Source organism: Spinacia oleracea, chromosome 3, assembly GCF_020520425.1.
Source record: "Spinacia oleracea cultivar Varoflay chromosome 3, BTI_SOV_V1, whole genome shotgun sequence".
Lineage (NCBI taxonomy): Eukaryota > Viridiplantae > Streptophyta > Magnoliopsida > Caryophyllales > Amaranthaceae > Spinacia > Spinacia oleracea.
In genome coordinates this window covers 19,540,241-19,611,044 of record NC_079489.1, presented here as the reverse complement: position 1 = coordinate 19,611,044, position 70,804 = coordinate 19,540,241, and the positions used below count along the sequence as shown (strand labels likewise).

Genomic DNA, 70,804 nt, shown 5'->3' with positions numbered 1-70,804 from the left:
TATATTTCGTATTATTGCAGGTTAAATAAGGTTTCTAGTTGCTTTCTGCAGGTTATGGACATAGTTGACCGGTTGTTTGTGGCCATTTTTGACCATTTAAATGAGAACTGCCAAGGAGAACTGGAAGCTATTTCAAGGCAGTATCCATTTCAACCTTTGAAGGTAGATTTTCTTTATTTGTTTTCTTTTGATATATTTTTGAAAAATGATTAAGCTTCTTGGTTGTTTATTCATCTCCATAGTATTATGTTACCATGTGCTTGCACATTCGCTTATATGTTCATTGAGTTATAGAGGGTTGATAGATGTCAGTGCTGTAGCATTTTCTGGATGGACTCTTGATCACTATGGATTTATGTACTCGCAGTATTTGCGGAAGACATTGCAGCTGACGTTTCCAGAAGGAATTCAAATGCTGAAGGTAAGGATTTCACTTTACTCCTTCAATAAAAGCATCATTTGTTAGTGCATGGGTAATTATGAAAGGAACTTCTGCAGCAAAATCTATACGTTTCTTTTGATCTATATGTTGTAGCTGGCAGCCTGGTATCAGTGATTCTATTGATACAATGCATTTTTAAATGCTGAAATGAGTATTTTGATACTTCACTCTCTTGAACCCTTGTTGCATTAAGGGATCCTTAAAAACATTTTTACATATGGTTGCTTCTACACATTTGAATTTCATTTGCAATTGACTTGTTTTTGCAGGAGGCGGGTATTGAAGTTGACCCTCTTGGGGATCTTAATACCGAAACCGAGAGAAAGCTCGGAGAATTAGTTCGTGACAAGTTAGTTTACCTTTTATATTTTATCTTCTGCTATACTAGGTTTTTAAGCATTGTTTTCTCACTTTAATAATCATTGCACAAAGATGCAAATTGGTACCCTATAGTCTATCCCATAAGAATGTCAGACTTGATGATTAGTAATCTCATTTTGTTTTCTACATCTGCCATTTCAACCTGGTTTTGTCTAATTATCCTTGTTTTTATTCTTTTCACACACTCACACATGCATTCTAAATATTTTGAATGCCTTGCTGGAAGCCTGGAACATTGAAATCTATTTTCTATCCGAGGATATGTTATTCTATTCTTATCTTTAAGTTAAATCACTTTAGCTGTATGCACTTATTGGTCTTTCTTAATTTGCAGATATGATACTGAGTTTTACATTCTCCACCGGTATCCATCAGCTATTAGGCCATTCTACACCATGCCCTGCTATGATAACGCGTCATATAGCAATTCGTTTGATGTCTTTATACGAGGTGAGCTAGATTGTTTGATACAAAGCATCTTATATTCTGACTGTCCCTTCTGCTTATCTCTAGAATCTCTAGAATCTTGATTAATCTTTTTCCTAACAATTGAAGTGAGTTTCTTCCTCTTATGATTAGAGAATTTCCTGCTAGTGAAAACAATGCCCAATTTTTGTTAGATAATTGTTTTGGTTCTGTTTTTTGTGTGATATATGATGTTTTGTGTACTTCTTCCTTTTATAGATAAAGGTTTTCTTGGTTATCTTTTGTTTTGGAACGGAATTGATTTTTACTCTCAATGTTTTGAACTTCACTAAAGTTCGTAGCAAGAGTCAGTGACCTGAGAGAAGAGCTTCTCAGAAATATCCCCTTAGGTTAGTACTATCTTTGTAGGATGGCAAGGGTTTGGTCACAATTGAATACTGATTGCTATATATTTAGGTGCATATGAGTAAAGTGAAACAGGTAAATATCCGCAATGCAGTTCATCCAGCAATAAACAAAACCGAATCCGAGTTATAGAGCTACGACACAATCAAACCCGAACGAACAAAATGTTGAATTGAATCGTACCAGTCTTTATTGGGGGTTAAGAGTCAAATGTTAGGGTAATTCCTCGCGGGGGGATAGATCAAGAGAATTTTGAATTAGAACTAAAATATGTCTATGGTTAACTAATTGGCGTTGAAAAAGGATATTTTCCAAACACATTTCAAGTAATTGTAGTAAACCTGACCTGTTGACCCTTTGTCTTTTTTCTGGCGACACGATCGTAGTTAAGTACTCTATAATTGTAGTAAAACCTGACGTGATGACCCTTTGGCTTTTCTGGCGATACGAACGTATTTAAGTAAATGTCATTCTGGCCTGCCGGGATGAAGCTTTTGGCTACTGCTCCATAGGCTCCATTTCCATTGCATGTGTGAAACTATTGCCATTTTTAATTGGGACTTATTTCAAACTCTCTCCGGAATATTGGTGGTTAGGACTTAGGAGTAAATTATTCTTTGATTGGCGTATCTTGCTGGATGTAGAGAGCATTGGGATTTGGGAACCTCAATTATCTTTCTAGCCTTGATACGAAAGAAAACAAAGTCAAAGTAGAAAGGTAATAGGCCATTCCTGAAAATGGAGTTCAATATTAGTGCTTGTGAATTAATTTTTGGTCATTAGCTCATTACAGTTTCATATTGGTTCTCAATTGCAAAATCTTAACATGATCTATTCGGAAAAAGTGTGACATTTTCTCGTTGTTACAAGCTTACACCTAGAGACGAATACATCTTTGACCAGTCAAATGTTAGAGGCGCATACATCATGGACATTTGACTAAATTCACCACTTTTTTGGTCATTGACCTGGTTAATCGAGCTATGCCTAACGGAGGAGTGTCTTAATAGTTCACCTCAAAGGGGAAAGTGAGGGCTTGATTTTATAGAACTTTTTGGCATAGCAAAACCCATGCAACACTCTCTTTCCCCCCCTATTATAGCTTTCTCAACAAAGTGTGAGTACAATTCTGATTATGTATCTAGAGTTTTAAGTGCGAGCTTGAAAATCCAAACCTGCTTCAGGTATGGCTTTATGGGTTTAGGAATTTCAGGAATTTAGGGTAGTTAGTGTGAAGAGGATCAGGCACCTGCCTTGCTCTGCCCTGCTCTGCACCTCATCTCTCCATTACCATATGTTTTTGATGATTGGATCTGATGTTGATATAAGCTGTTTTGAGAGTTTGTTGATAGCTGACAGCTGCAATATATGGGCAAGAGGTGCTTGCATGTCACAAATGAATATAGAAGATAACTTTCTAGACGAGAGTAACTCCTTACATACACAAATTTGTTATGTGCTGGTCTTCTGTTGATGGAAGTCTTTTTATATTGTGACATCAGAACCATATAAAATTGACCTTTTTAGTTAGGAGGCTTCATTAAAAAAAAACCCTTATAAGTTATTTATACCTCAACCTCTTATGCTAATGAGTGTGACTTAGTCTGTTACTGTTAGACCTGTCAAAAATCGACCCGACCCGAAAACCGACCCGAACCCGACCCGAAAATACTGGGTCCTGGACAAGATTTTGTGACCCGTAACCCGATTTTATCCGAACCCGAGCAACCCGAAAAGTAATGGGTCAAAACCCGACCGAACCCGTTTTGGACCCGACCGATTGAAAATCATTGTATTTATACTAAAAAATGAGATTATGAGAAAATTTAAGCATAATAAGCACGTTGTTTTTACTATTGTTGTGTGTAATATGATTTTATTTATACTTATACGTCATTTTATAGTTGAATTTGGCTAAATATAAACTTGTGTAGGAAAATTTGTTAATTTCTGCTAATACTTTGTATATTTATCACCTAAATTAATGAAAATATAATGCGCGTTTTAAAATCTCTCAACCCGTTGGGTCGACCCGAACCCGAAAGTTCTGGGTCTTGAACAAGCATTTGTAAACCCGAACCCGAAAATGACCGACCCGGTTCAACCCGAACCCGAAAATAATTTTTTACAACCTGACCCGACCGACCCGTTTGACGGGTCTAGTTACTGTCCTTATCTGACAAAGTAGGCAATTAACCATGGGCTTCTACAGTGGAGTGTATCTCTGAACTCGAAAACTGATGTAATGGATTTTAACGTGTTCCTCCTATTTCTTATTTTCTGTCTCCCCTTTAGGTGAGGAGATAATATCCGGAGCTCAGCGTATACATGACCATGAATTTTTGACAAAGCGTGCTGAAGCATGTGGGATTGATGTCAAGACAATAGCTACCTATCTTGATTCCTTCAAGTAAGTTCTGGCTTTCTTGTTGAATATGAGTTTTGCGTTTTATTTCAAACTAGCTTTTGAGCCCGTTCAAAGAACGGGCGGTTGTATAGTGGTTGTTCAGTTGTATTTTAAAGTTTTAATTAGTGAGGTCTTGTGACTTTTTAATATATGAATTGAATAGAGGTGTAATTTGAAGGTTGAAAACATATAAAAATTATATGTTGAATTTATATTGAATGCTAAAGGGGTGAAGTGGAAGAGGCTAATGTGTATATTGAACTATTGGTAATTTGATGTTGAATAAGGAAGATGAAGTGTAAGAATAGTTAAAAGTTTTAAAACATAGAAACAATAAAAGAAAAATTAAAAAAGAAAAATGAATTGATGAATGAAATGAGAGGTGACACATGGCTTCTAATAACCTATGGTTACATGGCTTCTAATAACCTATGGTTATTCTTTTTAAATACTAGGTATAGATGTTTGATTATGGATGATTATGACTCTATTGCTATGATTGCTTGTATTTTGATAGAAATATCTCATTTCCAGAGATACTTTATTTTCTGCATGTCAGATCATCTTAATACCTTTACTAGTTTGTTTGGGAATCTCAGTATCCAATTATATATGTTGATTTACCCTTCAGATTAGTAGACGGTAGCCAAGCCCTTTGGTCAGTTTTTAATATTATATGGATCTAATGTTTACATATTGTCTAATCAAAGATGGAAGAACACTTGCTGTATGAATTGTGTTTTTCAACTTAGTTCTCAGTTGGTTATTCATCAATATTTGTTTTTTTTTTTAAAAAAAAATTTGGTACATTTTGATCTGAATGTTTTCATCTTAGCTGTTAGTTACATTTCATCAATTGGATTAGTTGAGGATTGATAGATCTTAAATTCATCTTATTGAATGCCCTTTGTTTAGCATGGAAGTGATTTTAGGTTTTGATCAGGAAACTGAAATCTTCGAACACTAAGTCCTAATACCAGTAACTGGTGATAATATAATCCTAGGTTCAGTTCCAGTTATAGAAATATAGCCCGTTCTCGTGAAATCCTATTGTTGAAATCGGGTAGTTATTGAGTTGCAGAATATGTGTTTTGCTACTTTTGGTGGATAGACTAAAGAGTTAAGACTGTGAGCCTTTGGGTTTGGATTTGTCAGGGGACCCGTTGATGAGATCTTTCATGACTTTGAATACTGACATAAGCATTTATAGGGATTGTACTGTATTAGTTTTGACCCAACTGATTCAAGTATTTGCTATTCAGGTATGGTACTCCTCCTCATGGAGGATTTGGAGTGGGGTTGGAGCGCGTCGTGATGCTCTTCTGCAACCTGAACAACATCAGGAAGACGTCCCAGTTCCCGCGTGATCCTCAAAGGCTTGCACCATGATTCTACTTTTTTACTTTTCTTTAGGGAACTTGGTGAGAAAGAACCTTTTAAAACATAAATTTTGTGAGATAGCACATTTTATTAAACTTTTGTGTGAAAGAAACACCTCATAAGAACATTTTTACGAAGTATTAAATAAGCACTGTTCGATCGGAATCTGGCCAATTAGTTAACTTTTCGACAGTTAACCTCCATCCTTTCCCTCTTTTGTTGTGAGTATTTGTTTTTTTTTCTTTTCTTTTTCTCCATGTTAATATCTCCTCTTCTTCCTAATACTTGTATGGCTCGATTATTTATTAACGTCCACAATCATCATCTATCTTTACTTCTTCCTTTTTTCATTTTTCTTAACTTCGTCAAAAATGGCTAAATGCGAACATGTTTTTTTTTTTTTTTTTGTTTCTCTGATTTTTAGCAAAAAATAACATCATTACAAAATAAAATGTACCAAGGAAGCCTTTATGGAATTACTAGATTAGATCCTGTCTCGCACGGATTATGAACAATTTTTTACAAAATATTTACCTGAATATCCCCAAACTACTGCATAATTATAAAATTTTGAATATACTCATTTAAATGTATTCATCTAATATGCATATTATATGTGTAATATGCTAATGTGACCAACATATCAAGTGAATATGTTTTCCACATTAACATTACCGATTTGACTTAAATATTACCAAAAAGTATTTAGCAAAATTATTATTACGTAGTATCTATCATTGCCATAATTTATGAACTAATATTTTTTCCATACATAAATTGTTTATAAAAAAGGATAGAGAATAAAAATAAAATAAAACATATATACTTTTTTATTAGGAAAATTGTTTTTGGCGAGAAAATTTTGCACCAGGAAGTGACACGTGTCATTTGTGGTGCCTATTTTAGTATAAAGTAATAGATATGTAATAGATGTGTAATAAAATCTTTAGCCCCATGTTGGCAGGAGGTGATTTTAAATTTTAATGCTTTGTTGTGTGTCGCTGATAGATTTCATGGTAATCCTGTTATAAATAACTAGTTTTTGAGCTCGTTCAATGAACGGACAATTATATAGCGGTTGTTAAGTCGTCTATTAAAGCGATAATTTTATCGAGTGTTTGTTTTTAGTGGGAATACATGATTTATATAGATGTGAAATTTGAAAATTGAAAAAATATATAAATTAGATGGTGAATTAATATTGAATGTTAAAGAGAGAGATGCAGTGAAAGAGGTTGAATGAACTTATGAATTAAATGATGAATTGATGTTGAATGAGAAGATGAAGTGGAAGAAGTGTTGAAGCTGTAAAATATTTCTTGTAACAAAAGAAAAAATTGAACAAAATAACACATTTTTGTGGATAAAAGATGAGGGTGACACATGTCATATAATCATATATGGTTTTCCTTTTTGTAGACTAGGTATAGATGACATTGCTGATTTTGAAACTGTCTGGTTTTCATGAAGTTAGGAGTTTTGGTAATTATTACACTTGGTAATAACCAAGAAGGGGCTGCTTAAAATCTGAGCATTACCTTTCGTTGATTTAATCACCTTCATATTGTTCACTTTTTCTCATCATTATCATCTCCAATTCATGAGAATGATTCAGTAACTCCATTACTACCTGTCCATAAGCAACAATCATCTTCTCCTAGAATCTCTTTAAACAACAAATATTTGCAGTTGTTACACACCATAAGCAATAATTATCTTCCCCCAAAATCTTTTTAAACAATAAATATTCACAATTGTTAGTTTCTCCCACTGATCGGAATCGTCGACTGAACCACCTTTCACAATTTTGCCTAAATAATTATCCCGCTTCAATTAGATCCGATTATTAACAACGGTGGAAGCAGAGGTGGTCGAGGTTGCAGCGCAGGGAAGGGGATCACCATTGTTAGTTTCTCCCACTGATCGGAATCGTCGACTGAACCACCTTTCACAATTTTGCCTAAATAATTATCCCGCTTCAATTAGATCCGATTATTAACAACGGTGGAAGCAGAGGTGGTCGAGGTTGCAGCGCAGGGAAGGGGATCACCATTGTAGGGGAGGGTTGCAGACAAAGAGATGGACGATGTCAATTTATCGGAGTGGAGCGCGCATGAGGCATTGGAGAAAAATTGAAAGGAGATGCCTCCATAGAAGAATAAAATCAAGGAGGAAGACCCTAAACCAAATAAAGTGGTTTTATAAAACAATTTAATCGAACATGTTTGATTTTATTTGGATTAAAAACCGATAACCGCAACAACGGTTGAAGGTAGTTATAGCTATTTTGTTGATAAAAGTGTTCATAGAATCACTCCTTTTCGCCTCCTCGATGTTTTAGTGGAACATCATGCCTTTAAGAGTATTGTTGAGACTTGAGAGTCACAAAATGGTTTGGTCAACCTCTGGTACAATGTGAAAATGCCTAAAATAGAAATCTAGCATATTGCTGGTGCTAGCATTGTGGTAGCAGTTCTAAATTTCTTTATTTCTAGTTATTTGCAAAAGTTATAATTGAACTATACTTATCTCTAATTCCTAAGGTGCCTAATGCTTCTAGTGTTAAGGATTTAAGACCAATTGCATGTTGTTCTGTGATTTATAAGATCATCTCTAAATGCATCAATAGACTTCAACAAGTTCCGTCTTATATGGTTAGTGCATGATAGCCAATCAGCCTTTGTAAAAGGAAGAGTCATTTTTTATAACATTATTTTGAGTCACAAGTTGATTAAAGGTTATGAAAGGAAAATATTTCTCCTAGGTGTATGTTGAAGGTTGATTAGCAAAAGGCTTATGATTCTGTAGAGTCGCATGTCACTGAAATATCTTATGGTAGTAATGAGTTTTCCTGCTCATTAGTTTGTTTAGTGGATTATGAATTGTCTCGCCGTTGTTTCTTACTCCTTCAATGTAAATGGTAAGATGACTACTCCTTTTGATGCAAAGAAAGGTCTCAGACAAGGTGATCATGTTTCTTCTTCTATGTTGTTCTATGTATAGAGTATCTTCATCAGTGTTTGGACTTTCGGAATGACAATGCTTTTTTCAAATACCACATGAGATGTGGATGGGAGAGGGCGTAGGAGAGAGGAGTGTGGGTGGGGGAAATAGTGCTGCAGGCGTGAGTTAGAGAATATACGAACTTGGGTATGTTGCTCACAGCGGAGTATGGGCACAGACGAGAGGGAGAGAGATACAGAATAGAATATATACCAGGAGCAATGCTAGGGATAGATAAAGGAGGTGGGCAGTCACAAATACATGGTGGGAAATTAGAAGAATAAGAAGGATAATGTCCAAATTTGGAACCCTTCCAATACAAAGCTGGACCAATTATTAATACTGTTAATGCAATCTCAAATCCCACTAAACTATTCCTAACACAGTTTCCTTAAATTCTGGATAATGATATATCTTTAATTTCTTTTTCTTCGATCAATTTATGTCTTCTCTCTCAATTCTCTTTTTTACGAAGTAAATTTTTTATGATGCACGAAATTCAAGATTTCTTTTCTATTTGGGGTTTGTTTTTGTCAAATTCAATTACTAATTATCTATAGAAGAGTGGTCATGAAAGGTGACTCTAAGAATGTGATCGATGCAATTCGTTCGAAGGAGGTTGGTCGAAGTCGGTTTCATATGATTATAAAGACATTAGTTAATTTTCAGATACTTTTCCTAGCATTTCTTGGTCTTTTGTAGGAAGGAGAGGAAATAATGTAGGCCATGAGTTAGCACATCGTGGGTCTTGGGCAATTGGTAGGAGGGTTTGGACAAAGATTTATCAAGCAATGAAAATTAGTGCCTGATAGGCTTTCTTCAAAAAAAAGCTACAGCCAACTTAGCAGCCTTCTTGACTTAGCAAAAAAGTATTGTAGCAAGATAACAAGAGAACAAATTATGTTAAAGATATGATTTAAATCCATTTTTAATTAGGCCTTTTCATCCTACATAATATATTATTAAGATTACAAAAGAATTGTTTTGTAGTGTTACACTTCTAATTTTCATTCACAAGATGGGAAGAAGAATCTACTATTTGCGGAAACAGAACGATAAAAATGTTGAATTATTTAAATAGGAGTATATGGTTTTATGAGGTTTTATTTGTAATTATTATTATTTCAAAATTGACTACTTTTTATATACTTTTTTATTTGCAATATTCTATATATCCTGTGTTTTTGTTTAAAATTTATTTGTTGCTCTAATCAGTAACCGTGTTTTTATTTAAATAAATTTGACCATATACCTTTTCTTTTTATATGCAACACTCTATATATCCCGTGTTTTTGCAGCATGGACACATTCTAGTTAAAATAAAGGCAAATTTGCTAAAAATGACATAGACCAATTTTTGCGAGAAAGAACCTTATTTAATTTTTTTTTTGTGAAATCATACCTTAATGTAAATTTTTTTGCGAGAAAGTACCTTATATAATTTTTTTTGTGAAATCCCACCTTAATGTAATTTTTTTTTGCGAAAGACAATCAAAAGTAAGTTTCCGGCATTGACTGGGCTTTTCCGGCCATTGACTTGCACCTGTGACTTTATTTTGCTATCACACCCAATTTTCCTCCAAAATTCTAAGCTTTAAAACTTAAAGTTGAAAAAAAAGATCGAAATAAAATCAAGTTTGAAAATTCAAGACTCGGGAAAATCAGTGTCTTTATCCAACTTAAGTCACACGTGCAAGTCAATGGCCGAAAAAGATCAGTCAATGTCGGAAATTTTTCTTAGGTCCTTTCTCGTAAAAACATTTACATAAGGTGTGATTTCACAAAAAAATTATATAAGATATCTTCTCGCAAAATTTGAGTTATAAAGGTCATTTTTGACAAATTTGCCTAAATTAAATAAAACAGTTGAACAAATGTTCGAGTACCCTCGTACTCTCGTAGTTCCTATTTTGAAATAATTTGCCCAATGCGCGCACTATCAGCCTTTCTCTTCCATCTTCTCGTTACACCTCCGCCGTCATCGGCAATCAGAATCCACCCTCTTACTCGGTGTCATCATTGCGCAACACTACCACTAATGGTGGCGCATAAAAATTCCGGCGAAACTTCTCCCGGCACAGTTCAATTCAGCCCTGCCGTTGACAAATTACAAGAATTCCTTCATTCCAATCCTTCTGGTAATCTATAAAATCATTTCTGATTTAATTTGTTTGTCGGGTTAATTTTGTAAGTCCAATTAAATTGTTAGACACGATTATTTTCTGAATTTTTGCATTTTTTTAGCCCAAAATGAAGCGTCTTGTCATACCAATGCCCGATTATCTTACTCGAGTAACCAACATGAAGAATCTGGGTTACCAATTAATTAACTGCTATTATTGTTTGGATTAAGGGAACTTAGTCTCTTTTGGGGGATCATTAGTGAAATTAATCAATTAATCTTGTATGCTGGAAATCAAACTTGGAAAGTGAAACCACAGGTGATCCTTTTTGTTTGATTGAGAATTTTCGAGGTTAAAGGTGTGAGTGAAATGCTATTGGTCTATTGTTGATTAATTTTGAAATAGAAGGTTGTTTGAACTATAGGTGTATTCATTTTTAATAAAATTTTCTGGATTTGTAAGTTTTTATTGTGTGATAAGTTGTTACTGGGTTAATTGCAGCCTTCTTGACTGCCATGACGGGACTGTGTCTATTGTAGGATGCCTTATCGATATTTGGTGAATTTCCAAGTATTTGTTTGTCACATGCTACTATATCCATTGCCATTTTCTGTTTACATACATATACTAATCACTTTGGATGTTTGATTATAATAACTCACTTTCTGCAAAATTTGGGGAAAGGAGTGAATAGAATATTATTGGATTTATCAAATATTTTCACTTAGGTTGAGGGAATGGAGAGTGGATGAAGATGATAAAATTACTGTAATGGATTTAATGTGATAGAATGCTAATTTATTAATAGTTACTTGTAAGGATATGCGGCCATGTGACTTCATTTTCCAGGATTATGGAGTATCTAAAATGGACAAAGGGGTCTAACTGTCTCAAAATGATAATAATCATTGGGATCACAGTCTAGGAAAATGTTATAGTATCAATATGTCTTTGGGACCTTTTTTATTTTTTGTTTTGCATGAGTTAGTCCTGGGTAACATTGTTTTAACCAATTTATCGTGACATAAAAGTTCACCCACCTAAAGAAATAAGAAGTAATATGACTAATATCTAGGTTAAATAAAAGTCACCCCGGTTTTATAATGGTAATGTGAGTCTTCCATATAAGACTTTGCCTTTTTCGTTTGCTCTATAATTAACATCTTGCTGTATTTTCTGTTCTTTTTATTTTTTATGGTGACTTTCAGATACCTATTGTCTCTTTGCATTTTAGTCATTATAGTAATGTTTTTTTAACTTTCTGGATAGCCTATAGAGAATTGAGTTTTATGTGAATTATTATCAGATGGGTGGGAAAGATGTTGGGAGGAAAGATTAACACCATGGGATTTGGGGAAACCGACACCAGTTCTTCAACACCTTCTTCAAACAGACTCTCTTCCTAAGGGAAGAGCTCTTGTCCCTGGATCTGGTAGTGTAAGTTTCGTTGTTGATATGGTACTCCATATTTAATTTTGATCGCGTTCATGATTTTCCCATTGCTACTTTCGTCACTACATGTCTCCATGAGCTGATGAGCTACTCATCTGCCCTCAAATTTTTGGCCAAAGACAAGCAGTAAAGTGTCCATTATCTGGCATTATTCTGGCACTTGGAATGTTGACTTGCCTTCTGCTCTTCTTCTATCAGTGTGATGTACATCTGGGCCAATCTGGCTAGCTGTTCCTCTCACGCCTTTTATACTATCTCTATATAATTATGTGTCTAGCTTGTTAACTAGGATGCTCCAGTGGCTCTTGTCACAAGCATTTGGCTATTTCCTTTAGATGATGTAGCTAACTTATCCTACATAGATCTTCTGGTCCCCACTATCTGTACAATAGTGCTGTTATTGACTTGACAAGAGACTTAGCTGTGGTTTAAGGAACTTGCTTATGCTTAAATCTACATACCTGCTCAATAGTTAAATGGTTCCTTCGTTTGTTTCTGCTTTATGTTAGTAATATAAATCGCACGTTCCTCTTCATGGCAGACCTTATGAATATTGATTTTCTGGCTACTACAATTTCTATCGTTTCCATTCATGAATTCCTGCCTTCCTTTAGTAAATGAAATATAGAAGTATTCTTGTATTACAGGGCTATGATGTGATAACACTGGCATCTCCTGAGCGCTACGTTATTGGATTGGACATATCAGAGGTTGCCATAAAAAAAGCAAGAGAGGTGATTTTTCTTCTTTGTTTCTTGTGGCTTATTCTTTAACTTTCCTTTTTGTCCTCTAAATCAAAGTAACGAAAAGACAAAAGTCTGCTATCAAACAAGACCAAAATCTGTGCAAAGCTAAGATGTTTCTTATGCTTCACACTTCACAGCAACTCCTTTTCTCTCCTGGTGCTCCACTTAGCCTGTCCCTGTATACCTTCAGTCTTCTTTGTAGCGTTCTCATGCTTCTTTTCTTAAGTTTTTGAAGAGAAAAGCAATGTTAGTTGAAGACAGATATATAATGTCTTGTGCCTTGTATATCAGGACACCAAATCACATATGGGACTGCAGACAAGTAAACTAGCACTAGGAAGTGTTTCAGTCATTCATCCTGTTTCGTCTCTTTGAGTAGGTTTTATTTGGTATCCTTGGCTAGGTCGAGTGTTTAATCTCATTTTCGTAACACTGCATATGAACGGAAAGTGATAAGTTGTGGTTTCTGCCTCTTATATGTGAAATCGTGAACTATTATACTCCACACCTGAAGTTGTCAAAGCACCATTCTTGTTGAAAAATTGAGAGGACCTGCCTAAGTGATTTGTAGATGTGAATCTCATTTAGGAGGTCATTTCTATTTTATTACTAATGAAAAAGTTGGGAATTGCAATTTTCTCCTAAGAAAAGTCCTTAATGTCATGTGTGACCAGCTAGCATCATCATCTCCACGTGCAAACTAGTCTTCCTTTCTTCCAGCTCGCTTTTCAATTGGGAGCCCCGAGATTGATTTACACTATGATTACATCTCTGATTAAATATGAGTGATCCTGTCTCTTATAATATGCTAAATGAGTATTTAGAGACAAAATGGTCTGAATCTGCAGAAACTTGTTCTGCATTACCAAGCTCCCTTCAAAAGGCCCAAGCTAGTCTTCGATTCTTAATTTTACCTAGAGCTCAATATATGTACTCGTCAGCTCAAACTACTGAATTTTTTTCTTTCAAATTCTAACAAAAGCTTCCAAAGTAGTAAAAGCATAGCGTCTTTTCTATTTTCTGAAAGCACCATGAAAGTTTGCATTACAGGGGGTTTCTTCTTTTGAGTTTTATTTTTTGGGAGGAATATTTACCTTCTTTGGTTTTTAACCATGCTGATTACTTTGGGTATTTCTAACTACGTTCTCTGACTCTGACAACTTGTCTCATCAGCTGGCATCTTCATCCCCAAATGCAAACTATATTTCCTTTACGCAAGCAGATTTTTTCACTTGGGAGCCTACTCAACATTTTGATCTCATATTTGATTACACGTGAGTGACCTTTTATTTCCTTTTGTTGTACTCCCACATGGTATATTAAACAATTTGGTCTGTAATTGCAGATTCTTTTGTGCTATTGTTCCAAATATGCGGTCAGCTTGGGCAACTCGCATGGCAGATCTCTTAAAACCAGATGGAGAGCTTATAACATTAATGTTTCCGGTTGTTCTCAATATCTATTATGCTTTTCTTCACAAATTCTGGCTGTGTTCTTCTAGCATGCATTATACAGTAAATGGCTAGGCATTGCGCGAGTAATTTGTTTCATTCCACAAACAATTAAACATATACATAAAAGTCAATTGGAAAAGAACTAAGAAAACCATACTCATTAACGTTTACCCTAGCAATTGCATAGAAGTTGTTTCCACTAAACCCTTGAGTGAATATACATCTTCCATGTCAGATATTAGAAGGTCCAGAGATTATTGTTGTTGGTCTATTTAGTGCTTACTGTTTTAAGTCAGTTTCTGGAAGTTGATTTCATAACATAATTAAACTTTGTCAGATTGATGACCATGATGGTGGACCTCCATATAAAACATCTGTTGCCGAGTAATTCTTTTTCCTTTTCATCAACCAACTTTTGGTTTTAATTGTTTCTCCTGTTCTCTGTTGGCTAATATTTTCTGCTATGAGTTATCACTTCGAGCTATGTTGGTTGGCTGATCTATTACTTCCGTGCAGCTATGAAGAGGTGTTGCATCCCCTGGGTTTCCATGCCATATCTATTGTCGAGAATGAACTTGCAGTGGACCGTCGTAAGGTATGCAGCTAAGTTGATGTGTCCAGGGATTATGTGCTAGATTTTGATGACATGTTTGCTTCATTTTCAGGATTAATATAGGAAGTTAACATGCACATTGAGGTTGTAAATTTCTGTCATTTTCCATGCATATTTGGACTTCGCTTTGTTCTATCTTATTGAATATTGATTTCTACAATCATCCTTAATTGTAAGGAATTTCAACCGTAAATTTCCCCAAATTAAAATTATATTGAGTTAATGGTTGAAAAATAACTTGTCTAGATCAATCTTAAGAAATAAATTTTGTAGGATCCATCATTTTATAGTGTCCGCTATGATGTAACAACGGAAGTTAATAGTCATAGTTGACGAGTTTTAAGACCAAAAGTCCATATGGCACTATGGCCTACCATTTAGAGACAGCTGGGAATTGGTGTATCTGCTTGATCTTCTAAGACTTGGTGACAATGTTATTTTGTTTATAGGGAAGGGAGAAGGTTGGCAGGTGGCAAAGGACGATGACAGTGTGTTCGCTCTGAAAGTGATCAAAGACTGCAAAGTATACAAAGGTACCCCTGCTGCTCCATCATTTGTAGTGGATGATTTAATCATGTCTGGGTGTGCATGAAGGTCAAATGAGGAAGTGCTTTCATGTACATGTCTATAAGAAGCTGAAGCCTGAAAGAACTTCATGCACAGAAGAAGCTAATTGAGTAAACTATCAGGTCAATATTGATCATGTTCACACAATTATCTGGTGAATGTTGGTCATATTCAGTTATTCACAAGGTTAAAATGATTCTTACAGTATATGTGAAGTTATAAACAATTTCTATAAAATTACCATTTTCTCTATAAATCATTGAACTGTGTGAAGTTATAAACAATTTCTATAAAGTTAGGTATATGTACTATGTAGTACAAGTACAAGTGTACAAGGCAATCCTGTCATGCTCACATACACCCTAGACATAGTACATCCAAGATGAATCGGCCTGACTGCCATGGGCCAACTTATGAGCCACTCGGGTGTGAGATAGATGCTAGTCGAATGTGTTATTTTGCTCTGGCAAAAACAGGTCAACTCAGAATCTGAGATCAAGTTGTTTCCTCTCCGGGGAGGTTGACTTAGATCATGTAACTGCATGGGGGACATATGCAGTGTGTGCCTTATCATGTTTTGTTTTGCTCCTAATTAATACGTAATCTTCATTAATCATTACCATAATCATACCCTCCATATATATTTATAGGTATATAACATCATTATCCATGAAATCCATTATTTAATAGATTCGTCATATCCATATAATTCAATAGTTTAGGTTTCTTGTATTAACGAGTAAGCTGCATTTTGATATCCAACACTTTGTGTTTTGCATGACAACTATCACTTTGCCTTTCCAGTGACCCCTAACTACAAAATGTTATTTTGGGTCATACCTAGAAAGAAAGGAAGGAATGAATTAGTGTATCGTTATCGCTATTCGACGCCTGTGTTTTAAGAGTGAAAGTATACTTTTACCCTTATAAAGTGTTATCCCCTCCCTTCATTTTTTTTACCCAACTTGCACCCATCCCCCCCACTTTCCCCTCCGACAGTCTTGGTGTTTTCAGGCAGGAAACCATAAATTCCGGTCACTTTTTAAAAAAAACTACGTAGTCAAAATCCGTCCCTCATTTAGCTACAACATAATCTAGCTGGAAAACTTGTGTTTCTTTCCTTTTATCGCCGGAACTTGACGTTGGAGCTGACGGAGCTGGTGCATCTGCAGAGTTGGACGGAGCTGGTGCGTTAGCAAAGCCGGATGGAGCAGTATCGTTTATCGAATGGAATCGTCGGAGGTGGTAATAAAATTTGAAGGTTTTTATTTTTATTTTTACTAATGCACTGCCGCGCACGGCTATTGCTTGGTTACCATGTCAGTCGCGCACGGATATTGCTTGGCTTCCATGGCCACCAAGCAGATCTTGTGCTTGGCAGACATGGCTAGCGTGCACATAATTGCACGGGTTTTATTATAAAATTCAAACTTTTTTTTTTATTTTTTATTTTTACGTAGTATGGGTCGAATTAGGGCATATTATTACTGCATATTAGGGATTATTATTGTTTAAAATTAGCGTTTATTAAGAATTAATGTTAAAAATTAGTGTTAATTAAGAATGTATGGGTAAAGTATTTCATAAACGAGTGTTAGTGATTTTAGAAATTATTTGTTAACTAAAATCAGTTTTCTGTTTTGAAAAAATAGAAAACTGACAATAATGCTGAACGGACCCTAAATTATTGTAGAATATAATTTGTTGATTTAATTTTTATTAAGTATATTATTAATATTTACTTAAGGTTATTATTTTTCGTTAATTTTTCTTTAGTTGTTCATATAATTCACTATTGTTATTTTCGTAATTACGATAATAATTAAGTAAATTCGTTATACACTATAAATGTGGGCGTAACATATTAAGTAAAGTTATTCTGGTTTATTATAAGCCCTATTTTCGGATTATGGTGGCGACGGTGTTGATTATAGTGTTCGATTTGGGATAAATGAAATATTCGATGGCTTTGAAAACGCAGCGAATTGGGCAAAGCAAGTGGCTATCGGATCTGGTTTCATCTTGATAAGTAGCTCGTACAAAACGATGCGAAAAGATGGTCGAATATACCGGTATTTGAAATGCGACCGAGGAAGGAGAGAAAACAATTATAGGATCCAGAGACCGCAAAACGGCCAAACACAAAGAGTAAGGCATGTGGTGGTCGGTTTATGATTAAGAGTGAACAACAATGAGTAGAAGAAAATAATTGGGTTATTGAGTTGCTTCATGATCGTGGCACCCATAACCACACATTGATTGTATATCCCGAGTGTCACCGTGGTGTTAACGGTCTTAGTCAGGGTGCAAGTGAAGTTATTGGTGAGATGAAGGATGCACAAGATAAACCAAAAAATATTATGGTAGCCATTAAAAACAAGCATCCAGATGAATATCCCAACATGAGGCATATTTAAAACTTCAAAGATAAGATTAGACGAGCAGTTCAAAAGGAAGAAACGTACCTGACAAAATGTTGCATCTAGCGAGAGAGCACACCTACATAAACCGGGTCTCATGCAGTGACCGTTCGAGTAAAGTCATTACCCGCACATTCTTAGCTCACCCTGCAAAGGTGGAGGTGTTACAAACATATCCACTGGTTATTGTCTTGGATTCGACGTACAAGACAAACATATACAAGTTTCATTTCTTGGAGATTGTTGGTATGACACCGAAAAATCATAATTTCATAATCGCTTATGCGTTTATGAAAAACGAGAATACAACGAGCTACCGATAGGTGTTACAGAAGTTGAAGTTGCTCCGAGGAGACCATCATTCCCTCGGCAATCTTGACGGACAAAGAGGTCGTCTTATGAGACCGGTATCGAGGTATTCCCAAATTCTAACATTTTCTATGTACTTGGCATATCAACAATGATGTGGAGGCCCATGTATCATTTTTGTGCAACACGAGCAAGGATGTTGGTCACGCGTTCAAGAACGGGGTTTGGAAAAGAATCATGGAGGTTACGACTCAGGGAGAATACGATCGTGCAGTTGCAAGCATGAAAGATCGGGATGCAAGATGGCAGAGCGTTATCGATTATGTGCACAACACACGGCTTACCGACCATAGGCAGAAGTTTGTTCTAGCTTGGACGAATGAGGTCCTTCACTTTGGCAACATAATGACTTGTAGGGTCGAGGGTCAAAACCCTGTCGTGAAGAGTTAGCTTGGCAGTTCGCAAGGGTCATTGGATATTATTTTTAGAAAAGTGCATGCTTCGATCAATAATCATGTCGCAGAGATTAAAAATGGATTAGAGGGTTCGAGATGACGACATAGTGCGTTGTTTAAGAGTTATCTATACCAACACCTTGTTGGTTGTGTGTCCCATCATGCTTTGGAGCTTATTTTGGAAGAACATACGAGGATGCAACAGTTAAGTACCGAATTTTTTGAGAGGTGTGGTTGTGCTAAATTGTCCACTTATGGACTCCCATGTGATTGCAACATATATAAGGCGGTCCAAGGTGGAATTGGTTGTATATTTACCTTGTCCATCGATTTGGAAGACCTTGAAGATTGGAGATGGGGAGGACATTCCTGAGTTTGTGGAGGAGTCCGCACAAGTTGTTGAGCAATTTTGATCCCTTGACGTATTAGCACGAGATATTGCAGTTGTTCGAGATATTTTGAGTATCGTTCACGATTAGTTTCATCCCGAGAATGTGGATTATGAGGAACCGAAACCCTACTTAACTAGGAGAGGGAGACCACGGAAACAAAGAAACTCCACTACAAGGAATCTCTGATTCATCAAACATGTGTGTAACATGGGTCCTCGCGGGAGTTGTGAACAAGGGGCGTCGTCATCGAGCACCCAACAAACAAGATCTTCATCAGGTACTACTTTATATATATATATATATATATATATATATATATATATATATATATATATATATATATATATATATATATATAATGTTAATGTTATTATATATATATAATGTTAATGTTTGTTATATATATTAACAAACGTTAACATTGGATGGTTAACGATTGTGACTTGTGGCCGCTTGCTACACACTTCAATGCACTCGTTGTCATCTTGAGTATCGGCAATCGTGGCGGTTTACTTCCAAACTTCACCATTCTTCCATTGAAAAACAGGTATAAAGCCACTAAGTCAACCAAAGAGATTGTGTTTGCATTTGTAAATGGTAATCACTATATTCTATTGGATATGACTCCCAATTTTCCGTTACCATCCATACCAACGAGTTGGAAAAGATTGACAAATTACATTATTCACGAATGGGAATCAAGATATCAGGCTAGGAGAGAACTTGGAATCAAAATTCAGACGAGTTTAATTTTAGGATGGGCAGATCATAGTGTAATTTTAATGTTAATGTTAGAATACACTTATTGTTAACGATTGTGTTTCATTTTAGTGTGGACAAGTTTGTTGTAATTACTTTGGATTAATTGATTGATTTAGTTATTTGGAAAAACGAGTGTAATTAAGGCTCCATTCTATTGGACTTAGTTTGACTGAACTTATATTATTTGAACTTATATGAACTTAACCGAACTTATCTGAACTTATCTGAAAAAACTTATTTGTCTGAAATAAAATTATTTGTGTGTGAAAATATCTGTAAAAAACTTATTTTTGCTGAACTTATATTATCTGAACTTACCTGAACATAACTGAACTTAACTGAACTTAGCTGAATTTATCTGAACTTATTTTGTTTGAAATAATTAGTCAAAATAAGTCGAACAAAATAGAGCCTAAATGAATAAACAAAATTAATCAAATTAACATATTATCATATTCACATTCTAGTTGTTGGTATATATCTCTTCCATGTATAATTAGTTGTCATATTATTCCAACTCTCAATATACGCTTGGTCAACACAATAACAAAGTTTTATACGGAGTACTAATGGTGGTTGAATTCTATTATCTCACCTCCACATCATTCATTCATTTGACTAGTTTGTCACTCCAAATCCAATCATCATCTATTTATCACTATTTAAGAAATGTGACAATATTTTGACATCAAGGTAAAGAGTGGTGGGTGTACCTATTGGTATCAAGTGGTAATCATATTATTGTCACACTCAACATGCCCTTAATCCACATTCATACAGCTGATTGACACTAAATGGGAAAAAAAAGGTTCCATATTCATACTAAGATATATTGGTCCTAGAATTACATTATTATTTCAATAAGATAGATTCCTTTTCGTGATAAAATCAATCCTAGTTTTTTGTAATCCATCTAGCAATAAGGCAGTTTTTTCTTTCTCATCTCTTGTTCAATTAGTAAGTGGGGCCACCAGAGATTATGGTAAGTAAGTTGAAAGGCATTAAGATTTAAGAAGATGAAGATGAAGATTGAAGAAGTGATTGAAGATGAAGATGAAGATGAAGATGAAGATTGAAGAAGTGATTGAAGATGAAGATGAAGATGAAGATGAAGATGAAGATTGAAGAAGTGATTGAAGAAGTAAGTTTATGGGCGCCCACAAATCCAACTCTTCCAAACGATGTAAACACAAGTCAAACATTTTTATATACGACAAGTTTATTTTGATACCCTGTTTGGTTGGGTTCTGAACTCGACAACTCCCCCCATTATAAAACCTTCTTTGACTTGTCTTGTCTTTTTAGCAAGTTAAAACACACCCTTTTTTGTGTGGATTACATTTATATCATCAATTCTCAATGTAAACTTAGAATGGTGTTACTTCCCTAATTAAGATGTTTAAAACTAATGGTTTATGAGAAGAAAAAATTACAAATGGCAAAACATTAATAGTATGTGTACAATAGGTGTGGAGTACATTATATAATGTATATCATGTTTACTAATTTTAAGTTGACCATTTATTACATATATTTTTTATATTTATGCTGAACTTATATAAAAATCTTAGTATTGTATACCTTGTAAAATTAACTATTTAACCCTTTAAATGTTTATTCATTAATTTTTTTTTTCTTTTCATAATATAAAAGTTTAAAGAATTAAAAAATTTGGGTAAAAGTTATCTTTTTGAAAATTTATAAACACAATATCAATAATCTGTCGTTCTTAAATGAGTGTATGGAAAGTTCTATTGATAGTCAAACATCACACAACCCAACTATCATCGTGTAATTAATCATTTATGTGATTTGAGGTGACTCGATACATGTATAAGTATTGAAGGGGTAGTAAAAAAAAAAAAAAAAACATTGTTCTCTCTCTCATGTCTCTGAAGAACTAAAAACGTTCTTGTCCGTTAACAACTCCTTTCTTCCCGCTAATCCACTCCCCCCTTTCAAACTTCCCCTTTCTCTCTTACCATTCCTCCTCATTTCCTTATCTCTCTCTCCTCCAGATTCTCTCACTTTTCTCCATTTTCACAACATCTTTTTTTTATTTCTTTTGTTTTTTTTGGTGATCAACAAAATAACAACAATCAAAGTCAATCGCGTGCGCGCCAATAATGGACGACGAAGACAGAGATGTCTTATTAACTCACCCCCAAAATGGTCCCACTAATCGGAAAGCCCATTCTCTCAGCTCTCAGCATCGCCATGGCACCACCACTATCTCCACCGCCACCGCATCTAATGACGCCGGCTCCAAGCGTGCCAACCAGCTCAGAAACCATTCCCTTGACGAAGCCAAAATCACTAACGCCATCTCCAACCACCACCACCAACAACGCCACCTTGGTGGGCCCTTCTATAATGACTCCGACGAAGATGGTGACTTCTTCCCTTACGCCTCCACGTCATATATTACCTGCGCCGGCGTCAACCCCCGCTACGATCACTCCTTTTCGCTCCCTTCCCCCACCACTACCACCGGGGCTTCATCCTTCTCCGATGAAGACGATCAACGCCCCGCAATGCAGGAGTTCACCGCGAGCGGCGGCACCGGGATTTTCAAGGCACCGACGAGGTCTGCTGTCCACCCGACACGGCCTCCGGCATTGGAGCTCCGGCCTCACCCCTTGAGAGAGACGCAGGTGGGGAGATTCTTGCGTACGATAGGGTGTACGGAGAGTCAGCTGTGGGCGGGGCAGGAGAATGGGGTCAGGTTCTGGAACTTTGATGACGCCTACGAGGCCGGTGCTGGGTATTGTGGGAAAGGGAAAAGAGGGGATGAGGATACGTCGCCGTTTTATGAGTCAGCGGTGACTTCGCCTACAATGTGTATGGTGGTTGATCATGGGAATAGACTGGTTTGGACTGGGCATAAGGATGGTAAAATTAGGTCCTGGAAGATGGATCAGACTGAGATTCCTTCTGATGATTCGCAGCCGTTTCGTGAAGGTCTTGGTTGGCAAGCTCACAAGGGACCTGTTCTTTCCATGATCATGTCTTGCTATGGTAAATTGGATCATCTTTTGTTTGTTTTTCAATTTAATTTCTGGGATATTGTTGATAATGGTAATACACTAATACATTGTGTTGAATTTTTATGTTTTGGGTTGAGTGAGAATGAAAATGGGTTGATTGGTAATAAAGGTTGCAGGGAATCAAATTTGTTATATATGATTTAACTGGGTAAATGAGATGGTCAATATTCTTGATTGCAAGTTAAATTTTTGATTCAAGGAATTGGAAAAATGGTGGAAGTTATAATTGTTGAAATGTTATAGCAGTATCTCATATCAATGGTTCAAACTTGTATGAACTTAGAGTTTTTTTGTTCTGTAGGGGACCTGTGGTCTGGCGGAGAAGGGGGCGTGATCAAAATTTGGCCATGGGACTCGATAGAGAAATCGCTGTCTCTATCAGCAGAGGAAAAACACATGGCCGCCCTCCTAGTTGAGAGGTCGAATGTGGACTTGAGAAGCCAGGTTACTGTGAATGGTGTATGCAACATTTCTTCTTCAGATATTAAGGCTATGCTGTCTGATCATGCCAGAGGAAGGGTGTGGTGTGCCACTTCTCTATCCTTCTCATTATGGTATGCCCTTCGCCTTCCTCTATTTTCTAATTGTTCTGTTAGCTCACCATGTAAAGCATAGAATGATAAGATGATGAACAATCCAAAATGACACCTGATAGTAAATATACATAGAAGTCTGAAAGTTGGTTTGTTATGTAGGGATGCTCGGAACAAGGAACTTGTTAAAGTGTTTAACATTGATGGTCAAATTGAAAATCGAGCTGAGATGCCAGTGCCACAGGATCAGATAGTAGAGGATGAGATGAAAGTAAAATTTGTTTCTACATCCAAGAAAGATAAGCCACAGGGGTTTCTGCAGCGATCAAGGAATGCTTTAATGGGGGCAGCAGATGCTGTACGCAGAGTAGCTACAAGAGGTACAGGGGCATTTAATGAAGATACCAAGAAAACTGAGGCCCTAGTATTAACTTCTGATGGAACGATTTGGAGTGGAGGTTCACATGGTTTAGTTATACAGTGGGATTCAAATGGAAACCGTGTCCAAGATTTCACTCATCATCCCTCAACTGTTCTATGCTTTTGCACCCATGGTCCACGGTTATGGGTTGGATATGCTAGTGGTGTAGTGCAGTTATTAGACCTTGAAGGAAATCTTTTGGCTGGGTGGGTTTCTCATAGTAGTCCTGTTATAAAGATGGCTATAGGTGGAGGTTATGTTTTCAGCATGGCAATTCATGGTGGTATACGTGGATGGCACCTCACGTCTCCTGGGCCAATTGACAATTTAATACGCTCTGCATTGTCTTCAAAAGAGGATGAATACACAAGAGGAGAAAGTATGAAGATCTTAGTGGGGTCATGGAATGTTGGTCAAGGGAGAGCTAATCCAGAATCACTCAAATCATGGCTAGGTTCTGTAGTATCTGATGTTGGAATTGTTGTGGTAGGGTTGCAAGAAGTGGAAATGGGAGCAGGCTTCCTTGCCATGTCTGCAGCAAAAGAAACTGTGAGAATCTTCTTTTTATTGTCTGACATTATTCAAGCCTGTCTTGTTTTACAACATAAAGTAATTAAGAATGTTAAATGTATCTTTGGAATGTTTTCTTAACTTCTCCTGTACGTACAGGTAGGACTAGAAGGGAGTGCCATTGGACAACATTGGCAAGACGCTATTGGTAGGATCTTAGATGAAGGAGTAGCTTTTGAACGTGTAGGCTCACGGCAACTCGCTGGATTGCTCATAGCTATCTGGTAAATATACATGACTGTATTATCCTAATGTTGACCCTCCTAGAATCAGCAGCGTACCTTCTAACCCCCTCGGCCTATACCAAGCTAGTTGGCATCCACACCTCGTTCTATATGTTTATGATGATCTGTATGTCTCTCTTTCAGGGTAAGGAAGAATTTGAGAATGCATGCTGGAGACCTTGATGTTGCAGCAGTTGCTTGTGGTTTTGGCCGAACAATTGGTAACAAGGTATGGAACTCTGTTTCAGTAATGATAATGTATCATTTTACACCAAAGTTCTGGTATATGTAAGAAGTCTGTGCTAGAATACATAAGGTAAACTTCTGGAATACTCTGCATGTATTTGTAACTGATCTTATACATTGATTAAAAAACAAAACTTGCAGGGAGGAGTAGGCTTGAGATTGAGAGTCCATGATAGAATAATATGTTTTGTAAACTGTCATTTAGCTGCGCATTTGGAAGCAGTGAATCGTCGAAATGCTGATTTTGATCACATCTTTAGATCAATGGTGTTTTCTCGGCAATCCCACTTACTGAACGTTGCTGCTGGTATGAGATGTCTGCTTTTGTATTGCGTTGTTGGCTTGTGCATATATTTATTTTGGATGCTTTATTGTTCTGGCTTCCCATTGCTCCTCTCTCTTGCAGCTGGAGCTTCTTCTGCAACTCAAGTACTTCGTACTGCTAATGTATGTCATAATTCTCTATCTTTAAAGTATAGGTTTTCAGCTTCTTTAGCCTGATGCACCTTTGATTAAGCTCTATGTTGTAACTGTGCTTGCAGGGTGCCGGTAGTAACTCTGAGGAAAGGACTGATTTATCTGAAGCAGACATGGTGGTGTTTCTTGGTGATTTTAATTATAGACTATTTGGCATATCATACGATGAAGCAAGAGATTTTGTTTCACAAAGAAGCTTCGACTGGCTAAGAGAAAAGGATCAGCTTCGAGCTGAAATGAAAGCTGGCAAAGTTTTCCAGGGTATGCGTGAGGCAATGATTAAATTTCCTCCAACTTACAAATTTGAAAGGCATGTAGCTGGATTAGGAGGTAAACTTTGTAAATACTTTTTTGAGATTCTAGTTTTTTTTTTTCCTAAGTTTTCATCTCATTTCACCATCTTACATCTTTCCCAGGCTATGATTCTGGTGAGAAGAAGCGGATTCCTGCTTGGTGTGACAGAGTAATATATCGTGATTGTCGTAATGGACCAGTTTCAGAGTGCAATTTGAACTGCCCAATACTCGCCGCGATTCAAATGTATGAACTTATAAAAACATACTTGTAGGCAAAATAAACAAAGGAGTCTCCCCTTGTAAGTTGTAACTAACTCTGTGTTTCCCTTTCCCTATAACAGGTATGAAGCCTGCATGGATGTTATTGATAGTGATCACAAACCTGTGCGGTGTAAATTCAGTGTTCGTCTAGCAAGAGTAGATAGAACAGTTAGAAGGAAAGAGTTTGGTGAGGTTATGAATACTAGTGAAGAAGTTAAGACTTTGCTTAGAGAATTTTCTGAGATACCAGAAACAATAGTTAGCACAGGTAGCATAACTCTTCAAAACCAGGAAACTTCCGTTCTCCAGATCATTAACAAAAGCAAAGACGAAAAGGTAGTGTATCATATTTTATGCGAAGGTCAATGCACTATCAATGTCAATGGGGAACCTACTGATCTTAATCCCAGAGGTTCCTTCGGCTTTCCTTCTTGGCTAGAGGTAATGTTTCATCATCATTTTTTTTGTAACCACCATTTTTTTCAAGGGAAGAAACATTGTTTGAACTTTTCATTTGTGCAGGTGACACCAGCATGTGGGGCAATCAACCCTGAACAAAGCATGGATGTGACTGTACGGCATACTGAGTCCCACACATTGGGAGATTTTGTTGAAGCTGTTCCTCCAACCTGGTATAGTGAAGATACAAGAGACAAGGAAGTGGTTCTGTCAGTTCAAATTCGATGCAGCAGCTCAATGGAGTTTAAAACACACCGCATACGTGTACGCCATTGCTACTCAACTAGGCCATTACGCATTGAATCAAGAACAAACAGCGCTAATAGGAGAGGAAATAATAACCGCTCTGAGAGTCAACGCCGTGATAATAACCCTGATATGGTTGATCGTGGTTGATAATATACTCATTTTTTTTAGAATTAGATTTTCATGGAAGCCTTCTCATGGAAATGTGTTTGCAACTTTTACATTAAACCACCTAACATCTTTCTGTAAATACATGGACCTAATTTTCTGTATACCTTCACGTGGAAAGAGCTTCAAGTCAATCCTCTTGTATCAGTTGTAGGATTCATATTCATTTTTATTCTTTATTCTTTTTTTTTCTTTCTTTTTTGCCTTTGATATGAAAACACTGTAATTTGAAGATCTAATTGTTTTCGGTGTAGAGTGGAAGACAAAAATGTAGGTAGTGCAAAATTCTGCACTTCACTAACCCTGTTAATAGTGGTGATTCCATTTTGCTTCCTACAGTTAGAACATTTTGTTGTACTCTGATGTTGTATACTTATTAGATGTGATAAAACCAAATATCACTGTCATTTTTGGATCAGGTTTTATTCTCTCTGCTCAAATCTGTGACAGCAATACCGACTGACAGAAAATTACACAATTCTATCTGACAAATGAAATCTGAAACTTCTACAGGTACAACAAACAAGAAGATTGTATTGACAATAAACTGCCATCAAAACAGATGAACAGCAATAGATTTACTTGCATCGAAAAAGTGATTACATTACAGCCAAGTGATCTAACTGTTCCCCTCGACCTGAAACAGGTCCTTTGTCAGGCTAATGAAATGGATCGTTGCTTAATACAAGATGATCCAACATAATTATACAAAATTATACATAGCTAATTTTCCAGGATTTGATCTTCTGAATTTCTCAAAGTACATACATTCTCTTATATTCAGTGCTCAAGAATTCTGGATCTGATTCAGCCACTGACATAGAATAGGAATGTGACTTGCTCTCAGCTTTCTTTAATCTTCTGGATTTAGAATCACTCAACCTATGCACAATCACACAATAGAACATAGAGCCAAGGATTGGGATCATAATCACAGCTCCAATGACTGTCGCCCATATAGCGAGCCACCTCCCATGCGGGCCCACCACCACATAAGATAGAGACATGAAGGCAACTGAGATACAGACACAAGCCACCCACATTAGTTTGTTTATCACAAACATGAGCTGCCTTTTTGCCTTCTGCTCAATAACAACCACAGATGTTTGGACTACAACAACAGCAAGGGAGATGAACAACGCCACACTGTCAAACACAAAGAATATAATGAATGCCTTATTATTGGCAATATAAGCTTGCCCAAGAGAAGCCCCAGGCTCCTTTTGCTCTAGATATTGGCCAGGAACTTGAAAGATAGCCGCGAAAGCAACAGTTGCAATGAGAACAGCAACAACTGTAGCATTGTTTATTGCATTGTTCAAGCCGTTGGTATGGAGTTTCTTGAGCTTTTTCGCTATCTTTTGGACCCTAACATCAGTTTGATGGGTTTGTTGCAGCTGGGACTTCACGTTGTGTTTGATGTCACTCACGGTTTGTTTTAGTTGCTTTTCTGTGCTTGGAGGCTTCCCAAGTTCTTTTGAACTGAGTGCCCCAGCTTCTCTTAATACTGTAACAAGCTCCGGGGGTCCAATTTTTTCAGCAATATCAAGCACAGACTCCCCAGCTTTATTGATTGCATTGATGTTTATGCCGTCAAACTGTATAAGGCTACTAACAATCTGCATGTTTATATGGCAAAATTAGTTCACAGAATTGAGGCACTAGAGAACACAGTGTCTTTCCATATATTATTGAAGGTTTCTCAGGGATCAGTAGTTTTAGCTTTTAAGAAGATGCAACCCCAAACCAGATGCATCACTTGCCAGATTCCAGATCACACAAATTAGCACAGCTATGTTATAGTTTCATGTATTGTTCATGTCGATACGACACTGTATAAAATATAAGCAAATTGATTTGTCTTTCTTTCTTTCTTATTTAGTTTTTAACCCCTCCGCAGCATGAGTATATCAGTGTATGCATCCACATATGTGCTTCAGATTGGGGGTTTACTTGGGAAGTTGAGTACTAGTGTGGGAAATTTAAGGATAAAAAAATAACCTGAGCACGACCCTTCTTTGCCGCAATATGTAACGCTGTGTTTCCCTTGTTATCTTCCAGACTCAAGATGGATGGATCAGGTTTAAGCAGTTCAATAACAATATCTTGATTTTGCCCTTTCACAGCCATGTGAAGTGCTGCTTGACCCTTCCTATCAACTCTAAAGCCAATACTTGGATCCTTTTGTAAGAGGGCCTTGACCACTTCTAAATGCCCCATTCTTGCTGCAGAATGGAGGACTGTTTTACCATTATTTCTGGCTATCTTAGCGAGGTTTGAGTCAGTTTCTAAGAGAAGATTAACAACATCAATGTTTCCTTGAGTAGCAGCTGTGTGTAATGCTGTTGTGTTAGAAGGATCGGTTGTCATTGCCAAGTTTGGGAATGTACAGAGGAATTCTTTCAGCACCTCTGCATGATTAACAGGAATTGCACGCATCAGTATGAGACTAAGTAGAGCAGCAACCAGCGCGTTTGGATATAATTCAAACCAAGCACTTAGTTCAGATTATGCACAAGCACTGATAAAACTTTCAATATGAAGTTAACTCATTGCAATAAGTCACAGGAAAACATCAACAAAGACAGAAAAAAGAACATAAGCTTATCAAGTACAAATAGAATCTTGTCAAATGTATTTATCAAAAATAATCTTTGAAGGCAGACTTCATTCTCAAATAAGACAAAACCATTATCTCATTTTCACCTCAAATTACTTATAGATAAAACTCTAGACTTGGAATCATTCACCAAAGTTAACCATCCCTTTCAAGTACACATGCTAAAAGGCCCTTATATTCCTATATACCCAAGCCAAATTGTAGAACATTGACAAAGCAAATACCTAATAGTATATGTAGTGTCACTGTGTAGCATCATTGTGAATCTGCTTGTACATTTTATCATTCCTTCCCCTTATCCATTAAATACAACAAGAACCAAAAATCGATTTTGAGCCAACCAAATGTATAAAGCATCAAAACAAGGATACTTGTGACACTAACCAGTCGAAACTAGTAGAGAGGTGGTTTCCTCCTTTACTAGCATTTCCAAACATGTTATGCTACAGCTGACCCCAAATGACCTTTCCCTACTGCTGTACTAGCAAATTTTGGTTCCAATTATTGTAAGAGAAGGAGCAAGAATCTAAATTGCCACTTGCCAGTAAACATTCAATAACAAAGCAAGGTTGAATGATTTGCCAATACATGCACTTTAACATGATTTGCCAAAACAAGCCAAAACGAAAGCTCTACTGCTGACTATGAAGTATGAACTCACAGAAGAACCAAGTTTTGGCAAAAAAGATAAAATCCTTACCAATATGACCTTGTCTTGCAGCAATATGAAAAGGATCATATCCACTCCTAGCCCCTATTGATGCTGTATCCAAGTCCAAATACTTCAAAAATTCGCCTACCACCAAAGCATGCCCATTCTCAGCAGCAACATAAAGAGGTGTTTCTCCTTCCTGGTTTTGCTTACAAAGCAAATTCCTACAATCACTAGTCTCACAATTCTGAAACATCTCTTTGATTTTACTCAGATTACCAGCTCTTGCAAACAAATGAAGGGGCGAATCGCCTCGTTTTCCAGGGGATTCTTTGCTTTTCCTCTTCTCATTGCCACCAATGCTGAATTGCCTCTCCATTTTCAAGTGAAAACTCTTCTGTTTCTCCAACAACCCACGAAAACTCTTCTGTTTCTCCATTACACTGCCTCGGAAACTCCCATTTTTCTCCATGGTTTTGCCAGAACTCTCAGGTTTCTCCCCCACATTTCGAAAGCTAACTTGTTTCTCTATCACCCGTCGAAAACTCGATTGCTTCTCCATTGTTTTACCCCCTAGATTCCCCACTTTCTCCATAATTTTGCTCTAATATCACAGAACAAAACCTAAATTCTCAATTCTTACAAATCCCCCTTATCAATTTACTCAAAATCCCCAAATTTCAATTTCAAGAACTCACCTTTCAGAAGTGCCCATTTCAGCAATCAATGATACTGAAAAAGTTGGCAATCAAAATTGCAGAAGCCCCTAGTCAACAAAAATCCAGAAAACCCAACAAATTCAATCATCAATTACACAATTCAAACTACTGTACCAAGATAAATAATCTCGTTTCTAGCTCAAACAGTCAAAGGAAAAGCAACTACCAAACCCCAGAATTCAAGTCAAATATTAACACAGTTAGGCAGAGACTAAAATCTTCTACTTGAAATTGAAGCTGAAAAATCAAGCTTACAAATATATCATCAACCCTGTATTGATAAAATTAAATTAAAGCACGAAAATTAATTTTGAAAAATGGTTAATGGTTCATGAATACATGATATTTTTGAGAGGTGACAAGTTTGTAGTGTAGTGTTGCTCCCACATGCTTTTTCTTTTTTATTCTTTATGATGATGAATATTGATGAACTGATGATGGTGGATTCCGTTGTTTATTTTTCTTTGTTTATACGTGTGTCCAAAACCGGGTTGTCTACCCAACACAATTCATCATCAAATTATATTATATTATATTATTATTAAAGCGGAGTGGTGGTAATTGTGAGAGCTTCAAAACTTATATCCCCATCTCTCATGCATTGTTTTAAGGAAATTTAGGCGATTAAAAAAATCAAAAATAAAAAAAAGGTCAAATCTACGTCGTTTAATTTACACATTGAAATTGAATTAAGTTAACATCGTCGTACCCGTGCAATAGCAAAAGGTCAAATCAAAAATAATAAAAAGGTCAAATCAAAAATAATGCTCAACATGAAAAAATAAGAAAATACTATATATTTTACACATTGAAATTGAATTAAGTTAACATCGTCGTTTACTCAATTTTTTTTTTAAAAAAGTTAACATTGTGGTTATGAGATTTATATTATTTTTATACTTTTTATACGTACCCGTGCAATAGCACGAGCACAGACTAGTATTAGTTACATCGTTAAGGTAACGATATTATTGAATGTCAACTAAGTTAGTTGGTTAATTATTCTTATGCACGAGTAATGTTTAAGAAAATAAGATCTTAGATTAAACTATTTACATTTATTTCGGTTTTGTTAGATTGTGTTAACTACTTGAATTGACGTATATTTCATTGATTATATTATAATGTTACAATCATCGTTAGTATTAATTATATTAATCCATGACATCTCTCCATGTCTCACGATGAATTGCAAGTGATATGACATGATGCTCATACGCACACATGATTGTTTTTCGTGTTCTCACAAAAAAAATATGTTGTTACCCATCTTTGCACCCATGACCTCTTATATGCAAATGCATCTAGGTTTTATCCAACACTCCAACAATACAACTTATGGCTCTAAAACAATTAAAAAGGATAAATTTCGTTCTTTTGAATGTATAAAAAATTAAATGCCTAAATTTATATATTTGATCGAGTAGCAATTTATGATAACAATTTGTTTCTTAATTTTTATTTTTTTACTAATCAAATCATATATCTTTTCTAGAAATTTATTTAGAACAAACACAAAACCAGGAAATTAACATACTCCTTATAAAAGAATAGGAAAAAAAAATGTTGCTCTTTCTTTTAGATAATAATAATATGTGTATTTTTCCCTCTAAAATGTATTTTGACTTTGTAACTCAATATACAATTGTAATTTTAAAAATTTCTTATAAGTTATAATTAAAGTAGTACAAAAAAATAAAGTTCTACACCAATAAAGAAAATTTCTCAAAAATTCAGTTCACCAATTGTTGGTGATAACCAACTTTATTTTGAAATTGCATATATAATGAAATTTGTATTATTCTCAAATTGCATATATAAAGAAATTTATAAGTAAATTTGACATGAACAACAAAAATATTAAACTATATGCAACACTTTGGGGCATCGCCGAGGCCACTGGGTAGTTAGATTTCAATATCACACCCTATATTTACAGCGGGAGAAGGTCATACACTGAGACTGGATCAAAATTTCAAAAATAATTGTCGGGACAGTCCTTCAATGAAAACTAGATTAGGTCCCATGCACGCACGAATTTTCTAAAATCATTTAACTAGTTTTTTTTATAATATATTTGAATGAAATATTTCTCTCCCATAAGTTATTGCATAATTAATAAAACTTGAACATTACTCATTTAACCATCTTGCAATTTCAATCCGATCCTATTATATGCTTAGTATGCTAATTAGACCAAAATATTCGATATACTAATATGCTAATTTGACCAAAATATGAAGTAAATATATTTTTCATTATTAATATATTGATTTGAGTAAAATATTGCCAAAAATAACAAGTTATTAGGTAACATCTATTATTTTCGTAAACATATATTCTTTTTTCTACACATAAATTGTTAAATAAAAAATGATAGAAAATAAAAAATATAAATAACGTAAAGATTTTTTTAGAAAATTTATTTTTGGAGTGAAAATTTTGCACCAGGAAGTGACATGTGTCATTCCTAGTGTCTATTTAAGTATAAAGTAATAGATGTCTAATAAGAGATGTGCTGCAATGCGAAAGCTGGGGTTGTGGGCATACAAGCTAGTCCTAAATTATTTTTAGGGGCATACAAGTCCTAATTAGATCTAAGAAAAATAAAAAAAGTTAGTGGAAGCTCCATTCGTCCTAGTTGTATTAGGAAACCTAATGTGACAATTTATATCATACATAATTGTATACAATAATAAAATTCTATTTTCTATCATTTTTTTAAAAAAAATATGATTATTCCATTTGGATTTTGGAGTATTCCACTTTAAAAGAGACAAATTATTTATTTTCTGATGAAAGTGTATTGAAGAAAGGCCTATGAGCCATAATGAAAGTGTATTGAAGAAAGGCTTATGAGCCATAATAAAGCCCAATCCAATGCACTAGAATTCCATGTAAAGGCCATGTGAAGGCCATGTAATGCTAGCCGTTTTTTTGCTATTTCTGTCAACCAGTTTGTGGCAACATGTGAATGATTCTATGTGTCACATGTTGTGTATTTCTAGGTTGATTCTATAGCCAGCTAGCTGTCCTTTTCTTATTGGTTTGGTGTAACTCTTAGGGATCTATATAAAGCCTTTCTATACTCTTTAGGGTAAGCCGAAATGAATGAAACACTGGATTAATTGGAGCAGCCACAATTCTCTACTGCTTTAAGCTTTGTGCAGCTATGTTTTCATGGTATCAGAGCTACCAGGTCCAGGTTGGTTCTACGTCAACATTTCCTTGAATACTGTGTGCTTCAATCAGTGTTAGTTAAATACATGATTAGAGTAGTTTGATTGTTAGAAAAATTCAAACTTTATTATATATATATATAGGGGAGGGATCCGGTAAGAACACCTCCTTAGGTAAGAACACTTCTTACGGTAAGAACACTTTTACACTCTCCATGTTCTATATTTGTTCAAACATGTTCTAAATTTGTTTAACAATGTTCTAAAATTATTCAACAATGTTCTAAAATTATTCAACAATGTTCTAAATTTGTTCAACCATGTTCTAAATTTGTTCAACCATGTTCTAAATTTTCAAGCGCATGTTCTAAATTTTCAAGGTCGTGTTCTAAATTTATTCAAGCATGTTCTAAATTTATTTAACGATGTTCTAAATTTATTCAACCATGTTCTAAATTTATTCAAGTATGTTTTAATTTTATTTCTAAGTTTTTAAGCTCATGTTTTAAATTTGTTCAACCATGTTCTAAATTTATTCAACCATGTTCTAAATTTATTCAACCATGTTCTAAAATTTCAAAGCTCATGTTCTAAATTTATTCAACCATTTTCTAAATTTATTTAACGACGTTCTAAATTTATTTAACGATGTTCTAAATTTTTTCAACCATGTTTTAAATTTATTCAAGTATGTTTTAATTTTATTTCTAAATTTTTAAGCTCATGTTTTAAATTAATTCAAGCATGTTCTAAAATTATTCAACTATGTTCTACATTTTCAAGCTCATGTTCTAAATTTATACAAGCATGTTCTAAAATTATTCAAAGATGTTCTAAATTTGTTCAAACATGTTCTAAATTTATTCAAGCATGTTCTAAATTTACTCAACAATGTTCTAAATTTAGAATCGAGAACATAGTCAACACATATACATATATACATGTTTTAAAATTTCAAGCTCATGTTCTAAATTAATTCAAGCATGTTCTAAAATTATTAAACATGTTATAATTTTATTCAACCATGTTCTAATTTATTCAGGCATGTTCTAAATTCAATCAAACATGTTCTAAATTAATTCAAGAATGTTCTAAAATTATTAAACATGTTATAAATTTATTCAACCATCTTCTAACTTTATTCAACCGTGTTTCAAAATTTATTCAAACATGTTCTAACTTTATTCAACAGTGTTCAAAATTATTCAAGCATTTCTAAATCCATTCAAGCATGTCATAAATTTATACAAGCAAGTAACAGTGTTCTAACTCCATACAAGCATGTTCTAACTTTATAAAAGCATGTTCTAACTTTAATGGAATATGTTTTAAATTTATTCATGTACTAACTTTATTTAACCGTATTCAAATGTTATTCAAACATGTTCATCCAAACGTGTTCTAAATCCTGACATAGGCTCAAACAAGATCTGATTCGCGGCCACAAAAATTGAAATCGATTTTTATTTTGAATTGAGAAATGGATTGAAATCGAATTTTATTTTTGAATTGAGAAATCGATTGATTTAAGAATTGAAGAGTCGATTGATATTAGAATCGAAGAAATCAATTGATTTTCGAATCTCAAAAAAACGAAATCGGATGATTTTATAATCGAATAAACCGAAATCGAAAATATCAAAGAAATTTACAGAAATCGAAACCGAAGAACTCTTACAGAAATCGAAATCGGAGTAATCTTACAGAAATCGATATCTGATTCGCGAACACCACCACCGCAACCAGCATATTTGGTTCGAAATCGTATCTGCGAACCACAACCACTGTAATCCCCCGTAATTCTATACATTTCATTTATATATTTTAACGTATATTTAATATATTTAAATAAGAATTTATGAATTTTGGAAATAAATATATAATTAACGTGCATTTATTTATTACATTTTAATATTTTCAACGATTTACGAAATCGAAAATGATTTTAGAATTTTAAGTTGAAAAGAATTTGAATTACGAAAATTGATTGAATTTAGAAAACGATCCTATTCAGTTTTGGACTCGAATCATAAAAGCTAAATCCTACTCCTAGCCCAATTGGGGAAAGCCCAAACCAATAAAACCCAAACCAATACTCCCTTCCCTTTTCTAATTCACGTGAGACCAAAGGAAACAACAAAAAAAAAAAAAAAGAAAAAAAAAAAAACCCTCTCCCTCCTTCAACCTCACGTACAACACCAAACACTCATCCCTCTCAGCCGTTCTCTCTCCTCCCTTCACGTCCGCCGCTTCTGCCAAGCCGTCGGACCGCCGTTGCTTCACCACCGTCGACGTGCTCCTCTCCCCTTTGCCGGTACTCTCTCCTCCTTCCTCTTCTATTTTGTTTTCTCTTTCTTTAGTTTTATCCTCCCCTTAATCGCAGGTTCTGTTTTCTTGAACCACCAGCCAGCCGCCGCGTGCGCAGCCGCGACCCCCAGGCCAACCACCACCTGCATCTTCGTCGCAGCCCTGCCCAGCCGACACCCTCTTCGATCTCTCTCCTCCTTCGCGTAGAAACCATCTCCTCCCCTGCTTGTTTCTTGCGCAAGCCAGCCGGCCGCCGCCATAACATTGTCGTTGCCGTGCCGCCGCGCCACAGCACCACCTCCGGCCAACCACTCTCCCTTCCCTCTCTCTTTTGGTTAATTCCTTACCCTTTTATTTCATTAATGTAATATTTATGTTCTAATGATTTAATTAAGGTTTTCATAATTTAAATTATTAGTTTTGATAATTTAATTTAGAATTCAGATTATATGTTGATATTACAAACTAATTAATTTTCAGATTTTTGTTAATTATGTTTAAGTTAGAGTTTTAATTATGTTTATTAATTTAATTCATGTTTTCTTGGATTAGATTTATATTTTTATGGTTTAATTATAATTTTCAGATTTTATATGTTTTATATAATTAAGTTGGTAATTTTCAGATTATATAATTTGATTAAAATAGGAGTTTTAATTATTAAAGCATGGTAGGATGATTATAAATTATTAAAGTTATTGTTTTTATGATTTCAAAGTTTTGGGAGTAGTTTGAAATTAGTTATATTGCTGAAAATTTAAAGTATGGAGTTTGCAAAGAGTTTTCAACGAATTTCAATCACTAATTCAATAATTGTTATGCTAGGAAATCAAATATTCAAGTTTTGTTATTGGAGAAAAGTTCTAAATATGTTTAGGATGTAGTTAGAATGTGTTATTATAGCTGTGAGCGATTAGAAGTTGATTGGGAATCCTTGTTGGTTGTTTTAGGCGGAGAATTCTCTGTAGGCGACTTTTGAATTATTAAAGTGGTCTTGCAGTTTGTTTACACAAGGTACGTACATACCTGCGTGCTTGGAATGTGTGCTAATTGTTGAAACCATGTGTATTATTGATGAACTTGGTTATGTTAATGTTGTTGATGAACTTAGTCAGGTTGAAATTGCATGTTTGATACTGTTGGATGAACATATTAAACCTTTATTGCATTTTGAGGATTATAACATGTTAGTATGGAAGATTGATGCAAACATGTTTGATTGGGAACACTAGAGTATTTAGTATATAATTCAGATCAGTTAATTGTTGTTCCCTTTTTAGCTTTTCACTACTTTATGAGGGCGGAGGACCTCATTTAGTAAGTTGAAACCTTATACCCATATTCAGGGGTTGATCAGTATTAAAGAAAAGATTGGAGTTAATTGGAATGAATCCTGTTTGATGCCTTGTGATCACTTACTCAATTCCAAGATAAAAACAGTTATAAATAAATGTGAGTTGCATGCCTTATGTGATTGTCGAGTCATAACAGGGTGTTAATTTGTAAATCATGTAAAGTGAAACTGAGTAGCAATAGCTTTAGACTGTGCACGTCTAAAGTGACGGACAAACAGGAGTTGGGGTTCATGGTGGTAGCCCATGGCCTTTCATTCGGACCGGATTGATCACCGCGTCCTATTTTCAGTCAAACGTTCCTCGATATCGCAGGTCACTGAGGTTACGGAGTCGCGCCCGTACCTCGTCTAGCTAGAAAACTCGGTCCATTGCCTATTTCAATTAAAATAATATTATTGTTATAAAAGTCTAGTCCAGTCTAGCCTAGTCTAGTTAAGTATGGTCTTCAGATTATCATGATTTGTCTGCCCTTATTTATGTTCATTAGTGTCATGTTAGGATTGATCGTTTAATAGTATCATGTTAGGATTATTATTGATTTAGTATGTAGTACTCAGCTTTGCTGATTACGTGCTTTTGCTTGTGCATGTTGATCATGGCTATGCCTTATTGATCCTGTGATGACCCAATCTTTGGTGAGCAGTCTCTAAGGATCAATAAGCATTGTCCATCTGCAGGTTTGAAGATGTTGCATCATTGGGATCGGGAATAGAGAGCTTGTATTTAGTTTTGATTTGCTAAGTTAACTTGGGTTTGTTAATTGGGACTTTAAACTTGTCGTACTATTTATATTTCCTTATTTTCGTTGGTTGATTTTTGGGGACTAAATCTGTAATCGATTATTTATAAACCTAAAGTTAGTTTTATGTTTTCCGCTGCAAAATTCTGAATAAGCCGTTACGTTTTCACACGGGCGATAATGCCTTGATAATTCTCTACGTTTTATATTAAAAGATTATTTTAGAAAAGAGAGAATTGTCGGGGTGTTACAAAGTGGTATCTAGAAGCTAAGGTTTTACTTTAATAAATTTTTAGGCGCCTAACTATCTAGTTATTTAAAATAAATTTCTTAAAAATCGAGATTCTACGTATTATAGACTTATAGTGTTCAAAAATTGGTACTTTTTTTTGGGGGGCCGATTTCCTTTTATCTTGTTTGAAAGTATATAATATTTCTTATTTAAGTTCGAAATCAAATTATTTATTCAAATTAAAGTGACTTTCGAAATTTTTATTCTTTTCTTATTATTTATTATTCAAAAATGAGTACAATTTTTTTTTTTTTTAAAAGTTCAAAACTTTTTTTTTAAAAGTTGTATCAAGAGTTAGAATTCGTTATTTAGGAAATATAAATCTTTTTCGAATTAATAATTTTATTTTCGAATTTATTCGCTACGCATTTCCTTAATTTATTTTACTTTATTTATTTTATATTTTATTTATGTTATTATTCTATGTTATAATTTTATTATAACTTCGTTCTTTTATTTCGTTATATAAATGATTCTAATGCTTTAGTTTATGAGAGATGGGTAGTATAAGAAGGGCATATAAGATAGAATTATATGTGCATTAGTAGCTAGTCAATGATAAGAAATTGATTGTTATGTATGTGCATGTGCTAATTGTTTAAGTGTTACATTTACATGTGCATAAAGAATTGTTTGATTCCACCAAACTTATTGATTATTGAACCTTGTTTATGTTTTGGCTGGAAAATCGTTAGTGAGACTTTGAATTGTTTATTTCAGGAATAAAATGTCTCTTTCCAAGTATACTAACATAGGATCCTTCGAGAAACTTGATATAGAAACCCCTGATATTTACGTGAAGAAAATTGTGTTTGGATGTGAATATTATGCTAAAGTTCAAGGGCAACCTATCTTAATGAGAAAGGATATCATAGCAGCCACAATCATTAATTGCTTACCTAACAAATTTCCATACCTAGAACTCAAGGAAAAGTTTAAAGACATGCATTCTGATAATGGGACTCCAAACTTGACTAAGTATGGAACTTGGGATGGTAGATGGAAATATGATTCAGAAATTCTGACCACCATTATTGAAGCGGCAGAAAGTGGGTTTAGAGACGGTAAAATCGTAGGGAGTCATGTTGGGGATTCAGTTACAGAAGAACCTATGGGAATTAGTGTAAATAATGACCTAGAGGAAAATGATGTAGCTGTGGAGAATGAGAATGTAGGTGTTGAGGCAGAGTATCCTAACCCAGCGGCTCATGAGCCAACCATTGAGATCTCTAGTGATTCGGATGCAGAGCTCGAAAGTGAACAGGAGATGGCAAGTGAGCCTAATCAAGATGAAGACATGGGTGAAGATGCAAACCCTGAGGAAGACCCCGATGAAGACCCTGAAGAAGAGTTCGATAATCTTGAGATCTAAATTTCACTTCGCAAGTTTCAGGAGCAATGGATAGGCAAGAGGCCACAAATATTTTGAAGTCATAAATAGTTAATTTAACTCTTTTATGTTTTAGAGAATAAGTAGCGAAGCTACAATAGTTTAAAGTTAAAGTTTATTGAAGTTTGAAATGTTCTTTATTATTTTGAAGGATGTAATAAATATTTATGGAGTTAGCAATAAAAGTTAAAGTTTTCAAGGAATTGTTCTTTATTCTATTTTGAGGATTCCATAATACCCCAACCTTTAGGTAACACGTCATGGATTAATTTTCCATTGGTTGCATACTCAGTGTGAATTGTGGATCAATTTAATTGCCACAATAATATTAAATGATTTGAGTACATAAAGAAAGTGAGGGCCAATCTAGACCCTCATGACCAATATGATTCAAAAGGTTATGCCCTATGTGCAGTGTGTGAATGTCTTTCGTGAATTATCGAGGATGATTATTTTTCAATGATTATTGCATCTTGTAGACGATCGTTGCACCTTCATAAACGATTGTCGTGCCTTCATAAATGATGTGTATTAATGTGAACATTGTTGGTTGAGGCGAACTTTATGGTCAATTCAAGTATTAAATTGTATGGGATAACGTATAGGTGATGTTTCAAACCTAAAGTAGAGTATACTAATTGCAGGCCGCGTTCTAGAATGGCCAACAATAATGACTTAGTTGTTGCTATTCGCCTCTTGGCGGAAAAGATGACCCCACCTTTTTAGAAAACCAGATTGGAGAGTTTGAGAAATTGTTTGGGGATTTGAATTGTCTTGAGAATATGAGAGTGGGTCAAGTTGTCATGTATTTGAAAGATGAAGCCGATTTACAGTGGAGAGAAATAGAGTTAGGCTTAGCGCTGCTGAAAGATTCAATTAGGATTCAATTGTTACTGCCTTAAGGGAAAGGTTTACCCTACCTTTTATGAGAAAGCAGAAAGTTTAGGAATTCATAAACATTAGTATGGGGAGCATGACCATCGATGAATACTATTGCAGACTTATAGCATGACCACCTTAGGATTAGGTGGGGAAACCTCTACATCTTTGGATTTTGTGTATGGGGGAGATGCTCATATTTATGGGTTGCAGTCTAGAATGGACAAGAAAAATATTGTCGTTGGGGAGAAAAGAAAAGAGTTTAATGCTGGGGAAAACCAAGGAAATTTCAAGAGAAATATGAATGAAAATGGTAATGGGAGTGGTAACCAGGTAAAGTAGGGATTTAACCAGTCAGGAAATTAGGGTCGAAGCCTTTAGGGGCGTAGAACAACTAAGAGAACTTCCATAAGTCTGCTAATGAGAATAACAACCAGGATAAGGCTCCGGATAAACTATTCGTTATGAGTAGAAGTGAAGCTGAACGTTTTGCAGATGTAGTTTATGGTACTTTTCTATTAACTCCGTGCCAGTTAAAACATTGTTTGATTCAGGGGCAACTTGCTCTTTTATTTCGTGCTCTATTGTTAAAAGTTGAAGTTAGTAGATTTTGAGGCGATTGATTTACCTGTTAGTCTACCTACTGGTGTAACCATAAAGTGTACCAAGTTGTTTAAGAACTTGCCTTTGAAGTCAATTTCGGGGATGGACTAGCTAAGTGTGTACAAGGCTAAGGTAGATTGTGAAGTTCAGAAAGTAAGTTTAAGGAACCTTATTGGAAAATTGACCTCATATAGATGTTTTGAAAAGTCCAAGAACCTTTACTTATTTCCGTAATGCAAGTGAGGAAATTGATGAATAGGGAGTACGAACTATTTTCTGTAGTGTGTCAGAGGTGATTAAAGAAGTTAGTGACAATCGAGGATGTTGCCATTGTGAGTGGATTCATTGATGTGTTTCCGAGTGAAATTACAAGTGTGTTACCTGTTAGAGCTTTTGAGTTCACTATAGACTTAGATCCTGAAACGACACCTATATCCAAAGCACCTTATAGCATGACACCTCCTGAAATGAGCGAATTAAGACACAATTGCAAGAGTTGTTTGTTAAGGAGAAAGATAAGAGTATGGAACCATGCATCGATTTTAGGGAGCTAAACACCATCAAGAACGAGTATCCTTTGCCTAGGATAGATGACATATTTGATCAATTGAATTGGGCGAGTGTGTTCTCAAAGTCTGATTTGTGTTGAAGTACCACCAATTGAGGATAGATGATAAGGGCCTAGACCTCATTAGGACTCGTTATTGTCATTATGGGTTTAGAGTAATGTCTTTTGGGTTAACCAATGCACCTGCCATAAATATGGAATTGATGAATGAGATTTCCCACGAATTCCGAATTAAGTTTGTTATTATATTACTGATGGTATCCTGATTTATTCAAAGAATGCAAAAAGAGCATAATGAAATCTTGAGGATTACTTTGGAAACGCTTAGAAAGAATCTAGTTTTTTTTTCTTAAATGAAGTATACAAATCTTGAAGTCATGTGTGTATAAGTGACACCAGTGGAAAAGTGAAGGACTAACTTGATTGAGAACTATGTTACGTAAGGGAATAAATCTAAGAGACGATTTGAGTGGTCCAGGATCGTTAGAAATCATTGTTGTCTGGAAAAGATGTAAAGAAATACATGAATTGGCGCAAGAGCTAAGAGAAAAGCCCAAAAGTTATACACCCATGAAAAGCGTAATGAGGTTCGGTAACAAGGAAAAGTTGAACAGAAGGAATTTCTGTAGATCCTGCTAAGATTCAAGCTGTGAGTGAGCGACCTACTCCAAAGAACGTGTCCGATACTTGAAGTTTTCTAAGCCTAGATGACCATTATAGGAGTTGTGAAACACTTTCCGAAGAGAGCAAAACCATTGACCAACTTGTTGAAAGAGGAATCAAAATTCGAGTGGAGTGAGAAATGGGAGAAAGCTTTCTAAATTTTGAAAGAGCGTTTGACTTCCGCACCTGTTGTCGCGTCAATTGAAACTTTATGAAGCCAATTACCCAACCCATGACCTAAAGCTAGCTGCTAGTGCGTTGCTTTGAATGATTTGGAGACATTATCTTTATGGGACAACATTTGAGATCCTTACCGACTATAAAGTCTGAAATTTTGGCAAAAAGGCCTAGTGAATCTTGTGAACAACATTGAAATGAGTATTTCTTTCCACCCTGCAACCGATAGACAGACTGAGATTACTATGAAATATATGTTGAGATTCTGTGTTAATTGACTTTAAGGGTAATTGGGAAGACCAACTAGAGTGATTGAATTTCTTGCACCAATAGTTACCATGCGAGCATTACGATGTCACATGTTGAGGCATTGTGAGGGAAAAGTGTAGAAGTCCATTGCTAGAATGATTTGAGTGAAAATATTGTATTGAGGACATAATTCGTTGAGGAAGAAATACCCAAAGTTATTCCGTGAGATGAGTTACGAGGGCGTAACTCGTTTTCTTTAAGAGGGGTAGAATGCGATATAAATTCGCGCTTTTTACCTAATTTTATGGTGTTTTCATGCATTTCTATGCTTATTTTAGCAAATTATACATGTCGATGCAAGTAAATAGATTCTTCGCGTAAGAAATAGGTGTTCATGAGTAATTCAAGAAACTTTAAGTTGGCAAAAGAGTGTACATAAATGCCACAAGTACTTCTACAATAAGAATAAGTTCAAAAGTTTGGAAAGATATGTGAATTTTCGTGTCAAGTTTCGGGACGAAACTTCTTTTAAGAGGGGTAGATTGTAATCCCCCGTAATTCTATACATTTCATTTATATATTTTAACGTATATTTAATATATTTAAATAAGAATTTATGAATTTTGGAAATAAATATATAATTAACGTGCATTTATTTATTACATTTTAATATTTTCAACGATTTACGAAATCGAAAATGATTTTAGAATTTTAAGTTGAAAAGAATTTGAATTACGAAAATTGATTGAATTTAGAAAACGATCCTATTCAGTTTTGGACTCGAATCATAAAAGCTAAATCCTACTCCTAGCCCAATTGGGGAAAGCCCAAACCAATAAAACCCAAACCAATACTCCCTTCCCTTTTCTAATTCACGTGAGACCAAAGGAAACAACAAAAAAAAAAAAAAAGAAAAAAAAAAAAACCCTCTCCCTCCTTCAACCTCACGTACAACACCAAACACTCATCCCTCTCAGCCGTTCTCTCTCCTCCCTTCACGTCCGCCGCTTCTGCCAAGCCGTCGGACCGCCGTTGCTTCACCACCGTCGACGTGCTCCTCTCCCCTTTGCCGGTACTCTCTCCTCCTTCCTCTTCTATTTTGTTTTCTCTTTCTTTAGTTTTATCCTCCCCTTAATCGCAGGTTCTGTTTTCTTGAACCACCAGCCAGCCGCCGCGTGCGCAGCCGCGACCCCCAGGCCAACCACCACCTGCATCTTCGTCGCAGCCCTGCCCAGCCGACACCCTCTTCGATCTCTCTCCTCCTTCGCGTAGAAACCATCTCCTCCCCTGCTTGTTTCTTGCGCAAGCCAGCCGGCCGCCGCCATAACATTGTCGTTGCCGTGCCGCCGCGCCACAGCACCACCTCCGGCCAACCACTCTCCCTTCCCTCTCTCTTTTGGTTAATTCCTTACCCTTTTATTTCATTAATGTAATATTTATGTTCTAATGATTTAATTAAGGTTTTCATAATTTAAATTATTAGTTTTGATAATTTAATTTAGAATTCAGATTATATGTTGATATTACAAACTAATTAATTTTCAGATTTTTGTTAATTATGTTTAAGTTAGAGTTTTAATTATGTTTATTAATTTAATTCATGTTTTCTTGGATTAGATTTATATTTTTATGGTTTAATTATAATTTTCAGATTTTATATGTTTTATATAATTAAGTTGGTAATTTTCAGATTATATAATTTGATTAAAATAGGAGTTTTAATTATTAAAGCATGGTAGGATGATTATAAATTATTAAAGTTATTGTTTTTATGATTTCAAAGTTTTGGGAGTAGTTTGAAATTAGTTATATTGCTGAAAATTTAAAGTATGGAGTTTGCAAAGAGTTTTCAACGAATTTCAATCACTAATTCAATAATTGTTATGCTAGGAAATCAAATATTCAAGTTTTGTTATTGGAGAAAAGTTCTAAATATGTTTAGGATGTAGTTAGAATGTGTTATTATAGCTGTGAGCGATTAGAAGTTGATTGGGAATCCTTGTTGGTTGTTTTAGGCGGAGAATTCTCTGTAGGCGACTTTTGAATTATTAAAGTGGTCTTGCAGTTTGTTTACACAAGGTACGTACATACCTGCGTGCTTGGAATGTGTGCTAATTGTTGAAACCATGTGTATTATTGATGAACTTGGTTATGTTAATGTTGTTGATGAACTTAGTCAGGTTGAAATTGCATGTTTGATACTGTTGGATGAACATATTAAACCTTTATTGCATTTTGAGGATTATAACATGTTAGTATGGAAGATTGATGCAAACATGTTTGATTGGGAACACTAGAGTATTTAGTATATAATTCAGATCAGTTAATTGTTGTTCCCTTTTTAGCTTTTCACTACTTTATGAGGGCGGAGGACCTCATTTAGTAAGTTGAAACCTTATACCCATATTCAGGGGTTGATCAGTATTAAAGAAAAGATTGGAGTTAATTGGAATGAATCCTGTTTGATGCCTTGTGATCACTTACTCAATTCCAAGATAAAAACAGTTATAAATAAATGTGAGTTGCATGCCTTATGTGATTGTCGAGTCATAACAGGGTGTTAATTTGTAAATCATGTAAAGTGAAACTGAGTAGCAATAGCTTTAGACTGTGCACGTCTAAAGTGACGGACAAACAGGAGTTGGGGTTCATGGTGGTAGCCCATGGCCTTTCATTCGGACCGGATTGATCACCGCGTCCTATTTTCAGTCAAACGTTCCTCGATATCGCAGGTCACTGAGGTTACGGAGTCGCGCCCGTACCTCGTCTAGCTAGAAAACTCGGTCCATTGCCTATTTCAATTAAAATAATATTATTGTTATAAAAGTCTAGTCCAGTCTAGCCTAGTCTAGTTAAGTATGGTCTTCAGATTATCATGATTTGTCTGCCCTTATTTATGTTCATTAGTGTCATGTTAGGATTGATCGTTTAATAGTATCATGTTAGGATTATTATTGATTTAGTATGTAGTACTCAGCTTTGCTGATTACGTGCTTTTGCTTGTGCATGTTGATCATGGCTATGCCTTATTGATCCTGTGATGACCCAATCTTTGGTGAGCAGTCTCTAAGGATCAATAAGCATTGTCCATCTGCAGGTTTGAAGATGTTGCATCATTGGGATCGGGAATAGAGAGCTTGTATTTAGTTTTGATTTGCTAAGTTAACTTGGGTTTGTTAATTGGGACTTTAAACTTGTCGTACTATTTATATTTCCTTATTTTCGTTGGTTGATTTTTGGGGACTAAATCTGTAATCGATTATTTATAAACCTAAAGTTAGTTTTATGTTTTCCGCTGCAAAATTCTGAATAAGCCGTTACGTTTTCACACGGGCGATAATGCCTTGATAATTCTCTACGTTTTATATTAAAAGATTATTTTAGAAAAGAGAGAATTGTCGGGGTGTTACAACCACCGCGACCGGAGATTTAACCGCGACCGGAGATTAAATTGCTGCGAGCAGCGGCTAGCGGCGAGAGGAGAGTAGAAGCGGCGGAAGAGAGAAGAAGCGGCGGCGAAAGGAGAGAAGAAGCGGCGGCGAGAGGAGAGTAGAAGCGGCGGCGAGAGGAGAGCAGAAGCGGCGGCGAGAGGAGAGCAGAACCGGGGGGGAGAGGAGAGGCGAGCAGCGACGGATGCTAGCGGCGGTGGCGGCGGCCGGCAAGGAAGATTGCTGGTGGAGTGGTGGTGTTCGAATAGGAGAGAGAGAGGGGAATGAAGAGAGAGAAAGAGTTCCAGAAATAATGAAAAAAAAAAGTGATAAAACAATTAAATTGGTTTATTTGTTTATTAAAATTACAAAAATGCCATTATAGAAAGTGTTCTTACCGTAAGAAAGTGTTCTCACCGTAAGAAGTGTTCTTACGGGAGCCTCTCTCTCTCTCTCTCTCTCTCTCTCTCTCTCTCTCTCTCTATATATATATATATATATATATATATATATATATATATATATATATATATATATATATATATATATATATATATATATATATATATATATATATATATATAGCTGTAGTGCTATGTAAATCGTGTTCATGCTCAGGTCTAGATCCAACAATAGAATCATGACAAACATAGAAACAACTAGTCCTTTATATTTGCATCCCTCTGATGGTAGTACTTCAGTAGTAGTAGAAAAACTTCAGGGAGCCTCTAACTACAGATCCTGGAAGAGATCTTTTGAAATCAGTTTAGCTGCAAAAAGAAAGCTATGATTTTTTACTGGTTTAGTTAAAAGAGACTCCACTGATGATGTGAAACAAGAACATTGGGACACCTGTAACAGCATGGTGATATCATGGATCATTGGAAATGTAACTGAAAACATAAAAAAGTCTGTGATGTTTAGTACAAATGCTCCTCAAATATGGAAGCAACTTGACCAAAGGTATTCAGTTACAAATGGATCAAGGAAGTACAAACTAAACAAGCAGATTTATGAGATGAAACAACAAGGAAAACCAATTCAGCCTGTGGGAGAACTGGACACACTAGGGACAAGTGTTTGACAGTTGTGGATTTTCCTAGTTGGCACCCAAGAGGCCAGAAAGATAAATGATCAGAAAGGAAAGAATAGAGATTATGAAAACAATGCTAGGGGTGGAAGATGGTCAAGAGGTAGAAATGGAAGAGGAGGTGGCAGAACAACTGCAAATGTACAAGGTAGTGCCAGCAGTTCAAGCTCAAGTGTTCAACCTGCTATGCTCACTGCTGAACAACTTGAGCAACTCATGAAACTCCTTCCAACTCCATCAAAGGCAAGTCAATCAAACTTAGAAGATGATTTTGACAAGAGTTATGCTGGAAAGGTGAGCTATCACCATGCTGATTGTGTGAGGAAATTTTGGATAATTGATTCAGGAGCATCAGATCACATGACTGGAAGTTTTGAAATCTTACAAGGACCTGAGAAGAGAAAGAATGACCCCAAAATCAATCTTCCAACTGGACATACATAAATCATCTCACACTGTGGAAAAGTGAGACTGGAAAATTGGTTGAATCTTTCATATGTACTCTATGTGCCTGAATTCAAGCATTACCTTCTACCAGTATAGAAGTTGGCCACAGACAGTCAGTGCAAAGTCAATTTCCACTCCAATTTCTGTGTTATCGAAGACATCAACAGTAAAGCTATTAGAGGGGTAGGGAAGGAAGAAAATGGGTTGTACTACCTCATCAACAATCCTCTTCAACAAATATTGAGTGATCTCAAGAAAATAATGTCTCAACATAACACTGAAACTCATGGTGGTAAAGCAATGAATGCAGACACAACCCTTACAATGTTTGACTTGCCAGCTACTATATCCAATGCTGCATCTCTGAGTGAGACCACTCTATGGCATCATAGACTAGGGCATGCTCCACTCAAGAAAATAGGAACAATACCAAGTCTGACTGGATTTGTGGATAAGTGCAATAAAGTATGTCTCACATGTCCTATGGCAAAATTCACTAAACTGCCATAGAGCTTGAGCAAATGCAGGGCAAAGGATCTGTTTGAACTTGTTCACATTGGCATTTGGGGTGCATACAAGGTAAAGACTAAAAGAAATCACAGGTACTTCCTCACTGTGGTAGATGATCACTCAAGGGTGACATGGTTACATCTACTCAAGCAAAAATTTGATGCATTTGAGGCCATTCACACCTTTGTGAACATGTGCAAGACTCAGTTCAACAAGAAAGTGAAGGTCACCAGGTCTGACAATGCTTTGGAATTTGATGATAACTAGAAATACAGACCTTTCTTTGACAAACAAGGGATCATACACCAAACATCATGTGTCAACAGACCACAACAATATGGTAGAGCTGAAAGGAAGCATATAAATCTACTTGAAATGGCCAGAGCATTGAGATTTCAAGGGGGCTTACCTCTGCATTTTTGGGGGGACTGTGTACTTGCTGTAGTCTACATCACCAATAGACTTTCAAGTTCAGTACTAGACAACAAAACTCCATATGAAGAAACTGTCTACCCGAAGTTCCCACCTGGCAACTGTGGAAAGGGGGGAAGAATATCCATTCACAGAGAGGGGGAGAAATCTCAACAATTGGGAAACAACTCTAACAAAGTCTACAAGCTTGTGAAATCACTCTATGGTCTCAAACGGGCTCCAAAACAATGGTTTTCCAAACTCAGTCAGACCCTTAAAAGCTATGACTTCTCACAATCTAAGTCAGACTACTCCTTGTTCACCAAACAAAGTGGAAATTCCTTCACTGTGATACTTGTATATGTGGATGATCTTGTGTTAGCTGGAAATAACATGCAGGCAATCAATGATGCTAAAGCCTTTCTTTCCTCTCAGTTTCATATGAAGGACATGGGTGAGCTAAGATACTTTCTTGGCATCTAAGTTGACAGATCTCCACAAGGAATTTTTCTATCTCAAAAGAAATATGTTCTTGACCTCCTAGAAGAATACAAGATGAAAAACTGCAGACCACTCAAACTTTCCATGGACAGTCATACAAAACTCACTGCTGACATAGGTGATGTTCTTGATAATCTAGAGGAGTATCAAAAATTGGTGGACAAACTCATTTATCTCACCCTGACTAGACATGACATAACATACACTCTCCATGTTCTGAGCAAGTTCATGCATAAACCTACAACTGTTCACATGCAAGCAGCAAAAAGAGTTCTTAGGTACCTTGCAAATAGCAAAAATCAAGGCATCTTATTGGGAAGTAAGTCCACTGCTACACTCACAGCTTACTGTGACAGTGATTGGGCTGGATGTCCATCTACAAGAAGGTCGACATTTGGTTTCTGCATCCTTCTAGGAGAGTCACCTATCTCACGGAAGTCAAAGAGGAAAAATGTTGTAGCAAGAAGCAGTGCTGAAGGTGAGTATAGGTCTATGGCCTTAATTGTGTGTGAAGTCATGTGGATAAAACAACTGCTCCGAGATCTAGGAATCAAACAACTTGATCCAACCTTGGTCAAGTGTGATAATCAGGCAACCATTTCCATTGCCATTGCTGCTAACCCAATTCACCATGAAAAGCCCAAACATGTTGACATTGACTACCACTTCATAAGAGAACAAGCTATTGCAGGCCTGATTAAACCTGTCTATGTCCCTTCCTCTCAGCAACCAGCAGACATTTTCACAACACTCCTGACCACTCAACAACACAACCACCTTCTGTCCAAGCTGAGAGTTCGAACTTCTCACTCTAAACTCGAGGGGGAGTATTGAAGAAAGGCCTATGAGCCATAATGAAGTCCAATCCAGTGCACTAAAATTCCATGTAAAGGCCATGTGAAGGCCATGTACTGCTAGCCGTTTTTTGCTATTTCTGTCAATCAGTTTGTGGCAACATGTGAATGATGCTAGGTGTCACATGTTGTGTATTTCTAGGTTGATTCTATAGCCAGCTAGCTGTCCTTTTCTTATTGGTTGGTGTAACTCTTAGGGCTGTATATAAAGCCTTGCTTGCTACTCTTTAGGGTAAGCCGAAATGAATGAAACACTGGATTGGAGCAACCACAATTCTCTACTGCTTTAAGCTTTGTGCAGCTATGTTTTCAAAGTGAGGGGAAAGCCCCAACAAAAAGAGAGAAATTATGACAATGAGCATTTATCAATGTGTAAGGTTTTTTTTTTTTTTTTTTTTGTTGTACGTTGTTGTTGTTGGGAAATGAACCACAAGGGCAATACAAAATTACAAATGGGGGAGAAGATTTGAACCTTAGAGAAACATTGGCGCCAAGTATTAAAACTTTAAGTTTGATGACATGACATATAACTCACTTAGTCTTAAGATCAAACCTATCAGTTTGTAGCATTGAAGTGTGTCAGTTTTAACAAAGTCTTAAATCGAGTCTTGAAAAACTAAGACTCAACTTAAGACTTAATATGCTCGTTAAAAAAATAATAAGATGTTATATTATTTGAGATGTTTTAAATGAGCTTGAGGGGTGAAGAGCCAAGTTTTAACAAAATTTAATTAATTAAATATTAGTGAAAAGCTGACAGGGCATATGAGAAAAGGCTTAAGATAAGACTCCTTTAATATTGCTCTTAGACCTATCGTGTACAAGCCAATACCTCGTTGGTTTATCAATATTTGTATAAGCATAAAAAAAAAAAAAAAGAATCATGTGAGGTTTTATTATTTTCATATGCATGTGTAACTTCGTTTCAAAATATAAATTTTTCATTTGTTTCCAGGATTTTATGAATTAATCCGTATGATTACAATAGCATGCGGTAAATTAGTTTTTGACCAAACATAACTCGTAACTTCGTAAGTGTAGTACGTCATTAGGATGGTTTCACAAAAGATAAAAAAAAAAAAAAGAATTTGAAGAGATAATATCATGTTTCAAAAATATTACAATAGATAGTAAGATTTGACTTCTAATTTCTAAAAATCAAATGTTTTTTTTAAATGTTACCGAATGTATTAAGTGGGATGAGACAAGAGATTCTAGCTATTGGACAAAAGCATTCAATCGGATCCACAACACAAGCATTCTCATATTTAAGGGAATGTAATGTTGTTGTTCAAACAAAGGAGCGATGGAGTAGACCCGATCAAAAGGCGGCCGGGACGGATTCGGGCCGGGACGATGGCATAAAAATCTGCCTATTATGTCGGGTCACCTTCCGGCCAATTTTTTGTGCCCAAAACCCGTTATTTCGGCCCAAAAATAGCGGTCTTTCCAGGCCGGGCCAAATTTATAACTAAATTTGTTGTTTTACGTTGTCCAAGGCCCGCAATTTTTTTTTTAAAATCCTGACCGGGCTGAAAAGTCTGTCCAAAATCCGATAATTTTCGGGCCGGGTCGGACCGGGCCAGCGGGTCAGGCCAGTGTTGATCAGCTCTAGGATGGAGGGAAGTTTCCCCGGGGCTATCGGGAAATCGGGTTGATCCGGCTCAGACATAACCATCCTTATATTGCATTACAACTACCAAAACGGTGTGAGTTAACTAGCTTAGGTTATCCCTTTTGAATGTTTTAGGCCAATACTTTCTATATAAGCATAAAGCATTGCCTACTTTTTCTTTTCTAATAGAAATATAAAATAAAAAACTTATTGTCAAAATTAGTACTCCACCTCTTAACAAAGTAATAATATTAAAAATATAAGATTAGTAGTTGTAATCGTAATTTAGGTAGTTGAAGCAAGCATTTGTGTGGGCCCACAAAAATGCTGGGGGTATAAGTAAAGTCATGCGTATATACTCCATTGAGAGTGACTACCATGAATTCCATATCATGATGGCTGCTAACTTGCTAAGTGCTAACACTGCTAACGTTGAGCTTCAACCAACGGAATTTGTAAGGATATGGACGCCCCCACCTTATGTCTTATGCACACTAGGATTCCTGGAAGTTTCGCACAAGTAAACAACTCAAATCCATTATTACCTCCGTTCCATGATGATCTTACCGTTAGTAAAAAGAAAAATACGTAAAAATGTAGGTGAATTTAATAAATGTTGATAAAGTAACACAAAAGGGTAATACAAATATGTAAAAGGGTGGGTCGTAAAAAAAAAAAAGAACAAAATAAGAGAAAATTCATGGAAAACAATTATGAATGCTGTGGACTTGGGCAAGAGGGATAAGATAGTACTCCCTCCGTATTTATTTAAGGGATACACTTGTCTTTTCCGGCCGTATTTATTTAAGAGATACACTTGCCATTTTTAGTAACTTATCAACCCCACCATCTAATTAAATAATACGGATTTTTCATGAAATACCCCTCAATTTTCACGAAATTCACCAAATGCCCCTCAACTTTCAGAAATTCACCAAATGCCCCTCACTTTTAATATAATACCCAAACTACCCTTACTAATGACGCGCCGTTAGTCCGCCGTTAGTCTGCCGTTAGCCTACTTTTCTAATTCACCAAATGCCCCTACAATGTAACTTATTTCACCAAATACCCCTATTTTAAAATATAATTCACCAAATGCCCAAATGTAAAAATTACCTTTTTAAAGCCCAACGGCTAGTTTTTTGGGATTGAAAAATAGCCGTAGCTTATTGTTTTAGTATAAATAACCCTGTTCTGAGTGTTTATTTAGTCACCAAATTGTTTTGTTGTAGTTTCATCTCATTTTGTGTCATGAGTTATCATTCAAAATCATCATCCACACATAATGAGTCCACATATGTTAGAGTCCCAAATAAAATCTGTTATCGTGGGAGGAAATTTGTCATTCGTAGCTCCAATACAACACTCATTCCACAAAGGGTATACTACAAGTGTGATCCAAGCAACAATGGCGAATATGCTTAAATATGATGTTTTTGATCAATACTACATATTGTTTCAGTATATCTGTCACTATATGAAGTTATTTTTGAATGGTGAATATGATCATTATGATGTTTTTGAATGGTGAATATGCTTAATCTAGTTTGATAAATGATGTTTTTTTGTGTGTTGAATATGCTTAATCTGTTGCTGATATTTTTAGTACACTTTATTTCTAACACATCTGAAAATATTAGCAGCAGAAATGCTAGATTGATTACAATTTCATGAGGAAGCAGTTTAGTTCCCAAATATGGAGTAATTAACAAGAGAAATACGCAACAAGGCAACACAAGTAAGCATCACGAGTAGCTGCTTCAATTTGTTGTAAAGACAACATAGTAGCACCCCAACTTCCTAGAGGTGCTGCAGGACCTTTAAGCACGTACAAAAACAATTCTTTACCCGGTGTAAATAGATTCGTCAAATATTGCAATCCAAATATTTTGAACTTTTCATTGGTCTGTTTTTTATCCTGTTTAACAGTTACAACCAATTCACGCAAATCAAAAGCATTCCTGCATTGAATCCCATAATCTCTGTTCAACGCTTTAAGACAGTTGTTCATTTTAACAACAACAAAGGTAAGCTCTTGTCTTTGGAAGAACTAAGCCAGTGAACAAATAGGTTTATTAATCCGCAACAACTGGATAATCAAGCAATTGTCGAAGAAAAACAGCTTCACTATGGCAACTTTTTCAGCAAGTTGGTGTTTGGTGTCATCTTGACAGTAGTGTCTTTCGATGTCTAGTCCTATTATGGACATGTGGTTGTCGCTAGAGCTACGGATTTTTGACATCAACTTCCCCAAACTATGATTAAGCTCAGTTATGGTGTAAACTAATGTTGTATTCACATCTAATAATAAAAAGACTCTCACTTGTCTTTAAAAAAATGGAGAGAGAGAACCCAACCCCAACCAAACCCCAACCCCAACCAATGGACAATTGTTAGCCGGAGAAATCACAGAAACGCCCAATAAATTAGCACGGAGAACCTGCTTCATCAATTTCCTCCCCCATAACACCAGCCGACAAGGACTGTTCCTTCTTTTCGGCCGACATACACATGCCCAAAAACTAGCCGTTGGGCTTTAAAAATGTAATTTTTACATTTGGGCATTTGGTGAATTATATTTTAAAATAGGGGTATTTGGTGAAATAAGTTACATTGTATGGGCATTTGGTGAATTAGAAAAGTAGGCTAACGGCGGACTAACGGCGTGTCATTAGTAAGGGTAGTTTGGGTATTATATTAAAGGTGAGGGGCATTTGGTGAATTTCTGAAAGTTGAGGGGCATTTGGTGAATTTCGTGAAAATTGAGGGGTATTTCATGAAAAATCCGTAAATAATATATCTAATTTACCCTGTGACCCACCATTCTATTAAACAAATAATTTCATAAACCCACCCCACCTCCCACCCACCAAAATGACATGGTCCCCACTTGTTTAATTATTAAAATATCTATCCAACCCCACTTGATTTTTTTTTATTTTTTTTAATTCTTCTCCTTAATACCCGTGCCCGGCCAAGTGTATCTCTTAAATAAATACGGAGGGACCGATGGAGTATAAAACACAATGTAAAAAATATTATGAAATGAACTAAAACAGAATGTGTAAAGATTATTTTGAAACGAATGAGGATCTAGGACTTTTGTATTGGGTGGGCCGTAACAAATGTCTTTTTTTTTGACAAATTTGCCAAAAATGACTTTTTATAACCCAAGTTTTGTGAGAAATGACCTTATAATTTTTTTTTTTGGAAAATCACACCTTATTGTAATTTTTTCTTGCGAAATCATACCTTAATGTAATTTTTTGTGTGAAATACAATCAAATGCAAGTTTTCGGCATTGACTGAGTTTTTCCGGTCATTGACTTGCACGTGAGCAGCACGTGGGCTTTATTTGGTTCTAAAAAGACCTTTTATAACCCATTTTTTGCGAGAAAGGAACTTATATAATTTTTTTTGTGTGAAATCACACCTAAATGTAATTTCACACTGTCTTACCCCGCCTTTTCGGTGATAAATATCAATATCTCTATTCCGTTAATTCTTGATCAGGAAAAGGTGCAATATTCGAATTGGGACGAACTGTTCGATTGCCACACTCATGCTTTCAACGTCCTTGATCACATAGATCCCAAAAGCAACTCGATTCAATTGTGAAACAGTGGATATATATATTGGATGATATCTACCAACCTTCTTCATATGATTCTTTATAGAGGAGACTCCGCACAACAGATCTTGAATAAACTCAAGGCCAATTTTCAAGATAACAAACATACCAGGGTCGTATATCCTGAAAACCAATTTAACCTTCTTCACCTGAATAATTTTCATGACATTAATTCTTATTGTATTGTTGGCAGTTAAAAACTATAAGTGATCAGTTAATTGGCTAATATTGGTCAACCCGTGTCAGAACAGAAATTGATTTTACTTCTTGTTGCCGGTTTGGTTGGTACCCATTATGATAAGGTTGCTACTATGATTCAACAAACGGAGCCACTTTCGATTTGTGGAATGCCCGGTCACGCCTAATACGAAATATGAATAGGGATGTCAATGGGGCGGGGGGAATGCGGATGTAGGTCCCTCCATCCCCATCCCCACCTGGACCTACATCCGCATCCCCACCTAAATTTGCCTTCCCCATCCCCGCCCCATCACCCATGGCGGGTACAAAATTAATCCCATCCCCGCCCCAACGGGTACAAACTAAAATCCATCCCCGCCCCACCACCCGCCTTGGTATCCATCCCCATCTCACCCCCGCCCCATACCCGCGCCAATACCCTCCTAATTTTTCCCATTTAGCAAATACTTGTCATATATACGGAGTAATGAAAAATTAACTTTAGAAAAAGTACCATATACTAAAAGTAATATATATAATCGAAAAAAAGTATCTGCCATAACAAAGAAAATTCAAACAAAAAAACTTAAAAGTCTCATCTAAATTCATATTATCACTTACAAACAAATAAATCCACATCCGCACCATCACCCATGGCGGGTATAAAGCGGGGCGAGTGGGGATGGGGCGGAGCAGATGGGGATCAATGGGGCGGATTCAACACAAAATCCACACCCGCCCCACCACCCACCAAATCTACCTCCATCCCCGCCTACTTGGGGCGGGTCTCCCACGAAACTCGCCCCACTGACATCCCTAAATATGAATGCGGGATACAAAACAGAAAAATGGTGAAATGTTTTGAGAGGGAATACTACTCTAGTACTCTGTGCGATTTTCTTCGTGAAAGGAAAGAGAAAAGACACTTCATTAAGATTATCAATGAAAAGAGAAAAGAGAAAAGAGAAAAGACACTTCATTAAGATTTTCAATGAAGTATACTTTTCTAATACATCCAAAACAAACATCAGAAATTAAAAGCATGAAACGATACAAGTAGTATCATAAGTAAGATATGATACAAGACCAAAATGTCAAGCCAATTCGTTTATAATTAATTTAGTTGAAAGTAAATTAACAAACGAGTGATAAGCCATCATTCATTGAAGTGTATACAAGTTTAATTAAAATTAAAGGCTTAGCCTCCAAGTATCATTTCGTCACTCGATCGTGTGCTCAACACGTACATGATCGATCTAAGCACGTATGCGTTGAGAACAATGTGAGAGAGGGTAAAATACACCGAATGAGATCTAAAAGCAACTTGGAGGGATAACTTTGCCTCGACTAATTCCTCTAGCGTAGCTGCATGTAGACACCGCTGGTTTACTCCCAAAAGTTAAGTTGATGTCTTGCAGTTTGATCCCTTTGCAGGGATTACTTGGACTACAAGTTAATGTTATGGCTTCTTTACGTCTTGATGTACCTTTTATGTTTATGAAACTCACATTACTCACCTTCACTCCTGAATTCTGCATTCAAAGAAAACAATATATTATATATATGTTCACAAACGAGTTTAAATATATGTACAACGGAAAAAGAAGTGACAATATCATAAATTTATATATATATATGTAAGAAAGTAATATATTGTTACCTGGTGAGGACATTGGTTATTAGGACAATATTTTTGGTCAATGATGATAGGATAATAGACATTGCGCATGACGAGATTGCGGAATATAATGTTGCGGACAAAGCTGTTGCTAGGTCTAGCCCATGATTTGATTCTAACGCCATATATTGTCCCGGTGAATACTACATTTGCAACTACTATATTGTGTACTCCATCTTCTCGTAGGCTGTTGCCCATGCTACCAATACTGCAAAATTTAAACAGAACATTATTAGTGATTTTTGTTGATTGTTGCTAAAGAATTCGATCGTAGACGAGTAATTATATTGTCATCATACCATGTATATATAATGATGAACGGACTAATAACGAACTAATCACTAGGTAGATGTAGCAATAATCTAGTAGTCTAGCTACCAATTGCTAGCTTGTGGGTTGGAAATTCAAGTTTAAAGTCCTAATTAAAAGCCTCGAAAGATTCATAATAAACCTTAAACTATTGCTTGAAACCTGACTTCAGGACACCTAAAACCCCTCAAGATAAATATAAATACACTCTAAATCCGCAAGATTAATACGTAGTACTACCTCCGTTTCAGAAAGTTCTTTACGCTTTGGAAAATGTGTCTAAAGTATGAAAACTTTGACCGTAAATTCTCACTATTATATACATCAAAATGTTACATGTAAGATCTTGTTAGATTGATCCCGTTATTCATTTTGAGAATATTAACTTTTTATATTAACTTTTTATAATTTTGAGAATAGTACGTAGTAAGTATTAAACAAATAATTAAACAAGAGTGCTTCACGAAGGTAATCACACCTTTAGTCACGACTCGCAGCCCATGTACATGTTTAATTCGAGTATAGTACGTAGTAATAAAACTACTACTAATATTCATACTAGCTATTATATTCCCAATTTTTTTAAGCGTTATAATTTGACCGACACGTATGTTAGGAGGTTTGAACTGAATTTGTTTAAATACTTTCCAAACGGGGTAAAGGGTTATGTTAGGAGGTTTGAACTGAATTTGTTAAAATACTTTCCAAACGGGGTAAAGGGTTAATTATTTATTTGTAATATGAGTAAAAAAATTGATAGTGTATAAATCATTTAGTGTGAGAAAAGATGATGTGAGTTGAATATGTAGGTCACACCCTGGTTTTTGGAACTTAAAAGAAATAAGTATTACTCCGTAAATAATTGAAAGTGGAGAACATGAGAGGATATAAATATGATAAAGTAAATAGTCTGGTAAATTTCAATTATGGAATGGAAGTGTAGCACTTATAAAAACGGCTTATTAACGGAAGAAGTATATTTCAGTTATTCCATTAAATCATGATCTCTTAATTATTTTAATTAGTTTAATAATATTTGTCATTTAAAGTAAGATCAATAGCCATGAACAAATTACTAAAACTTATTAATTTCAAACACTTTGTACAAAATTAAATGACAAACAAAAGGGAACGAAGAGACTAAATTAAGGGCTAAAATAAGGCAAGATCAAAGGATGGAGAAATTAATACCTAATACCATGTCCAGGGCCACAAGCAATTTTGTTAATGACCATGTTTTTGGTTCCAGGTCCTAGAGCAATACAATCATCACCGGTTTTAATAACGGAACCGTAAATGAGAATACGATTAGAATGTTGAATGTTGATGCCATCGGTGTTAGGGCTACCGCTTGGGGCTCTGAGCGTTAAGTAATTGAGAGCTACATTGTTGCAGTTCTTTATGCTCATGTGACTCTTCTGGCTATTCATTGACTTTAGCCCGCGCACTACTACGCCGTTGCATGATACAAAGGATATGGACTGTCCCGGCCCAAAAACATCAAAATTTTTATTATATGATCGATAAATTTAAAAGGAAAATACTCGTATGAAAGAGGGCATGATCAAAAAATTGTCAGATTTGATGTATTTCAAACCTTTAAAATGCATGTGTTTTGAATACTATGCTTATCAATACTGATATGAGTGAGGATTCCTTGAAATTCACTATTAATGAGTAAAATTTTCAATCTGCAACCTCTAAATGGTTGTTTCTTTTGGTATAAGGTTCAAATCTCACCATCAACATTTCATTTCATTTCATTTATTCTTTTTCTTTCTTTCACCTTCTATCCGATGACTTTATCCCTTTTGTCCTTTTTTCCTCTTACGTTCTTTTCAATAATTTATTTATCTTTGTATGAGTAGATTATATATTTATATAACAAATAAAATTTAGGAATATTTCATTTGCAAGGTATTATTAGAAACCATAACATATTTACTTGACATTTGGTATTTAATTTACTCCTCGTCTAATTATTCAACACATTTACTCAGTTAATTTTGCTAAGCAACAACTAGTAACGATAAAAAACACAAGGTTTGAAATTAAGAAAAGAGAATGACCAAAAAGTCTTGAGTATACCTGAGCTCCATTGTAACAATATCCGTAATGACGCCTACATGACCAAAATGGTTGACCCCTAGCATCAATGGTACCGGTTGTACCCCCATCAATAATAAGCCCATTAATATTGTAAAATTGGAGCCACACATTTGACCGGGCCAATACACGATAATCTGATGGGCCGATAATTGTACCCTTTATCCTTAATGTGACCCGATTCTTACATGGACCGGTAAAGGACATGGGCTGGACCACAAATCTCCCTTGAGGTACGTCGAGTGTGGCGGGTTTCACCGATCCACAAGCCCATGCCCATGCCTTGTGGAAGGCTTGGGTTGAGTCGGTTCGGCCATCGGGCCTCGCCCCGAAAGCCACCACACTATATGCTACACTTGTCTTTGCACAAACGAGTAACAAGAGAGAAATAACAATGAGGTTATTAATGTTAAGGGGGAAAACCTTAACCATCTTCCGCAGGTTCACAATTGTCTTTAAGAGGAAGATGTTAAAATTAAATGTTTGGGTAGGATAAGTTACCTGACTTATATAATGGTGGTGTAGATCTTATAATGATTAGTATAAGTCAACTAGTCTAGTTAGCAACTTAGCATAGATCATGTTAATTTTCATGTCAGTTACGTTATCAAATACGTACGGTATCACATAGCTTACGTCTAAACTGATTAATGTAGCACGTTAAGAATACAGAAGATATGATGCATTACTTTTTTTTTTTTTTTTGGCATCTATGTACTTAATTACTTAATACTCCGTAATCATGAGAATCTTTTACTCCCTAGTGAATATGCAAGAAAGGTAGTTCTATGGATGGACAATGGGTAACGTTTGAGTATAGTATAGTAATATACGGACTCGGACATTAAGTTATTGATCTATATAATATCCATACCTTACACGGATCCTTAAAGGTCTAAAATTATAGGAAAATTTGTAATTATTAATCCAATCTTTGTCCAGTTTTTTTTAATTAAGCCTATCTATGCGATATTTCTAAATAATCCAACATTTATGACCCATCTACTATTATTAAGCCTGGATGACCGGTTACCTGCTACAAAGTCAACGTTAAAAACGTTGACAACCTAAAGTTGGTTTCCCTCCTAAAATATTGGACACGTCATCATCACTTGCCACCTAAACAAGGATTTTATTTTTATTTTCAAAAAACCCTTAACCCTTCTCTTCTCTGTACCGTGTTTCAATTCCTTTCTCCTCCATTATTACTGTTTCAACCACAATTGTACTGGTTCATGACATCATCATCGATTTTCTTGTGGAAATAGGTGACTTCATCCACACGCATTCAAATTTCGTCTCCAGAATCGTACAATTGAAGGTGAACTTACGACCCTAGCGTTTTTGTTCCTTTTTTGGTAAATTTTTGAATTTTGGGCTTCCTTGATGGAAAGTTCGTAAAAACCCTAGCTGTTGCAATTATATAGTTTTTTTTTTATGTTGTGGGATGTTGGTTATTGTGGTCTTGTTGAAAATTTAGAAAAAAAAACATTGAATTGAAGAAGATCAAGATCCAACAGACAATTGCTTTACCCCAGCCATAACAATTGCTGATTATTTTTGATGAACTTCGAATGGAGAGGTATGAGGGATCAAGAATGGTGGAGAAGAGAAATAATGGAAAGAGTGCAGAGATGAAGCAGAAAATCGCAGAGGAGAGAGGAACGAAAACTAAAACAGCAAATAAAGAAAAGGAGGGGGAAAAAAAAAATTTATAGTTGTTATATAACTTGTTAGGCTTAATAATAGTAGTAAGGGTGAATACCGCCTACATCAGGTTAGTAACTTGTTAGGCTTAATAATAGTAGTTAGGTCATAAAGGTTGGATTATTTAGAAATATCGCATAGGTAGGCTTAATTAAAGAAAATCGGGCAAAGGTTGGATTAATAATTACACATTTTCCAAAATTATAAGACTCGGAACCAAATTTTATGGTTCAGTAGGGCTGTAGGGTATGGGTAGGATCAAGGGTGATCCTCCACCTATTTTCAATATTAGTACTCCTTCCGTTCTTAAATATTAGTCATGTTTTGACTTTTCAACTCGTTTCAACTCAATATTAAATGTAAATATCTCCAAATACGTATGTTAAAAAAATATAAAAAATTGATATTGTTAAACTACGCATTAACACGAACAAAATAAAATCTTAGATGAATATGTTTTGAAATACATATTGGAAAGAAATCAAAAGATTATCTTCAATTGTGAATAGTGTTAAGATTCCAAACAGGACTAATATTCGAGAGCAGAGGGAGTATTGTTTTTTAATACACAATTGTTTGCAAAAATTAGATGATTATACAGGAAAGTATGAAAGTAATCACACCATTTTGTGTCACTCTAAATGGAAAACATACGGTCTATTATACGGAGGGAGAAATAAAAAACAAACTATGAATATCGGAGTAGGTAAATGAATAAATGATTCTTCCAAAGATAAACTCACTTCTTCCAAGAAAATTGCCTTTGAAAAAATGATGATTTTTTTTGGAAAAAAGTGAAGTTATTTTTTACGCGGGGTCTTTTAATTTATGCGGATTGAATGTGTGAATTTTTTGTTTAGGTTACTTTAATTTTTGTCAAAAATGGGTTAAACAACGTTAATTGTTGACAATCCTAATATTTGTACGACTCCGTAAAATGTAGATGGTGGATTAGCAAACTTAAAGCCGCAATAAAGGGAGGGTGAACATTTTCATGTGAGAAAGAGAAGCAGTAAAGATTCTACAGGTCATCATCGATCATATGAATAATACGGAGTACAATTCAATAGAGTTTTAGAACTCCAAGACAGACAATATTGTTGAATAATGTGTGTATTAGACTATTAAGCCGTCAAAGCATCAAATTTAAACACAAGTTAATTCTCACAACGTGAACTCACCTATCATACCCTATTAAATCATTATGTCACCGGAATCAATCTGATTCAGTTTCAATTTCCGTTTGTCATTCACACGTAACTATCGTTGGTAGCAAATTAAGCTGGAAAAAGGCTTCGTCCGATGGCACCGGGTGGATCCGCCCGATAGGGCTTGAGGTCTCCCGTTGAAACTGGACGGAATCGCCCCTGTCGGGCGAATATAATTTGTAAGTTTACAAGGTGAATAAAAAAGACTTTTTGGTAGTGGCACTCGACCACTCATGCCCGACCGATAGTACATTTTCAAGCCTTAGAGTATGTTTTTAGTAGAGTTAAAAAAAGAGGAAAAAAAAAATCCACTTTCTTGATTTGATTAGTTACAAAGTAGTATCAGATCAACTTTTTAATAAAATGCAAACCCTGTCTACAAGTAATTGTTTTACGGTAAAGCTTTAAAATATATGGCCCCAAATTATTGTTTCGCGCTTAGACCACCAAAAAGTTAGGACCGGTCTTGCTTATAATCCAAAATTTAGATGGTAGATAAAGATGTACAACATAAATATGTTAGAAGAGGGACTGCTATTTGCTCCCTCCTATTAATTGTTTGGCCATCACAGTAGAATTCCTAGAGAGTGATGGATAGCTAAGTTGGTTAGAGAATCCATCCTGGTTGCAGGTGATGCTGAGATCGATTCTCATCCCCGCCCTTGTGGCTCATTTGCACAAAAAAAAAACACTAGAATTCCTATAAGGGATAGCTTCTTTTTGTTCTTCCTTGATTTAACTATCAATGTAGCAAGAAAATGGGAGGTTATGCTTTTTATACCAATTTGCTAATCGATCGATCGTTTTAATTTATGATTTGTATGGTTTTTTTCAAAAAGGTGATGGTAAAGGTCGCAAGTTGCGACAACATTTAGTTGTCACGATTTTATGTGTCGGAGTTTAATTAGTACATATAGACGTCACGTTGGCTATGCGTCATCAGAATATTTTTACTTATCAATGCAACATTTTTACTATGAAAATATGTAAATAAGGTAGTCAATATAAAGAAGGAAACAAATTAGAATATTAAGAATTTCCTACTTTTTTTGTAACATGTATAATAGATTAGCATGACATGTCATCATTGTAACACGGCTTAAATGTCATATGTTGCGAACTTTATTATTTTCATTGCCGAAATAGATTCCTACATGTTTCTCAGCTCTCACACATCATCAACCTCAAATTTTAGAGAAGAAATATATTGATCTACGACATGTTCCATACTTCTTAGGTTTCCTGGTCTCTTGGTGAGGTTCGACGACTTTTGGATTCGCTTCAATCGTTCACCCTCTGGAAGGTGTCTAGATCGGTGGTTAGTGATACCCATGTTCTTGCAGGCCAGGCTCGTCAGCGTCAAATTATCTCGCTTTCGTTTTAGTGTCTGTTTTGTTGTTCATAGTCCTTCTTGTCAAAAATAAAAGTAAATAAATAAATAAAATAACAAACCAATTACTCCACAAACCTGCATGCCTAGATGACTAACAAGCCCCAAAAAAAACCTTTACAACCTATTCAAAAAGCTATATTCCCTCGAACCAATTATTATCTATTAGTACCTATTTAGTACTACTACAAAACTATGGCATGCATGTTCTATGTATTTTTACATATTTCAAACAAAATATGTACTTTTTTTGGAAATAAAGCTAGAAAAGAGGTCGTACGGTGCCACTGGGCGCGAGTACAGAGAAGAAACTGGGAAGTTTTTGTCGCACTCGCGCCCGATTAGGCGGGCTAGTCCGGTCCGATCGGGCGAAGGCCAAAAGTCACGTTTGTCAAGTTTTGCTTTGCTTCATTTGGGTTCCTTTGGTAACAACCCTTTTGATGGTATTTTAAGTGACTTAATTATTATAATTATGTTGAGTTAAGTTGCTTGATGATGCTCTTAATTAAGTAGGTTATTAAGCTCTTTATAATCATACTTAAGTCTATTGATGATGGTCATTGGATTCCTTTGAATGTCTTGGCTTCCTTGGGTTATTTTATACCCACTAAATCATATAGAACCTCTATTTTACTGATGTTGATGAGTGGTTTTTTGTGGTTATTCTCTATGTTTACGGAGATAATTAATCTCCCATTGTTATGAGTATTTTATTGCTCTTGATGGTCATCAATCTCTTTAGATCTTTGGACTTTCTTTGATGGTTGGTTTTCCAAACCCTTATAGATTTGAGATTTCTTCACTTCTTGATTGGAATATTATAAATATACTCCTTCGTTTTGGAAAAACAATATGAGAAACACACACACTGGTTATCTCTTTCTCTCCTCTTCTTTTCTTCCTTTTGGGCATAAGTTTATATAGATCTATCTCATCACCCAAAAGTGCCTTTGTGTGACGAGAGTTGTGTAAATCTTAGGGAACGAATCGGTGAATACTATTGTCCACCCCGGTTGAATCGAATCTCATTTTCAAGGCATTGGTTTGGTTACCACAGTGCACGATAATCTTAAACACGATCTTATTCTTATTCTAGTATTTTGCCTTGAAAACACAATAATTACAACACGTTTATACAATATACAAGTTCGAAAGTTTAGATAAGTTAAAATAAAATATGTCAGATAAGTTAGCAAAATGTAAATTCAAACAAAATACAAATGGTGTTGCATGCAGAGTAACTATTACCTAGTGTTTTGGTAACTTTAACATGTTTTGATCAACTTTTTTAAATTAAAGGGTTACCTTTATACATCATTAGTGATTTTGAAAGAGAATATTTTTATTTAAGAGAAAAAATTTATATTATGTCAAGTTAACTCAATTTTAACCATTATGAGTTAACTTTTATTCTTTTGTACAAGATTTATAACTTTAAATAATAATTTATGAAAAATATATGTTTTATATATAGAGCGAGCTAGAAAGATGTAAATTGTGTGCCCGCCGATATATTGTATAATTATTTATCTCTTAGAGATACTATTTTTAATTTTAATAAATATTATCCCTCAAAATCATAATATAATGTATTAAATAATCACGTGACCCTGTAGAAATTTTATCCATAAAAAGTTACTTCATATTATAAAATGTTAGCCAATATAGGTTAAAAATTACCAAAAATTAGGTAAAAACTAGATTTTAGCCTGTTCGATACACGGATTCTATTAAATTGTTAAGTTAAAATAAAACTCTTATGTATACCAACTGCTATATTTTATATATTATATTAGATTAGTTTTTGATTTTGGATTGAATTTCATTTTAGATTTATTTTTTAATTATTAGAGTGTTTGATTTTGGGTGAAATTGTATATGCATAATATTAATAGTTAATTAATAAAATGTCTACGTGGTACCTAATTATTTATCTATGTGGCAGTCGACTTTTTTAATACAAAAATCATTTAAAAACCTTATTTTGCATTGACCGAATGCATTAGATTTCCTACGTGGCGCTCTAATATTGGATTAGTGTTTGATTTTGGATTAAATTTTATTGTAGGTTAGTGTTTGATTCTAGATGAATTTTATTTTAGATTTATTTTTAAATTATTAGAGTGTTTGATTTTGGATGGAGTTGTATATATTAGTAATTAATTAATTAAAATATGTACGTGGCACCTAATTAATTATCTACGTGGCACTCGATTTTTGTAATTCAAAAATAAATTAGAAATTTTATTTTTCATTGGCCCAAACCATTAGATTTCCTACGTGACGCTCTAATTATTCAGCAAATATGCCTCCTTTGTATTCGCAAATTATCTGGTGTATAATAAATATATTGTACACCGATACTCGATAAACCTTTTAATTTTTTTCGCACAATTCATAATTTAGCCATTATTCATTGAAGTGTATACATACAATAGTTTAATCAAGCAGCTTGAAATAGAAATTAATCCTCGATCTTTAATTTATATAATATCAATGGGTGATGGACTCGTAAGTGACGATTACTAAAAGCAACCTCTAGGGTTAACTATGCCACGACTACTTCCATGAGCATCGCTGCAAGATGTTATCGCCGGTTGTTTCCCGAAAGTTAGCTTGATATTTTTCAATTTGATCCCATTGCATGGATTACTTGGACTACAAGTAAATCTTATTGCCTCTTTGGTTTTTGATGTTCCTTTCACATTTATATACTTCACATTACTAATCTTCACTCCGGAATTCTGCCAGGAAAAATATACTCATGATTAGTATAATAATCAATTAGTATGTAGTAATTACCGATTAAGATCAGGGTGCACCTTATTTTACGGGTGTATATAAGAAATATTATTGATAAATCATGTTAATAGAGTTTTGGAGTACGATATTAATTACCTCGTGAGGGCATTTGTTACTGGGACAATATTTTTGGTCAATGAGGATGGGATTTAAAACATCATACATAACGAGATTTTGAAACGTGATGCCACGGACAAAACTGTTGCTAGGTCTAGCCCATGACTTGATTCGTACACCATTCGTTGTCCTCCAAAACCCTACATTTGAAACTACTACATTTTCTACCCCATCTTCTTGTAGGGTATTGCCCATGCTACCAATGCTGCAAAATCGCCAAACAGATAATCTTGTTATTGCTAATTGTACAAATCTTAAAGTTGCGTATACTAATATGAAAATAACTGGAACGATGATCCAAAATATAAATCAAGTACAATGAACGAGTTAACGTGACACGTTCCTTACGAAGAACGTACTTGTTTACTCCATGACAATAAATGACGAAGAGAAATACCTAATACCATGGCCAGGGCCACAAGCAATTTTATTGATGACAGTATTTTGGGTGCCAGGTCCGAGGGCAATACAATCATCTCCAGTACTGATTACCGAACCATGAATGGTAAGACGATTAGTGTGTTGAACATTGATGCCATCAGTGTTAAGACTTTCAGGTGAAGCTAAGAGTGTCAAGTACTTGAAGGCTACATTGTCGCAGCTTTTTACGCTCATGTGGCTCATCTGACTGTTTATCGATTTTAGCCCACTCACCAGTACATTCGTGCACGCTACGAACGTTATGGACTGCACAAACAAAAAGTACATAAAATATTAATACGTATGAGATTATTTACACCAATCGATACGTGATTTATCCTGTACAAAGTAATGATAGTATTTACAAACTAACACCAATTAAAATTTTTATACCAACTGACAATTATACCTGTGCTCCCTTGTAACAATTCCCATAACCACGTCTGCATGCCCAAAACGATTGACCCCTAGCATCAAGTGTACCCCCATTAATAGTAAGCCCATTAATGTTGTAAAACCGGAGCCACACATTGTTTTGGGCCAATATACGATAATCAGATGGGCCCATAATTGTACCCTTAATCCTTAACGTGACCTGTTTCTTACACGGCCCAGTAAAAGATGTGGGCTGGACTACAAATCCTCCAAACGGTATATCAAGTGTGACGGGCGTTGCCGAACTACAAGCCGAAGCCCACGCCTTTTGGAAGGCTTGGGTTGAGTCCGTTCGGCCATCGGGTTTGGCCCCAAAATTGACCACACTAATTGCTGCATTTGGCTTTACTAAAACAAGTAATAAGAAAGAGATAATACAAAGCTCAGCAATTATGGGAAGAGGAAGTAGCTTTCCCATCTTCCCTTTGGCAAATTTTGAGGGAGGAAGGAAGATAGGCAATATAATTTAATTGTGGGTTTTTAGTTGATTTATAGATCTTAATAATGATTATAAATTAACTAATCTAGCTAGATTATGTTATTTTAAGTTATTTGTGTTCTTAATTAAGCACGTACGGTGTCATTGCTTTTATTTGAAAGGAAGACCGGGATGAGGGGACAGTATCATTCCTAATTAATTATGAATATTGATTATGTTCATTATTATAGAGTATAGACTCCCTAATAAACATTGCAAGAAAGAATATGTAGCCTCGTCTTTGCATCATAAAGTTCAATCGATAGAAAATTAACATAAGCATGCAATATCATCTTGTCCATTTGTTTTAACTATTAATTTTTTTTTTTTTTGACTTACTACAAAAATAATTTTTTAGATAACTTTATACACAAATAAAAATAATCATAGTTAAGTTATTTTCAATCAAAATAAGGTGAACCAAACATAGTCTTGCCTTAGTCACTATGACTTTTATGTATTTTGCAAAGTTATTACTCCGGAATATGAATGTATATATTAATGTATTATGTGCTTACAGTTTGGTAAAATCTTTTACGGTACATGCTAACATCATGTGGCGTACATGCTGGAAAAAACCTATAAACTTATTTCAGGTTTTGTGTTTGTGTTCAATTTCTCAATGGTATCATATAATTGCAACTTTTTATCTGTTCACAAATCCAAACTCGGAAAATTAACTTTTTCAAAATGAAAATTTGTTAAAATTTAAGTGTAGTAGATAAAAACTAATATTTAGCCCGTGCAGTGGACGGGTTATATATTTTATTAAATCTACATAAAAGTTAAAAGGGTAGTGAACTAATTAATGATTCCACCATTGATGGATTAAGAATTTGAGATGTTATTTATATCAAATAAAATTATTAAAAGTATATAAATTAATTAAACGTATATGGAGAATCATGCAAGAATTTTATTTTATTTTAAAAAATATAAAATTAGATAGATGAGATGGCGAGAAGGAAATCATATAAAAGTAAGAATATGACACATGGCAAGAAAATCACTGTGATTTAAAACATTAGTATAGATGAGATGATCCATTTATGTAATTGATTTGGGATCTTAAAAGCATGCATGTAATGACCAAAAGTAGTGTCAATTATTATGTGTTCGCTTAATTGATGCAATGGTACTAATTTCTAGTTTGTGTCCGTGTTGATACACAAGATTTGTATAAAAAGAAAGCTAATAAAAGATTGCATTATTATATTATATATAAAACTAATTACTCTATATAATGAGATTATAATATATTGGTGTGACAGGATATTGTCAATATGTACAGGAAAAGTCATAGGATGCCTAATTTCCTAATGAAACTGGATCCCAGAAAGGCTTATGATACAATGGAATGAGATTTCATTGAAGAGTGATGACTAATGTAGATGTCCCCAAATTCCACTTCATAGTATTACCATGACTTGCCTCACAACTACTTAATACTCCATTTTGATTAATAGAGTCCCAACTTAGTTAATCCAACCAAAGAGAGGGGATCCCCTCTCCCCTCTCTTATTCACTCTCTATATGGAGTACTATTTCTCTAGAACAATACTTACACCCCATTTTAAGTTTCACCCAAGATGCATTTGCTTTGTTGATGACATATTGATGTTCTGCAAATTTAGACTACTAGAAAAAGGACATTTAAAGACGGAATATTTCTTCGTTAAAAGCCCCAAATTTCATCGTTAAACTTTTGAAGACGGATTTTTTCCTTCGTGATATTTGTTGTAACAGGTATCGTCCGTATTGGTTCTTACAACGATGTTCCACTACTACAAAAATGGGCAAAGAGACCCTTCCAAAATGGCATAAGAGACCCCTTTTGAGGAGGTCTCTATCTCAGAGGTCTCTTTGATTAAGAGACCCTCTCATCTAAAGGAGGTCTCTTTGTTAGAAACAAGAGACCCCTTAGGCAAGAAAGGGGGTCTGTTATATAAAGCATTAAAAAAATAATTAAGAAGGGGAAAAGACCCATTCTTAAAGATATGAGGTCTCTTTGTTAATTAAATTCAGATCTCATATGGAAGAAAAGGGGTCTCTTTGAATTTTTGTTATTTTTTTAATTCAACAAACTCAGACCCCCTATTTCCCCTAACGGGTCTCTTTGATAATTTTTAATTTAAAAAAAAAAGAATATTTATGCCGACATGTCTGCATATTGATAATTGCTTATATTACCAACCGAAAAATAAACAAATATTACATCCAAAATCTTCTACACAAAATTACAAATTACTCATTCATGATTGTAACTTTCATATATAAATCTAAATTTTACCTCTAAAAATACAAAAAATGTGCAACTACAGGAATAAAATCTCGTTACAACCTAAATAAACCCACTAAAAAATATACTATGTATATCTCTGAAATCGTACACCCAAATTGACGAGAG

The 70,804-nt window shown here is 35.3% G+C and overlaps 6 protein-coding genes and 2 long non-coding RNA genes across 10 annotated transcripts in view; 5 read left to right on the top strand and 3 right to left on the bottom strand.

Annotated features, from left to right (window-relative positions):
- LOC110793553 (aspartate--tRNA ligase 2, cytoplasmic) overlaps nt 1-5,606 on the top strand; it is a 9,867-nt gene extending 4,261 nt beyond the window's left edge. The window contains exons 5-10 of the mRNA XM_056839531.1: nt 52-162; nt 368-421; nt 712-791; nt 1,158-1,273; nt 3,950-4,064; nt 5,324-5,606. Coding sequence (XP_056695509.1) covers nt 52-162; nt 368-421; nt 712-791; nt 1,158-1,273; nt 3,950-4,064; nt 5,324-5,450 — 603 coding nt within the window. The 3' untranslated portion in view covers nt 5,451-5,606. The remainder of the gene's footprint in view (nt 1-51; nt 163-367; nt 422-711; nt 792-1,157; nt 1,274-3,949; nt 4,065-5,323) is intronic.
- Nucleotides 5,607-10,326: 4,720 nt separating this feature from the next.
- Nucleotides 10,327-17,012, top strand: LOC110793552 (probable thiol methyltransferase 2). Of its 2 annotated transcripts, XM_021998436.2 has the most exons (9): nt 10,327-10,582; nt 11,874-12,004; nt 12,667-12,753; nt 13,939-14,039; nt 14,111-14,210; nt 14,557-14,603; nt 14,736-14,814; nt 15,282-15,365; nt 16,572-17,012. In XM_021998436.2, exons 1-8 carry the CDS (start codon nt 10,372-10,374, stop codon nt 15,333-15,335), a joined length of 810 nt encoding a protein of 269 aa, XP_021854128.2. In that variant the 5' UTR covers nt 10,327-10,371; the 3' UTR covers nt 15,336-15,365; nt 16,572-17,012. The 2 variants fall into 2 exon arrangements, with proteins under 2 accessions (XP_021854128.2, XP_021854127.2); XM_021998435.2 differs by lacking the exon at nt 16,572-17,012 and having other exon boundaries at nt 10,328-10,582; nt 15,282-15,655.
- Nucleotides 17,013-21,542: 4,530 nt separating this feature from the next.
- Nucleotides 21,543-27,103, top strand: LOC110793551 (type I inositol polyphosphate 5-phosphatase 13). Of its 2 annotated transcripts, XM_021998433.2 has the most exons (11): nt 21,599-22,755; nt 23,086-23,338; nt 23,480-24,287; nt 24,408-24,532; nt 24,677-24,761; nt 24,920-25,085; nt 25,185-25,225; nt 25,321-25,585; nt 25,672-25,795; nt 25,893-26,253; nt 26,335-27,103. In XM_021998433.2, the coding sequence occupies exons 1-11, from the start codon at nt 21,864-21,866 to the stop codon at nt 26,665-26,667; spliced, it is 3,453 nt and encodes a 1,150-aa protein (XP_021854125.2). In that variant the 5' UTR covers nt 21,599-21,863; the 3' UTR covers nt 26,668-27,103. The 2 variants fall into 2 exon arrangements, with proteins under 2 accessions (XP_021854124.2, XP_021854125.2); XM_021998432.2 differs by having other exon boundaries at nt 21,543-22,755; nt 24,920-25,225.
- A 96-nt stretch (nt 27,104-27,199) lies between these two features.
- LOC110793550 (ankyrin repeat-containing protein At5g02620) lies at nt 27,200-31,168 on the bottom strand. The gene is made up of 3 exons (XM_021998431.2): nt 30,006-31,168; nt 28,687-29,096; nt 27,200-28,304 (listed from the first exon to the last, which is right to left on the bottom strand). The coding sequence occupies exons 1-3, from the start codon at nt 30,550-30,552 to the stop codon at nt 27,441-27,443; spliced, it is 1,821 nt and encodes a 606-aa protein (XP_021854123.1). The 5' UTR covers nt 30,553-31,168; the 3' UTR covers nt 27,200-27,440.
- A 4,512-nt stretch (nt 31,169-35,680) lies between these two features.
- LOC130470699 (uncharacterized) lies at nt 35,681-38,427 on the top strand. The gene is made up of 4 exons (XR_008931425.1): nt 35,681-36,169; nt 36,262-36,496; nt 37,113-37,176; nt 38,161-38,427. It is a non-coding gene; the product is annotated as an uncharacterized lncRNA (long non-coding RNA).
- Nucleotides 38,428-43,651: 5,224 nt separating this feature from the next.
- On the top strand, nt 43,652-46,407 carry LOC130469976 (uncharacterized). Its single transcript, XR_008930107.1, has 4 exons — nt 43,652-44,149; nt 44,242-44,476; nt 45,093-45,156; nt 46,141-46,407. It is a non-coding gene; the product is annotated as an uncharacterized lncRNA (long non-coding RNA).
- A 10,260-nt stretch (nt 46,408-56,667) lies between these two features.
- Nucleotides 56,668-60,294, bottom strand: LOC110793544 (polygalacturonase-like). Its single transcript, XM_021998427.2, has 4 exons — nt 59,823-60,294; nt 58,926-59,215; nt 57,408-57,633; nt 56,668-57,279 (listed from the first exon to the last, which is right to left on the bottom strand). The coding sequence occupies exons 1-4, from the start codon at nt 60,270-60,272 to the stop codon at nt 57,061-57,063; spliced, it is 1,185 nt and encodes a 394-aa protein (XP_021854119.2). The 5' UTR covers nt 60,273-60,294; the 3' UTR covers nt 56,668-57,060.
- A 6,143-nt stretch (nt 60,295-66,437) lies between these two features.
- LOC110793546 (polygalacturonase-like) lies at nt 66,438-68,387 on the bottom strand. Its single transcript, XM_021998428.2, has 4 exons — nt 67,894-68,387; nt 67,462-67,751; nt 67,044-67,269; nt 66,438-66,889 (listed from the first exon to the last, which is right to left on the bottom strand). Exons 1-4 carry the CDS (start codon nt 68,335-68,337, stop codon nt 66,671-66,673), a joined length of 1,179 nt encoding a protein of 392 aa, XP_021854120.1. The 5' UTR covers nt 68,338-68,387; the 3' UTR covers nt 66,438-66,670.
- Nucleotides 68,388-70,804: the final 2,417 nt, after the last annotated feature.

What these genes read in the sequence shown, in the direction of transcription:
- LOC110793552 (XM_021998436.2), top strand. Translation starts at nt 10,372, where the DNA reads ATGCGCGCACTATCAGCCTTTCTCTTCCATCTTCTCGTTACACCTCCG. An exon ending in TTGTCCCTGGATCTGGTAGT is followed by an intron (nt 12,005 to 12,666) that starts GTAAGTTTCGTT and finishes CTTGTATTACAG; the next exon opens with GGCTATGATGTGATAACACT. An exon ending in CCATAAAAAAAGCAAGAGAG is followed by an intron (nt 12,754 to 13,938) that starts GTGATTTTTCTT and finishes TTGTCTCATCAG; the next exon opens with CTGGCATCTTCATCCCCAAA.
- LOC110793551 (XM_021998432.2), top strand. Translation starts at nt 21,864, where the DNA reads ATGGACGACGAAGACAGAGATGTCTTATTAACTCACCCCCAAAATGGT. An exon ending in GCCGAACAATTGGTAACAAG is followed by an intron (nt 24,762 to 24,919) that starts GTATGGAACTCT and finishes CAAAACTTGCAG; the next exon opens with GGAGGAGTAGGCTTGAGATT. An exon ending in AAGTACTTCGTACTGCTAAT is followed by an intron (nt 25,226 to 25,320) that starts GTATGTCATAAT and finishes CTGTGCTTGCAG; the next exon opens with GGTGCCGGTAGTAACTCTGA.
- LOC110793550 (XM_021998431.2), bottom strand. Translation starts at nt 30,552, where the DNA reads ATGGAGAAAGTGGGGAATCTAGGGGGTAAAACAATGGAGAAGCAATCG. An exon ending in TGCAAGACAAGGTCATATTG is followed by an intron (nt 29,097 to 30,005) that starts GTAAGGATTTTA and finishes TTAATCATGCAG; the next exon opens with AGGTGCTGAAAGAATTCCTC. An exon ending in CAAAGAAGGGTCGTGCTCAG is followed by an intron (nt 28,305 to 28,686) that starts GTTATTTTTTTA and finishes ATAAACATGCAG; the next exon opens with ATTGTTAGTAGCCTTATACA.
- LOC110793544 (XM_021998427.2), bottom strand. Translation starts at nt 60,272, where the DNA reads ATGGTTAAGGTTTTCCCCCTTAACATTAATAACCTCATTGTTATTTCT. An exon ending in ATTGTTACAATGGAGCTCAG is followed by an intron (nt 59,216 to 59,822) that starts GTATACTCAAGA and finishes GGGCCGGGACAG; the next exon opens with TCCATATCCTTTGTATCATG. An exon ending in GGCCCTGGACATGGTATTAG is followed by an intron (nt 57,634 to 58,925) that starts GTATTAATTTCT and finishes TAAATTTTGCAG; the next exon opens with TATTGGTAGCATGGGCAACA.
- LOC110793546 (XM_021998428.2), bottom strand. Translation starts at nt 68,337, where the DNA reads ATGGGAAAGCTACTTCCTCTTCCCATAATTGCTGAGCTTTGTATTATC. An exon ending in ATTGTTACAAGGGAGCACAG is followed by an intron (nt 67,752 to 67,893) that starts GTATAATTGTCA and finishes TTGTTTGTGCAG; the next exon opens with TCCATAACGTTCGTAGCGTG. An exon ending in GTAACAAATGCCCTCACGAG is followed by an intron (nt 66,890 to 67,043) that starts GTAATTAATATC and finishes TTTTCCTGGCAG; the next exon opens with AATTCCGGAGTGAAGATTAG.